General features: G+C 39.8%; 1 long non-coding RNA gene and 1 pseudogene across 1 annotated transcript; one reads left to right on the top strand and one right to left on the bottom strand.

Moving 5' to 3' along the window:
• Positions 1 to 13,551: 13,551 nt before the first annotated feature.
• On the top strand, positions 13,552 to 14,398 carry LOC116922353 (annotated as a pseudogene).
• A 92-nt stretch (positions 14,399 to 14,490) lies between these two features.
• On the bottom strand, positions 14,491 to 15,194 carry LOC116922957. The gene is made up of 2 exons (XR_004394165.2): positions 14,847 to 15,194; positions 14,491 to 14,786 (listed from the first exon to the last, which is right to left on the bottom strand). It is a non-coding gene; the product is annotated as an uncharacterized LOC116922957 (long non-coding RNA).
• Between the last annotated feature and the right edge of the window lie 41,106 nt (positions 15,195 to 56,300).

Below are 56,300 nucleotides of genomic sequence, written 5' to 3' on the forward strand. Positions count from 1 at the left end.
GCTTACCGTTCCGAAATTAGAACTCCGAGGAGCAATTGTGGCACTACGCCTTGTGAAGTTCGTGCAATTAACCAAATCGTCTATTGGTCTGACTCTAAAACTGTCCTTCAGTGGATAGCCTCAAAGACTTGTCGCTTTCAGACGTTCGTCGCAAATCAAATATCCGAAATCTTAGAGCATTCTCAACCAACTGAATGGAGACATATACCCAGGTATCAAAAATCCAATTGACGAGTGCAGCAGAGGACTTTTTCCTGATGAGATGATGGAAATTTTTGTTGTGTGTATGGCCTAGCCTTCTTGCAGCAAGAGGAAAACGCCTGGCCGATACCCATTAAACTTCCCGAACCTTCTGTCGAAGACCCAGAGGTATCCAACCACCAACTGGATTGGGCTCGTTACGGCCCCGCTGAAGAAAACAGGCTCCGCTCACTTTTGGAACGAAATTCCAACTATGACGTAGTGATGCGAATTGTTGCAGGGATTATTCGTTTTATTTCCAACTGGAAATTTAAACTGGTGGATCGTGACAAAACGCGCATTGGTGTTAAATGCATTAAGGGCGCTGCTAATTATTGCATCAAATCTGTACAATTGGAAAAATATTCCAAAGAAATAGAGGCTTTAAAGGAGAAAAAGGCTTTAAAATTGAGTTCGATGCTGATTACTTTATCACCATTTCTGGATGATGAAGGAATACTGCGAGTAGGAGGTCGCTTGAATTACCCCCCCCCCCCGTTTCGTTCGACATCAAGCATCCCAAAATCCTGCCTCACGATCATCCACTCACGCGTTTAATTGTCATGAGAAAGCATGATCTCCTGTTTCATCCATCTTCAGAAAGACTGCTCAGCTCATTGAGCTGAGCTCAATAAGGTCTTAATATTGGATCATTAAAGGACGAGTGGCTATCAAAAGGTATCTGCACAAGTGCTTTACTTGCAAACGACATAGGGCTAATCCCTGCATTCCTTTAATGGCCCCGCTTCAACGTCATCGTCTTATTCCGTTCCATCGTCCTTTTACCGATGTGGGATTCGACTATTTCGGCCCATGCAACATCACCATTTATCGCCGCAAAGTAAAACGATATGTTTTGCTGATAACCTGTCTCAATACTAGAGCGGTACACTTGGAAGTTGCAGCGTCAGTTGACTTATCGTCTTTTTTGATCGCCTTTGCTTCGTTCACCGCCCAAAGAGGTCAACCGGTCAGTCGTGTATAGCGACAATGGAACTCAAATTGTTGCTGGAGGACAAGGCAATCCAACAAGGCATCGAGCGTCTCAAGGAGCAGAATATCGTTGGTCAAATGGTGAAACAAGAAATCGAATGGCATTTCTCACCATCATTAGCGCCGCATTTCGGAGGAGTTTGGGAAAGTCTTGTGAAATCAGGCAAAGGTGGCTCTGGAAGCCATCGTAAAATCGCGTCCGCTCACTGAATAATTACTGCGTAATTTTGTGATTCAAACCGAATCACTATTGAATTGACGTCCACTGACTTACGTCAGCGTGGACCCTCGAGATCCAAGAACCACTTACCCCTAATCATTTCTTGTTAGCGCAGATCTCGCCAAATACAGAAGACGACGTCATCGAGGACGAGAAATTGTATTCTCTAAAAAATTGGGAGGCCATGCAAGTCATGACGACCCACTTTTGGTGCCGATGGCTTCAAGAATATCTCCCTACACTCACTGACAGTCGAAAATGGCTATTCGAAAAGAAGAATTTGGCTGTGGACGATACCGTGCATTTGTTGGCCCCGAATTCTCCTAGCGGACATTGGCCTATTGGTCGAGTAATCCTAATATTTCCCAGTCCAGACGGAATCGTCCGATCAGTGTTCGTCAAGACCTCTACTGGAGAAGACCACAGCCTGGTGTCCAAATTATGCTTATTAGAATCTGATGTTACTGATGTATAATTGGTTTCTCTCTGTAATCAGTAACAGGCCCCGCTGTTAACAGCAGAAGTCGTTACGGATAAATGTAAATTTAATTTTTTGTTTTGTATGTCTGTATGTACAGTACCCACCCAAATTATTGTGCACTTTGTCGTTTTTCGTCTCTTTTTACATGGCTTCTTATGGCACTACGTCCCCCCCTTTTTTTAACTTTACGGAACAGGCGTAAAAGATCAGCATACTCATCGATGAGTTTGCTATTATTTGATGTGTGGCGCATCTATGAGCGTGTTATTCCATTGTTTGTTTTATTCCACTTATTCATAAAATGACATTTTTTTTAGATGAAGGGTAAACGTTAAAAAAAATCTACAAAAACAAGTTTCCGTTTGTAATATAAGCGAGAATGACTCTCTTGTCTTGCAATGTATCTCTTGAATTTTCGTTTGATACACAGTTTAGCTCTTAAATTAGGTAATAATATTTTTATTCAAAACCAATAACAAGTACTGAACATCGTGTGTTTTGCTCTACTGATTCATCAAATGACAGTGATTTTCGGGTTGAAGGGTAAAAATTAATTTAAATTAAAAAAAAAAGTTTCCGTTTGTAGTATGAGCAAGGATGACTCTCCTGTCGTGAAAAATACGTCTTAAATTTTCGATTGATGCACAGTTTAGATGTTATATTAATTCATGATATTTTTATTCAAAACCAATAACAAGTACTAAACATCGTGTGTTTTATTCCACTGATTCATAAAATGACAGTGATTTTCGGGTTGAAGGGTAAATATAAATATAAATCAACAAAAACAAGTTTCCGTGTAGTATAAGCAAGGATGAATCTCCAGTCGTGTAATGGTACCCCTCAAATTTTCGTTTTATGCACAGTTTAGATCTTAAATTAAGTCATGATATTTTTATTGAAAACTTATAACAAGTACTGAACATTGTGTGTTTTATTCCACTGCTTCATAATATGACGTGATTTTCGGGTTGAAGGGTAAACTTAAATATTGTCACTCTGGTTGTATTTAAACAAGCACAAACGAATTCAACAAGTGATGACTTAGTTATAAACAATGGTTTAACTCGAACAAAAAGGAATAACCATTACCAAAAGTTGGAGATTCGTCTGAAGACCTCTAGGGAAACCAGGGAACTCCTCTTACGGAGCACCCAGCTCCGGGAGCTCACCCGATTGAGACTCATCTAACGCAGATTTGGGGCAGCGTTTTATACCGTCGCGCGTGTTCAAGTGTTTCTTTTATTTCCCGGATAGTCTTAAAGATTTTTTTTAAATTATTATTATTGGTCGCCTTCAGCCACGGAAGAGTCGCTGCAATCGCATATCTTCCGGCCGTTTGAGATTTACCATACACTCGTTCGGAAGCCTTGCACAATTCACCAGCTCCTGGCGACGTCATCAAAATACTTTTCAAAATTATTTTTATTTCCAATATCACCCCATCTGTTGTGGGTAGAATGTTCTTCAAAGCGCTCCATCCATTGGTGCGCATCTTCTTCCAAACTTTTTTGGAAGATTGGCGAGCTAATAAATTTTCTGACAGCTTCTATAGTTTGTCTTTGCGACTGCTCAATAGCCTTGATGGCACTACAAATTGTTGTCCACCAACCGGAACAACTAGACTCGTCACCGCTCTCAAATCGACCTTGGTTTCTGGATCCGAGTCTAAGCCTCTTGCAGTCTCGACTGATTTACCCTGACTGTCAGCTTCTTCTGTCAAATGGTTCCTTTGGAATAGAAACTTCAAAATTTAGGGCTTCACCATCAAAGGAAGTTCTACTCTCCAACGATGAGGCTGGGGTAGGTGAAGTTTCTACCTGAACGCTTGACAATTCTCGAAGCGGATGTTAATTGTCGGCTGGGGTCTCTTGGGCAACTAGGTAGCCGTGGGTTTGTCCTCTTCGGCATCGACTAGCAATGACTACAGCACAACTTCGTTTACTCTCAGGCAACGAGCTTCGTCTTCAACAATTGCTACACTGCAGCCCAAATTCGTTACTTAATGGTACCGAGCTGCGTCTCAAAAATTAAAACTCTGCAGCACTAATTCATCACTTACAGGTAACGAACTGCGTCTCCACCAATTGTCGCACTGGTTGTATTTAAATAAGCACAAAAGAATACAACAAGTGATGACTTAATTCAAAACAATAGTTGAACTCGAAAAAAGGGATACCATTCCAAGAAGTTGGGGTTGAGCCTCTGGGAAACCGGAACTCTTTACGGAGCCGGCTCCAGAGCTCCCCGGTGGAGACTTCTAACGGATTTGGGGCAGGTTTTTACCGTCGCGCAAATTTCCCCTCTGCGTATCTGTGTTCTTTCTTGTGTCTTCTCTTTTTCTTCACCACGATGCGGTTGGCCAGGGGGGGTGCTATCTCTCGAAGACATAACCAATCTCCCTTTTCCCCCCGGCAATATAAATAACAAAAAGTTTCCGTTTGTAGTAAAGCAAGGGTGAACTCCTGTCGGTAATGGTACCTCTTGAATTTTCGTCTTATGAAGTTTGATCTTAAATTAGTCATGATATTTTTATTGAAACCAATAACAGTACTGACATTGTGTGTTTTTTCCACTGTTCATAAATTACAGTTGGTTTTGAGTTGAAGGTACATCTGTATCAACAAAAAAATTCCGTTTGTGTTAAAGGATGACTCTCCTGCCGTGTCTTGAATTTTCGTTTGATGCAGTTTAGTTTGATTTTGTTTTATTGTAAAGAACCAAACAATTTATTCTTTGGTTTATTTTTCCTACCCATTTTTTTCCTACATTAATTTTTTCTTTTTATTAATTTGGTTTGCTGATTTACCCTTCAAACGTTTCAACTTGATTTTCTTGTAGTTCGACCTTCACGAACCCCGTATAAAAACTTTTTGTTCTGTAAAATAGCCTAGACACCTTTCACAATTCAGTTCCTAAAGAGTTGTTCCCCAATTTTTTGTGCTACTGAAAATATACTTCCCAAGAAACGACAATGAAGTAGTAAGTCAAAATATTAATAGCTTACATTTGGTGGCAGCGGAGTCGAACTCGGCTTCCATGTTTAGCTGAATAGCGTGTGTTTTTTGTTTTATTGTTTGGTTTTAAATCTTTATGGTAATAAGTGTTACTTATTGCCTTCTCTTCGTTTGTTGGCTTCCTATTTGGTTGAAATTTTTGATAACTTTTCACAGTTATAAAAGAACATGCTTTGTTAGAAATTAGTTCGTTATAAAAGATGAGGACAAATGAGGATAGCGGTTTAGAAACCACTTTAGAAAGAAGATCTTTAAGAAAAGGGCCACTAATACAAAGATTTGTTCGATCAGTACGTGAAAGGTTCACTCCCTTACGATCAGAAGGCGGGTCGACGTCAATTTTGAGAAAAAACGAAAATCTAGGTGTCGAACTAGATAGTGATAGCCCACATCAATCCGATATTGATCTTCTTGATTCCAATGAAATTAAAGAATTGAGAAATCATGATCAGGGGAACGAAGTACTTAATATGCAAGTATCGTCACAAGACGAAACCGTAGTCAAACCCCTGATAGGCGAAGAGACAAGAGAATTGCTATCATATAATCAACTTCTAGAACAGGCTCGGACAATTACGGACCTTGAAAAAACAACAGATAGGGTAGAAAACACAGAAGATATCTCAGATCTCCAAAACCTAGAACTAATAAATGAAGAGAACCAAGATCGGGCATGGTTTTATCAGCAATACGGAAATACGAGAATAACGGAAATTCCTGTTGACGATCTTATTTCTGAATTGCAGTATTTACTTCGAAATGAAAAATAATAGAGTTAACAAACAAAGAAGTAGGAACAGCCTTACGAGCATTACTCTTAACTGAGCCCACAATTTCGACATCAATTGAACTCTTTAAGCACTGTGGTCTAAGGTCATACTACGAAAGCTCCGATTCAGATTACGAATCAGTACACTCGGGAGAACAACAAAAATGGTCAGAATCAGACTAAGTGTCCCAATCTTTAGTAACACTCGAAACTGAGGAGGAAACTTCTAAAAACAGCGTACCCATCAAAATTGTAAGAGCGGAAATCCACACGCAAGGTGATCAGATTCCTTTCGATTGTCCTAAATCGACACCTAGTACCACAACAATCACTTTTCCGGCGGTTAATCATTCACAGTCAAGAATGAATACTCAAACTCCTCAATCACAGTTAGCGTCTACTCCGTGTAACTATTTACCGTATCAAGGACTAAAAAGTCGGAAAGTCTCCTTTACTCCAGTGTTCGGGAGCTCAATTCAATAGAGGAAAACTGTAGGGGGGGTATCCCTAGGGTATTAAACCGATTGGGGTAGAGAATCAACCTTATGTGGGGGGTAGTAAGAATACCCTGATGTGGGGGAGACGCCAACAAAAGGACCCGATGCATCACGCGGGGTTAAATAGGGAAACAAAGTTTGGGGGGAAAAATGAGCGTACTACGCACAACCCAAATTGGCCTCTGCGGCCCTTATACAAAATAAAACAATTTAATTCTTCGCCGGAACATCCAGCGTCCATCGTTTACCAGTCAAACAAAATCATGCAAAACAAACCGTCAGAAGAAACAAACCAAGACATGTCCATTAAAATATACGTAAAAGAATTGAGCCGTTTGATGGAATCCGGAATGGATTATGAGGATGCTTCTAAAGCAGCTGATTGTATTGTGCAACACGTTCTAACGAATACTAAACGTTGCATTAATTCTTCTCAGAAAACGAATCATAATGGACAGCCTGTTTTTACAACTAGCTCTCAGCCTTTATATCTTACCTCAACCCTTTTACATACACAACCACTTGCGTTAAGTGGACAAAGTGTAAAAATTCCAAGCATGTACAATAAGCAAAGTAATAACGGAACAACTCCAAAGTACTTAGTTACCAACTCAATTCCTAAAATGAATGCCGTAGTAATGTGTCCGTCAAAAGTAAACAGTATGGGAAACACAAACAATTTTATTTCTAACGCCATTGATAAAAATATAAAGTTACAACAAAGCCAAGCAATGACGTTATTTAGTAACGTCGGAATTTACGTAGACCGTGATCGCTCCGGTCGCTTTGATGACTGGCTTGCACATCTAGAATCAGTACTGGTTTTAGGCGATTTTGAGGAGTCAAAAAAATTATCTTACTACGTTCCAAATTGTATGGTGAAGCGGCTTATGAGTTTGATAACTTAAAACTTGAAAACCCAATGAGCGCGCAAATTTACGACATAGTAAAAATGCGTTTAATTAAACTTTTCCACTCTACAGAGACCAGGTCTAAACAAAACGGTGAATTTCATAATATGCAACGGGAACCCGAAGAGAATATGAGACGTTATGCGAATCGTATACGCAAGGCCTTCCACTTAGCGTATCCTATAAAATCCACGATAGATAAAGCAACAGCTTTTTCCAGAGAACAAATCATGGTTGACAGGTTTCTGGAAGGGCTGTCTTTCAACGTCCAGACCAGATTAAAGTATAAGGAATTCGAAACTTTTGAAAAACCCATATAAAAAGCTGAAATGACGGCCATGGCAGTAGTAGAAGCCCAAGTAAGATCCAGACTAAATGCTTTTCAGGCCAAATACGTCGAACCTAATAGATAATTGACTAAAGTAAAGGAGGCTTTAGATCGCCTTAGTACCCAGGTGGAATCAAACACTCACCAAAAAGATTTAGAATAAAACATGGAGAAAATGCAAAGGCAATTATCTATCAGAAGAAACGTGAGTTTTTCACAGCGCTCACCACAGTCAAACCCTCCAATCAATATAACAGGGAATTTATATTTTTGTGATTTTCACAACGATTGGGCTATCACTCAATAGCAATTGTAAAGCAAGGGAGAGTCAAGCAAATGATAAATGTTTTCGTTGTAAACAAATTGGACACCGAGCAAACTTTTGCTCCCAGATAAAAAATTTGAAACCCAGTCCTCCAGAGGGTTATGACGGAAATGGAAAAAAAACCCACTTCGTTTGAAGAAAGGGAAAGGGGAAACTAAAAACTACCGATGTAAGCGTTGGGCCCCTCGGTGGAACTAAGAAAAAGCCCCGACATCATATAAATAGTTTAGCAGTAAAATCTACAGTTCCTAGGATAAGAATAAAAAGAGGAAATTCTGTTGTAAAAGCGCTGTTTGACACTGGAACCGAGAGAAGCGTTATTAGTAGCACATTTTTTCATAAGCTTAAAGAAGGAAAAGAATTAATTAATTTCAATAAAGACGGTAGATGTGGATCTTTTCAGCACTTAATGACAGGCGCCTCGTCACGGAAGGCACAATCACCGTTAACTTTTTTGTGGCAGAAGAAACGCCACGCCAAGCACTTAGGCAGAAATTCGTCGTCGTAAATGGAATTGTTGAAGATTGCGTTCTAGGCCACGATGCACTTTGGAAACATCAGTTTATCTATAACGGAAGACAACAGTCCATCTGCTGAGTCCCGGAAATTGACCACTTCCAGGAAACAGAAAATCCCTTTGTTATTTGAAAATCTTCAAGGGAATTCTCGGAATCCCACTAGTCTCCTAGAGACTAGAGAAGAGGAAACTCACCCATTAAACCCTCTCAATACTTGTCATTTTGTTAGATGCTGTAATATTCCGTCCGGGCTTAGCTTGGAACCCTACATCTCTACGACACCAAATCGTTCGCTCCGTGTGGTGGCTGTTAATTGAACAGATAAAACCATATTTCTACCTCGCCTTACAGTGATAGGAACCCTTCGTATTTCCAGACCTTCAAGAAAGCCTGTTGAAACAATGGCTTCAATTAGCGTAGTTTCAGATCCAATCAATACAACAGCCGTTTAGTCGGCTCTTCCAGACATAGATGAGGAAAACAAAGAGAAAATGCGTAGATTAATAATAAATAATTATAACAGATTGTCTTTTAAAACAAGTGAGTTAGGCCATACTACTTTAGTAAAACACAACGCACGTCTCCAAAACAAAAAGAGATAGCTAAAAATATCATCGAGGAACTGATGCAAAATAAAGTATTAGTAAGTAAGAAAACGGGATGTCCGTTTGTGTGTAGATTTTAGAAAATTAAATGCAATTACAAAAAAAGATTCTTTCCCTTTACCTCGTATTGACGACGTTTTAGATTTACTGGTGGGACAGAGGTATTTTTCCACATTAGATCTTACCTCCAGATATTGGAAAATTGAGCTTGAGAAGGAACCCAAGGAAAAAACAGCCTTCATAGTTGATGACAATTTGTACGAATGGAAGCGTTTCGCGTTTGGTTAAACCAACGCCCCGGGAACGTTTCAAAGACTGATGAATTCAGTTTTACGAATAGTTATTGGAAAGATTTGTCTCGTTTATCTTGACGACATAATAATTTTTTCAGGAACAAATGAAGAGCATTTTACCAATTTGAAGACTGTTTTTTCTCTCTTAGAAAACGCGCACCTAAAAATGAAATTGTCAAAATGTGAATTTTTAGCGCAATCTGTTTCCTATCTTGGACACGTAATCACGGCTGATTGGATAAAACCAGACCCTGTTAAAATTGAAACCCTTGTGAATTACAAAAGACCTAGTACAGTAAAAGAATTAAAATCTTTTTTGAGACTAGCCAGTTACTACAGACGATTTGTAAAAAATTTCTCTACCATCGCCAATCCCTTGTTATCACAGCCTTAAGTAAAACCTACTGATAGTGTAACTTGGAAAACAAATGATATTGCAGCTTTTGAGTACATGCGACAATGTTTAATATCAGAACCTATCTTGATATACTCGGATTTTTCGAAAGGAATTTATGGAATTAAATCATGATATTTTTATTCAAAACCAATAACAAATACTGAACATTTTGCGTTTTATTCAGTTGAATCCTAAAATAACAGCGATTTTCGGGTTGAAGGGTAAACATAAATATTAATCAACAAAAACAAGTTTCCGTTTGTAGTATAAGCAAGGATGACTCTCCTGTCGTGTAATGGTATCTCTTGAATTTTCGTTTGATGCCCAGTATATATCCTAAATTAAGTCATGATATTTGAATTCCAAACCAAAAACTAGTACTGAACATTGTGTGTTTTATTCCACTGATTCATAAAATGACAGTGATTTTCGGGTTGAAGGGTAAACATAAATATAAATCAACAAAAACAAGCTTCCGTTTGTAGTATAAGCAAGGATGACTCTCCTGTCGTGTAATGGTACCCCTTGAATTTTCGTTTGATGCACAGTATAGATATTAAATTAAGTCATGATATTTTTATTCAAAACCAAAAACAAGTACTGAACATTTTGTGTTTTTTTCCACTGATTCATAAAATGACTGTGATTTTCTGGTTGAAGGGTAAACATAAATATCAATCAACAAAAACAAGTTTCCGTTTGTAGTATAAGCAAGGATGACTCTCATGTCTTGTAGAGGTACCTCTTGAATTTTCGTTTTATTCACAGTTTAGATCTTAAATTAAGTCATGATATTTTTATTCAAAACCAATAAAAATACTGAACAATGTGAGTTTTATTCCACTGATTTATAATACCTCTTGAATTTTCGTTGATGCACAGTATAGATCTTAAATTAAGTCATGATATTTTAAATTCAAAACCAAAAACTAGTACTGAACAGTGTGTGTTTTATTCCACTGATTCGAAAAATGACAGCGATTTTCGGGTTGAAGGGTAAACATAAATATAAATCAACAAAAAAAAGTTTCCGTTTGAAGTATAAGCAAGGATTACTCTTCTGTCGTGTAATGGTTTCTCTTGAATTTTCGTTTGTTTCACAGTTTAGATCTTAAATTAAATCATGATAATTGTATTCCAAACCAAAAACTAGTACTGAACATTGTCTGTTTTATTCCAATGATTCAAAAAATGACAGCGATTTGCGGGTTGAAGGGTAAACATAAAAATAAATCCACAAAAACAAGTTTCCGTTTGTAGAAGAAGCAAGGATGACTCTCCTGTCGTGTAATGGTACGGCTTGAATTTTCGTTTGATGCACTGTTTAGATCTTAAACTAAGTCATGATATTTTTATTCAAAACCAATAACAAGTACTGAATATTGCGTGTATTATTCCACTGATTCACAAAATGACAGCGATTTTCGGATTAAAGGGTAAACATAAATATAAATCAACAAAAAACTAGTTTCCGTTTGTAGTATAAGCAAGGATGACTCTCCTGTCGTGTAATGGTAACTCTTGATTTTTCGTTTGATTCACAGTTTAGATCTTAAATTAAATCATGATATATGTATTCCAAACCAAAAACTAGTACTGAACAATGTGAGTTTTATTCCACTAATTCATAAAATGACAGTGAATTTTGGGTTGAAGGTTAACATAAATAAAAATCAACAAAAACAAGTTTCCGTTTGTAGTATAAGCAAGGATGACTCTCCTGCCATGTAATGGTTTTTCTTTAATTTTCGTTTGTTCCAAAGTTTAGATCTTAAATTTAGTCATGATATTTGTATTCCAAACCAAAAACTAGTACTGAACATTGCGTGTTTTATTCCACTGATTCATAAAATGACGGCGATTTTTGAGTTGAAGGGTAAACATAAATATAAATCAACAAAAACAAGTTTTCATTTTTCAGTATCAGCTCGTCAAGGCGACCACCAGGATTGAGGTTGGATGAAAGGTAATGGACGGAGTGGAAGGAGAACATAGACGCGTCCCTAAAAAACAAATGCTTCCATCAAATCACTAATCCAGAACAAGCGATGGAAGAATTTACGGAAAGCCTGGATCGAGCCAATAAAAAAAAAACTTCAAGAAAACGGGGCTCAACAAATCAACAAACGCCGAACCAGACAAACCATGGTGGAACACGAATTGCAAAATCCTGGTACAAACAGCAAGAGAAGCCTACAACAAATGGAAGACAGCCCCACTCTCACCGGAAAAACGAAACGAATGGAAGAAAGCCGAAGCACGGAAGAAAAAAGGCATTATAACCGCGAAAAGGGAAGCCTGGAGATTTTTATCACGGAACTAGGATCGCGCGACCAGCCGAAGATGTGGTCCTTCGTCAAATGCATGCTGGGAAAGGGAATAAACCTATCACCTGACACAGCAGAGATAAGAAATAACGAAGATCCTATCGACGACCCCAAGGAAAAGGCAGAATTATTCCTGGAGATATTTAGCAAGAGTTACACTACAAGGGTACTACACAAAAACCTATACGAGGAGCTGATCAACAACGGATGGCAACAAACATACCTAACACACTAAACGACAGGATCACATCAGAGGAACTAGAAAGAGCACTGCCAAAATCCAAAAGCAAGGCAATGGGGCCCGATCTAATCCAAAACGAAATTATCTGAAATCTCTCACCACCAAACAAATTGCACTTACTTCACCTATTTAATGGCCTACTTCCACACGCACATGTCCCAATTCTATGGAAACAATCAATTGTAATACCGCTATTGAACCAGGGAAACCTGAGAAAATCCAACATCGTATCGACCGGTATTCTCCCTTTGCTTGAGTAAAACGATTTGGAGAATAATAGCCAACAGATTACACTGGTTCCGGGAAACGAAGGGAAATTAATATGATCCGGCAGGATTTAGAAGAAGGTGCAGTACACTGGACCACATAATACAACTGGAAACTGATATTGTAACCAGCTTTAGCCAGAAGAAATCAACGGTAGCAGTATTCCTAGACATCGAGAAAGCATACGATTCGATTTGGATACAAGGATTCCTATTTAAAATGGCAAGCATGGGCATCACAGGCGCCATCCTGGCATGGCTCAAAAACCATGTGACAGGAAGAAGCATGTGCGTGAGGATCGGAGACCAAAAGTCCAACCACAAAACCATCTCTAACGGGGTACCCCAAGGAGCGGTTATAAGTCCCATACTATTCAACATTATGATGTCAGATATCCCAAGGCAACAACAAACGAAAACGCTATTATTTGCCGACAACCTTCAATATACACTCAAGTAAACCCACCGGAAGACGCTGAAACCACACTACAACTGGCGCTCGACAAAATATATCGATAGGGATCAAAATGGAACTTCCAATTTGCACCCGCAAAATCGGCTACGGCGGTATTTACAAGGGCGTACAAACCAGGAGCAGACCCCCTTCTATTCTTAAATGGACACCGGATAATGACTAGAAGCTCCTAAAAGTTCTTGGGAGTGTGGTTTGACCAAAAACTGCTTTGGAAGGAACATATAGCGCATGTATACCAAGCCTGTTGTAAGATGAAAAACCTATTCAAGATAATCACAACAGCCAGAATAGGACCCGCCACGCATACCCTGATGATACTTTTCAAGAGCCTAGTACGGAGCCAAATAGACTACGGTCTAATTGCGTACGGAAACGCTAGCAAATCAAATCTAACGCAACTAGACGTAAAAAGCCGAGCTATTATAAGGATAGTACTGGGATCCAGGCTATCGACCCCCACGGAAATCCTCTACGCAGAATCAGGGACGGAGCCTATTGGAACAAGAAGAAGATGGCTGGCAACTAAGTACATTATAAACCTAGGCCATAGACCATACAACCCCATGTATACCACAGCAAAGCAGATGCAAGAAAGCGAAATCACCTACCCCGCAAGAAGCATCCCGGGCCTCAGAAAAGACCTAGACGCAATGAACACCATCGACATACAGCCGTGGCCTGAGATACCCCAACTACCATCAAGCTATAACTATCCTCCACCAAGCAACCCAGCGATCTGCAAGACACTATGGTTTCCGATGTCCAAGAAAAAAGCAATAGAATGCCGACTCGAAATGGTTAACCTATTCAATACCCTATCTCACAAAATCCCTGACACAACGATATGTGCCTACACGGACGGCTCCAACGAACCTTCGAAGAACACCACGACCTGCGCCGTCTACATCCCTCGCCTTAATATTACCAAATCCTGGACACTATCAAAACACTAAAGCATATTCTCTGCTGAGTTACAAGCAATATACCAAACCCTCCGCATTATATATGATCTCACAGACATCCCACCGGAAATTCTAGTGTACTGCGACTCCAGCTTCGCCATAAAAACAATTGTATCTAATCAACAATCAACGAATGAGGCAATATCTCTCATCAGAGAGACGATAAGAAGTCTAAAATCCAGCGGAACCCGCACGACACTAGCGTGGATCCCCAGCCATACCGGAATAACGGGAAACGAACGAGCGGACGCACTCGCAAACATGGAAACCAAAACCACATCCGGGGAGAGGACAGAAAACCCACTATCACCCTCAGAAAAAGCATCCGTAGCTAGGAAGGCATGGGCAAACGCACATTTTATGGAAATCAAACGCTGCCAGAAGGAATGCATACAAATGAAAACAACATTGAATCTAACAATATGGCACAACCACAAGGAAAGAGCGGTGTCCATATGCCTACACAGGCTAAGATCTGGCAACAACTACACAAACGCCTTCAACCACAGAATCGATCACGAAGCGGACCCTAGCTGCAGACAAGGCTGCGAAACACTTGAAAATATCAAACACATACTAATCGATTGCCCAGCATTCGATCTACACTGCCACAAACTCCGGCAACTGTTAGCAACAAAGAACCTTTACTTCGACACAAATACAATACTGGGCATGAACCCACTAGCAGACCCGGCACCGCAATACAAAATAAGGGACCTACTAGGAAGATTCTTAATGCAGACAGCACTGATACACATAATATAAAGAGAAAAAAAATGCAAGACAAATAGTAGAGATCGGACAATGTGTGAGGAGTACTCATCCAGGTTTAATGAAACGCCCAAACCCAGGAAATTGAATTATCCACCAACAGATCAAAACCACGGGACAGCATTAACAACAGGAACGACAAATATGAACCTAAAAAATACAAGATAAGTTACTCGAGCAGCCAGGATAATATTAAGATCAAAAACCTACGACCAATCAGCCAGACAAACAGCACTCAACAAAATCAACAACCATGAAACAGGGAAACCACCTAGGAAAAACTCCAAGAGATAAGGAAAGTATATAAACTTGAATTACCACCATGGAAACCAAAAATTCGAGGCATCCACATACAAAGACAACATAAACAGCATGCCCAACGGCCATCAACAGCCTAGGTAAACAAATACAATCAGGAATTAATAAAAAGGCCAACTTATAAACAAACGCACAAGATGCCCCAAGCATCTAACAAATAAAAAAACTCTAAACAAGCCGCCAACCAGACGGAACAATCGAGGGAAGAACAAATCAATGAAGAAACACTGGCACAAACTGGCAACCATTGAACACGCGACACAGTTCTGGGAAGAAGCGGAGACAAGAAGCGAAAGAAACGGGACTAAACAGCGACCATGGCAGTGAAGGAAACTAACAATAGAGGGACACTACCAGCTACGTCTGCATCACAGCAACACAAACAGCACAGTATAGAATAGACAGACACCACGATCAAAGCAGAAATCAAACCCAGGAAACAAAAACAGTCGGTGCGGAAGGTCTTCATTTAATCGAAGACCAGTTGCTGCCCTAATGTGGCAGCAGTGCACCTAATATTACCATTACCATTACCAAGGATGACTCTCCTGTCGTGTAATAGTACCTCTTGAATTTTCGTTTTATGCAAAGTTTGGATTTTAAATTAAGTCATGATATTTTTATTCAAAAACTATAACAGGTAGTAAAAATTTTGAGTTTTATTTCAATGATCATAAAATGACAGCGATTTTTGGGTTGAATGCTAAACATAAATATAATTCAACAAAAACAAATTTCCGTTTTTACTATACGCAAGGATTACTCTCCTGTCATACAATGGTACCTTTTGAATTTTCGTTTGATTCACAGTTTAGTTCTTGAATTAAGAAAGAATTTATAGTTGAAAACAAATAAAAAGTGTTGAATATTGTGTATTTTATTCCACTAATTCATTAAATGACAGTGATTTTCGGGTTGAAGGGTAAACATAAATATAAATCCACGAAAACAGATTTTTGTTTGTACTATAAGCAAGGATGACTCTCTTGTTATGTAAGGGTACCTCTTGAATTTGCGTTTGAATCAAAGTTTAGTTCTTAAATCACGACAGGATTAATAATTCAAAATAAATAAAAAGTGTTGAAAATTGTGTGTTTTATTCCAAAGATTCATAAAATACAGTGATTTTCGGGTTGAAGGGTTAACATCAATATAAATAAACAAATACAAATGTCCGTTTGTAGTATAAGCAAGGATGACTCTTCTGTCATGTGGTGGTACCTCTTGAATTTTCGTAGGGTTCACTGTTTAGTTCTTTAATTAAGTCATGAGGTATTTAATTTTAAAACAAAGAAAAAGAACTGAACATTGTACGTTTTATTCCATTGATTGATAAAATGACCGTTGTTTTCGGGTTCATGGTTAAACATAAATATAAATCAACCAAACCAAGTTTTTCATTTGTAGTAAAAGTAGGGTGAACTTTCCTGTCGTTTAATGGTATTTCTTGAATTTTTGTCACAGTTTAGTTTTTAAATTAAGTTGTGAGTTTTTTATTCAAAACCAATAACAAGTACTGAACATTGTGTGTTTTGTTCCACTGATTCATAAAATGACAGTGATTTTCGGGTTTAAGTGTAAAAATAAAATAAAATCAACAAAGACAAGTGTTTGTTTGTAGTATAAGCAAGAATGACTCTCCTGTCGTGTAATGTACCTCTTGAATTTTCGTTTATTCACAGTTTAGTTCTTAAAATAATTCATGATATTTCATTTTGAAACAAACAACAAGAGCTAAACCTTGTGTGTTCTATTCCATTGATTCATTAAATGACAGTGATTTTTGGGTTGAAGGTTAAACATAAATATAAATCAACAAAAATAAATTTCTGTTTGTAGTATAAGCAGCGATGACTCTTCTGTCATGCAATGGTACCTCTTTGATTTTCGTTTGATGCATAGTTTAGATCACTAATTAAGTCATGACATTTTTATTCAAAACCTATAACAAGTACTGAACATTCTGTGTTTCATTCCACTGATTCATAAAATGACAGTGATTTTCGGGTTTCAGTGTAAACATAAAAATAAATCAACAAAGACAAGTGTCCGTTTGTAGTATAAGCAAGGATGACTCTCTTGTCGTGTGGTGGTACCTCTTGAATTTTCGTAGGGTTCACTGTTTAGTTCTTAAATTAAGTCATGATCTTTAATTTTAAAACAAATAACAAGAACTGAAAATTGTACGTTTTATTCCCATGATAAATAAAATGACAGTGATCTTCGGGTTCAAGAGTAAACATAATTATAAATCAATGAAAACAAGCATCTGTTTGTAGTATAAGCAAGTATGACTCTCCTGTCGTGTAATGGTTCCTTTTGAATTGTCGTTGGATTCACAGTTTAGATGTTAAATTAAGTCATGATATTTATGATTGAAAGAACACTTGGTCTGCTTTGGAATTGCCAAACTGATTCTTGCAATTTTAAGTCGCCCATCGAGCAAGAACCGAAAACAAAACGTGAGGTGCTACAGGAAGTAGCTTCTGTCTTTCCGCTTAGATTTCTCTTTCCAGTAGTCATGACCACTAAAATTCTCCTTCAAGATATTTGGCGATCCGTTGCCGATTGGGACGACCCGTTGCCTCCGACACTTTTAACAGATTGGACTTCATGGGCCAAGGAGCTTTATTCCATTGATTCCGTAAAAATCCCTCGTTGCTTCGTTTTAGCAGAGAAACCCGTTGCTTACGAACTTCATGTCTGTTCTGGTGCCTCAGAACTTGGATTCGGGGCACGCGTTTACCTACAGGCCGAGTATGCATCGGGTCACTTACTTCTTAATTTTTTATTGGGAAAAGCAAGAGTGGCTCCACTACGCCATGGCTCGGAATCCGGTTGTGCCAGTCCACTTTAAAGGAACTACCAGTCATCTCGCAACAAAAAAACCTATCGGTGGGATTTTCAAACCGTACCCCAATTGATACATTCCAAATCGTGCAGATACCACGCTTTGGTCGCACAAAGAATCACCGAGATTCTTGACAGCAGTACCTCTTCACAGTGCCGCCATATACCAGGTCAAACGAATCTGGCTGATGACTGTTCCCGTGGTATCCCAACAACTCATCTTACCCAAAATCACAGGTGGTTTCGTGACCCAGATTTCTTGGCCCTGCCGCCAAGTTCGTGGCTTTCAACCGGTTTTTATTGACGAGCCCTGGTCTGAAGATCCTGAAATTTCCCCGCCAAATTGGTCGGATACATGCAGGTTAATCGTGATCATCCTATGTTCAAATTAATTTAAAATTCATCAACCTTACACAAATTGAAGCGTACCGTTGCATGGTTGCTTCGATTTGTGAACAATCGGCACATCAATAATAAAACCGCGTATGATCGCCTTTTCTCAAAGCGCCTGAGCTCCGTGAAGCTCTCCGCATGATCATTCATGTCGATCAACGAAATTTTTTCGATGAGAAGATTCGATGTTTTTCAAAGGGACGATTGGTGCCAACCGCATCCCAATTAGAAGGCTTAACACCGTTTTTCGATCAATTCGAACTCATCCGAGTTGGTGGTAGTCTCCAACACGCTTCTCTGCCTGAAGACACTAAGCACCCAATTGTGCTATCATCTGATAGTCAATTGTCGAAAATGGTTATTTTCGACATACACAAGCTTCTTCTCCACGCTACTACGGAGCCCACCCTGCATACAGTGCGTGCACAATATCATGTTCTTCGCTCCAGATCATCAATTAACCGACTCATTCGGGAATGCTTCGTTTTTAAACTTCGCACCAGCCAACCAGTTCCACCCATAATGAGCCCGCTTCCGGCTAGTCGTCTCAAGACATACCTTCCGCTTTTCACCAACGTCGGAATCGACTTCTTTGGCCCGGTGCCTGTTGTCGTGTTTCGACGATCCATCAAGTGCTAAGGCGTGATGTTTACTTGTCTCGACTATCGCGCTGTGCACCTGGAACTCGTCGACGCTATGGACATGGATTCGTTCATCAACGCGTTTTCCGGTTTCGCTGACCATCGCTGCCTTCCGTAACTTTGCTACAGTGACAATGGAACCCATTTGGTGGCCGGCGAGCAAGAAAACAACCGTGCTCTCTCCCGGTTGAGCGATGCAACCTAGTCGATAGACTAGGAAAACTAAAAAACCAACCCGTCGAGTGGAGATTCAGTCCACCTGTCGCAAATCATTTTGGAGGTTCATGGGGAAGATTTATTAAATCTGCTAAATCTGTGCTTCGCGGCATCTTAAACGAGCGGTCAGTAACAGAATATGTCCTTCTTACAGCACTCGTCGGAGCCGAAGCCCTGTTAAATTCTCGGCCGTTGACCCACGTCAGCGTTCACCCAGACAACTTAGAAGCCACACACCTAACCATTTTCCTTTGTTGCGGGCTCACCCTGGATGCCACTGTAACGAAGGCCTATAAATATATTTACTCAATATGCCCACATTTTATTATCTTATGTTACTCCCTTTTTCACTTATGATATCCACCTTTCTTCTTATGTTAACGTCTACAATTGCAACATATTTCCTGTTTACTTCCTTGAAACGTTGTTTGTCAATCCGGAGATGAAGTCATCGACACTTTTAACTGACCTCGATGAACACCTGCAACTGATGCGCATATCAAACAATAAATAAACAATCAGTTGATTGGTTGCTTACACGTCATAATCAATCAATTAATAAAACATCTCTTGATTGGTTGCTCGTGCCGAGTTGCGACAGGCCATAAGCGTCTGTGACCACTCCCGAAATGCGAGGTTTCGTGATGAACCCACATTTCCGACAAACAGAGTCGTTCGGCAACTTCCACAACGTTTAGACGCGGAAACTCTATCAGTGCAAATTCTTGAATTTGCTAGAGTCTTCTCACAGTTCTGAAACGTTTAGTAGTCGAATTATTGAGTGTTAATTCTGTGAGTTTATTCGTGCACTTGTCTCTTTCCCTACTCCTAAACTTTGTCTTGTACTTTTCTCCCTTTTGAACTGTCTGTTTCCCCCGTGTCCCGCTCTCGCTACCACAAGCCACTTCGTATCGTTTTACCAACGTGCGCTCCCGTAACGCTCGCGCTACATCGGTAAGCTACCAAATTGCCCTTATTCTGTTGTTCATTATGGTTTGGCTCGTTATCCCCTTTCTTGTCATATTGTATGTCCTTTCCCGTGTAATTCTTATGGCCTTAGTCAAGTAAAATACACGTCTATCATTGTGGGTAATTCGCCTCCGAGTTCACTTAAATTCCTATTCCAAACAACATTTAATTCTTTGTAGTACTTCAACCCCCAAAAGGGATGTATTACACCACCTTGACTCATCTTTAGTTTCAAAACCATCCAGTCAGAAACGGTATCAACAAGCCCAGGAACTCATCACCCATTTCTGGAACCGTTGGCTCAGAGAATATATCCCCAACCTTATTGAGCGACGCAAGTGGTTGCGAACAAGACGCAATCTCGCTTTCAACGATATAGTTCTTGTCGTCACGCCAAACTCACCAAGAGGCACCTGGCCTATCGGCCGAGTCGTCACCATTACCCCAGGACCTGATGGCGTAGTGCGCTCTGCCGATGTCATAGTAGTTCGCTGCGCTCCCAGTTCAGCTAAACGTCCAGATGGATCACCAGACACCCCAACGACCACTCACTACTACACTACGTCCGTCCATAAGCTCTGTCTCCTCGAAGAGGACGAAGCAGGTGTTTCCGAAGTCGAAAACAGGGCGAGCAATGTGCGTAACAACTATTTTTAGACGTTTGGCAACGTCATAGGGCCCAGAGCTTTCCCTCCACCTCCCTTCCATTGTTTTGTGCTCTTTACCCTTTTTTTGTGGAAAAAGGCACTAGATCAGTCAGAGGAAAGCAGTGCAGGTCGACAAGCAACAGTTCCTCGGGTTTTTCCAAATCTTTGTCGTCAGTGTATACAAATGAATTTGTGGCATATTCCGAGAATACAAAGGTGTTTTTCCAAAACACAGTTTTGGAAGTCAACGTTTCCTGTAGAAATTCACTCAATGCTCCGAGTGAAACGTAGGTTCAAAACATTGATAGTGCTTTTAGATCTGGTATATTAGATTTTGCACATTGCGCACTTAAAATTAATGATATATCGGTATATTCATATTGAAAACACGTACATTTGATCCAGTTTTAATGCAAAAGTTTTGATAGTGCTTTTAGACCTGGTATACCAGATTTCGCACATTGCGCTTATGAAAATCATGATATATCCGTATATTCATTCTGAAAACACGTATATTTGATCCTGTTTCAATAAATCATTCATCAATCATTCATCTTGAAAACACGAATACTTGATACCGTTTCAATGGAAAAGTATTGATAGTAATTTTAGAACTGGTATATTAGATTTAGCACATTGCGCACTTCCAATTCATGATATATCGGTATATTCATCTTGAAAACACGGATATTTGATCATGTGTCAATGCAACTTATAGATACTGCTTATGGTCTGGCGCCACTGCTTCCATTTCCCGCATATGCTTTGCGCGTTTTATTATTTTAGTATATTGATCTTGTATGACATGTAATGGCGTCCACCAGTCTGATACGAAAGGGAGAAGAGTCAGTTGGAAGTCAACAGTTAGATGCGAGTCAGTCTCTACATGGTGTACGCCCACGTTGAGTCTTTTTCCTATAGCACTTCTGTAACTTAGTGCTATCCTCCAGCCTCAAAGTGAGGTTAGCTTCCTTTCGTACACGTATCTATTTTCTGTACGTGTTGCGTCGATACCTCGAAGTGAGGTGCCCTCCATTTTTCCTTTGTCATTTCATCCCCATTCCCCATCACCCATTGTCCGAGAATACAATCAGATCATTGACGATTAGACCGGTTCTCTTACTACCGAACTATTGAACATTGGTCGTGATAAAAAAAAATTAACCTCGTACGAGCAATCTTAGTATTTTAAAAAAATTCACGCGCGAGACACCGTTAGGCCTATCTCGCGCGGGTTAAAACGCCGTTTTTGGACCGAGGTGATCCAATACCTGGCGTGGGTACTGTATACGTCGATGGAACGGTGTTAGTCGACGAAGCTGGCTCCGAAAAGGACGATTTCCATCCCTAAACTCGAATTGAATGCAGCCTTGCTGGCAAATAGTTTGGTGCTTACCGTACAAATGGCTCTCACTCGTACCATTCACGCAGGCAAATGGGTCTAAATTCTTTCATTTGGTTTGGACGGAAGGGATACTATGGTGCCTACCATACCCTCGTTTTCTTTCCATTCTTCTCTTCCTCTACGTTTCAGTCGATTTTCCTACTTTTAATGCTGCACCTTTTCCGCGGGTTGCAAAGAAAGAGAAATAGGTATAGCATAAAGGGGTACGGTAGGCACCAAACTCCTTCATCAAAAAGAAATAGAAGGATATAGACCCATTTGCCTGCAAAAGAAACTTCCATGTATGACTGTATATCGGTATATTCATCTTGAAAACCCGTATATTTGATCCTTTTTCAATGCAAAAGTATAGATACTGCTTATACACCAGTTATATTCGATTTAGCACTTTGCACACATGAAAGTTATAATATATATTCATCTTGAAAACACGTATATATGATTTTGTTTCAATGCAAAAGTATTGATAGTGCTTTTAGAACTGGTACATTAGATTTAGCACTTTTCGCACTTAAATTTAATGATATATCGGTATATTCATCTTGAAAACCCGTATATTTGATCCTATTTCAATGCAAAAGTATAGATGATGCTTATACACTAGTTATATTCGATATAGCAATTTGCAAACATGAAAATCATGATATATCGGTATATTCATCTCGAAAACACGTATATTTGGTCCTGTTTAAATGCAAAAGCATTGATACTGCTTTTAGACCTGGAATATTAGATTTACCACTTTGCGCACATAAAAATCATGATATATCGGTATATTCATCTTAAAAACAAGTATATTTGATCCTGTTTCAATTCAAAAGTATTGATAGTGCTTATACACCATTTATAATCGATATAGTACTTAGCGCACATAAAATTCATGATATTTCAGGATATTCATCTTGAAAACACCTATATTTGATCCTGTTTCAATGCAAAAGTATTGATACTGCTTTTAGAACTGTTTTATCCGATACAGCACTTTGCGCACATGAAAATCAAGATATATCGGTACGATCATCTTAAAAAGACGAATATTTGATTCTGTTTTAATGCAAAAGTATTGATACTGCTTTTAGACCTGGTATGTTAGATTTACCACTTTGCGCACATGAAATCATGGTATATTGCTATATTCATCTTGAAAACACCTATATTTGATCCTGTTTCAATGCAAAAGTATTGATAGGGCTTTTAGAACTGTTTTATCGGATACAGCACTTTGCGCACATGAAAATCATGATATATCGGTATATCCATCTTGAAAACCCGCATATTTGATCCTGTTTCAATGCAGAAGTATTAATAGTGCTTTTAGAACTGTTTTATTTGATATAGCACTTTTCTTACGTAGCCTTGGCTTATATAAAACTCATGAATCACATTGAATCCAAGTATATTTATCCTTTTTACATCTAGATGTATAAACTCATGGATCACACTGTATTCATATTGAATTCAAGTATATTTGATCCTTTTTACGTCTAGAAATATAAACTGATAGTAGGGGAGACCAGGGCTGCTTGGACTTTGGGGCTGAATGTTGTTTTGATGTTTTTCAAACACGAATTGTAAAAAAAAATTTTTTGCACTTGCTTATGCAAATGCGAAAAAACTTAGGGGATCAGTTTTCGTTAATTCAAATACCTTTGTTGTTTAGTAAGAAGAAAATTTAAAAACAGGTTTCTGAAATTTTGAAATTTTAAATCTTATTTTTAAGATTTCAGTTTTTTAGTGTAAGTAAGATAAAAAATAAAAAATAGTAATCTTTGCAGAAAATTTAATTTACATTTTTCTACATTAATATTAATTCTACTGAGGGTCCAATTTCCCTAGAAACTTTAAGTTTATTTGCAAAGAAATTTGGGGTAAGTTGGCCCTGACACCTACGGGGTTGTTTGGCAGTGTTCGCTCAACTGAAGGGGAGGAGTTGTGGGAGGAGCTGAATAGAAGTTTGGTTGAAAATAAAATGTATTAATTGATAAAATTAGGGTGAAAATTTTTTTCAACAATTGGAAGATAGTTTCTTTACGAAGGCCCTGTTCAGAATGCAGATTGCTCCTTGGTTTGTTTAAAAATGGGAGGTTCTTAGAAATCAATAAATTTTTTCAAAGTTATCGATAATTAATAGAACCATCCTCCATCAACCAATAAGCCCCATTACGATAAATTAACAAGAACGCAGATTTATGAAACGTTTTACACATAAAGTGATATATTTATTCAGAATTTAGTACTAAAATACAAAACATGATTTTTATAAATTGTATATTAAAAGAATGAAAGATAATTTTATTTAAAACAAACGAGGGTCCATTCAATCTTACTATTTCCTGGTTTTCCAAGAATTGGGGGTTTGCACTACAATTTTTTTATCTCCACCAATTTTTAACAACTAAAAATAAAAAAATTTCGGGAGATAAAAAACATAGTTTTCTATCGCTAACAACAGAAATATTTTATATATCGTTAGTAAAAGCCGAGATATGACGATTTAAAAAAAAGTACTAATCAGTCCCGGTCTCCCCTATCACAGTGTATTCAAATTTTATACAAGTACATTTGATTCTGTTTACATATAGAAGTATAAACATATGGAATCCCAGTGTTTTCACATTGAATACAAGTATGTTTGATTCTGTTTATATGTAGAAGTATAGATACAGCCTGGGCTCATATAAGACTCACGAATCACATTGAATGCAAGTACATGTGATCCCATTTACATCTAGAAATATAAACTGATAGTATCACAGTGTATTTACATTAAATACAAGTATATTATATTCTGTTTACATGTAGAAGTATAAACTCAAGATATCACAGTGTATTCAAATGGGATACAATATTATATTTGATTTTCTTCATATGTAGAAGTATAGATATAGCCTGGGGTCATATAAGACTCATGAATCACATTGAATACAAGTATATGTGATCCTTTTTGCATCTAGAAATATAAACTGATATATTAGATTCTTGTTTACATGTAGAAGTATAGATAAAGCATGGGTTCATATAAGACTCATGAATCACATTGAATGCAAGTATATTTGATCGTTTCTACATCTGGAAATATTAATTTATAGTATCACAATGTATTCACATTGAATACAAAGAATATTCCATTCTGTTTATATGCACAAATATAGACTCATGGTATCACAGTTTATTCACATTGAATGAAGTATATTTGATCCATTTTTCATCTAGAAACATAAACTGATGGTATCACAGTGTATCCACATTAAATATAAGTATATTTGATTCTGTTTACATGAAGAGATATAAATTCATGGTATCACATTGTATTCACATTAAACACAAATATATTTTATCCTTTTAAAATTAATACAAATAATCTTATGGCATCACAGTGTATCCACATTGAATACAGAAATTGATTATTTTTACATGTAGAAGTGAAGATATAGCCTGCGTTCAAATAAGACTCAGGAATCACATTGAATGCAAGATTTTTTGATCCTTTTTACATTAAGAAGTATAAACTCATGGTATCAAAGTGTATTCACATTGAATACAAGTATATTTGATTATGTCTACATGTAGAAGTAAAGATATAGCCTGCGTTCAAATAAGACTCACGAATCACATTGAATACAAGTATATTGTATTCTGTTTACATGCAGAAGTATAGAGATAGCTTGGGCTCATATAAAACTAATGAATAACATTGAATACAAGTATATTTTATCCGTTTTACATCTTGAAATATTAATTGTTAGTATCACAGGGTATTCACATTGAACAGCAAGAACATTTGATTCTGTTTCCATGTATAAGTACAGAGATAGCCTGGGCTTTTATAAATATCATGAATCACATTGAATACAAGTATATTTATCATTTTTACTTATAAAAGTATAAACTCTTGGTATCACAGTGTATTCACATTGAATAGAAGTATATTTGATTCTGTTTAAATGTAGAAGTATAGATAAAGCCTGGGCTCATGTAAGACTCATAAATCACATTGAATGCAAGTATATTTGATCCTTTTTACACCTAGAAATATAAACTGATAGTACCACAGTGTATTCACATTGAAAACATGAATATTTGATTCTTTATACATGTAGAAGTATAAACTCATGGTATCACAGTGGATTCACAGTGAATACAAGTATATATTTTATTCTGCTTACATGTAGAAATAAAGATATAACCTGGGTTAAAATAAGCCTCATGAATCACATTTAATGCAAGTATATTTGATCCTTTTTACATCTAGAAATATAAACTCATGGTATCACAGTGTATTCACATTGAATACAAGAGTATTTGATTCTCTTTACACGTAGAAGTATAAACTCATAGTTTCGCAGTGTATTCCCATTGCATACAGGTATATTTTGATTCTGTTTACATGTAGAAGTACAGAGATAGCCTGGGCTCATATAAATATCATGAATCACATAGAATGCATGTATATTTGATCCTTTTTACATCTAGAAATATAAATTGATAGCATCACAGTGTGTCACTTACAGTGCTGCCCTCACCGGCAGGATTGTAGGTGGCAAAGGCATTCTTATTTGTGTTTACGTGTATATGATCTTTCCGAGGAAGGTTGGTAATACAACTAAAACTTTTCTTGCTCGTTTTTCTGTTATATAGTTGGAATGCCCACCCCTAACATTTTCAACGTTGCTTACGATTATCTACTAAAGAAATCTACTTTGAATGTTAAGTAGAGATTGGAAGTACTGATTGGAAATAAAATCCCCTACTATATCTACCATTTGTTTTTTGTTTTTTTATTTATTTATTTTTTTTTTTTTTTGTTAATTGTGCGTTTTTAATGGTCTTCTGGAGTACATCTGCATAGATCCTCCCACACCATTCCGTAGCCAACGACATAGCTGCATTTCGTGTGACTTCCCGTACATTCCTTGTTTTGCTCGCTCTCCCATTTGAATTCTTCGATAGGATACAATTTTCCTTTCTTTGGTGCGCTCGGTGTGTTTATCAATGTAAAGTTTTCTTTTGGTTTTTCTGTCGCTGACGTCAATAGAGGTGCAAATTCCCTAATGAACGGTTTTTCATTTGCTCCTCTAGCGCTGTAGATGGGTTCTGGTATCATAGAATCCATTTCTTGAATATCACTTTCGCTCACTTTACGTGATTGTTTGCGTCGTCTGAAGGTTTCCTTAATCCGTGGAATAGGATTACAGGCAATAAAAATTCTTAGGCAGATGAGAAATAGGATGAATACTATCGCGAAAAGAGCCATGAATTTTAATGTGTCAAACCAGGAAAACATGTTTCCGATTTATTGTCCTGTTCTTCTGTTACTAGGATGTTAGATAAATCTTTGCCTTCTCCTTCATTAATTCATCCCACCAGGTCATTAAGGATGTTCAGATGTTCCATTTCCATTGTTTCATGAGCTGGGTGCTTCCTTAATCCATAGTCGAATCTGTTTAAGTGCAGTTCTTCGAATTCTGCAATTAAATCCAGTTTTGAGGTGTGTATGGTCGCTTCTTGTTTAATCCAGTCTCCCGCTGTTTCGTTATGCTGCCAAGTAAGTGGGTATCCATTGATGTTTATCAATTGGGATTTCCAAAATCACTCTGAATACGGATGAATAGACCATCCGTCGAGTCCGATCGTACAGCTGTTTTTTCCTTAAACGAAAAATGGCTGGTACCCACACTTGGTCTCCTTTGCTGACAGTGAGATCCTTTTTAGGTCGCATTGTTGCAATGTCATGGCTTGACCAAAACCATATATCCTTGTACACATTGGAAGTCCGAGTGCGGCGACTGCAAGTAATCCATTTGTTTGGGCTAAGATTATGGCTTGCGTTCGTTTTATCTTTGATAACTGACAGTACACATCCCGAGTTTCCTTTGCCAATTTATTTTCGTGTTCAGTTTCAATACTGATTTTATATTGTTCGTGCATTTTTCCAAGCTCGTATTTTATTAAGTCATTTAGCTCCTCAGTGGAATGTGTTAGACCGTTACTTGTATTCGCGTCATTTAGGCGGTCGATAGTCATCTACTATGCGTTCGTGTGCTATATTTTCTTTTTGTTGTTTTGAAACCTTAAATTGATCATTTAAATTTTTTTTCGAATTTCTGATTCATCTTGGGTTGTACTTTTCTGTTCCTTATTTTTTTCTATATCTCTTCCTTCGTCATCCTTTGATTTTGTTATTTCAGTGGTTGTTGTCTCCCTTGGATGTTCTCTTGTTTGGCTTGGTGTGAGATACTTTACGCTTATAGTTGGCTTAGTGGAAGAAATAATTTCAGCTTGGTTAGTTTTTTCTTGTATTTTGTCTGTTGTTGTGGCTTCTGTGTTAATTTTTTCTGTAGTTGTAGATGATTGGTGTCGTGATAGCCGGGTTGAGTGATGTACAGTATCCTGCACAAAAATCCGAACATCGATTTAATTTTTTAAAGCCACCTATTGGCGGGGTAGCGGGGTATTTTTAAAAGGGGGAGGGTATACGGGGTGATAGACACGACAGGGCAGGGTTGGGCAAGTCTAGACATTTAAAAAAATGCCTTAAGGCTTAAGGTATTACGCTTTAAGGCAAGATACAGGTCAGGACATTTTTGCAACCCCTAGGGTGGTGTGTTTTTTTAAACGACAGTTGGAAATTTAGGGCTTGGGTTTGGTGAAGTTGCTTACCGAAACAATTTCAGTTGTGTTCCACCTACCTGTGAATGTTTAACGCCGTTCTCCATGGCATGGCACATTCAGAAAGGCTACACCTATGCCATTGACAACGACGTAAACATTCACAGGTAGCTGGAACATAAGCTAAATTATTGTGGTTACCTTACGAGAAATTCTCGTTCATAAATAAAACAAGTTTTCATCGAGCAATATGTGCTTTTTTGTTTATTAAATAACTTAAAAAATAATAATTCACTTCGTTCTAAAAAAATTAATATTCCTAGCATATTCGAATGCAGAATATTCTAAAGATACGAAATACTTCACAATTCCTTCGATTTATCAAACACTGATCTGCGGTGTCGCAATCAGAGGCTCTACACGTATGCCATCGGTATCGATATAATTGTGCACAGGCAGCTTTCTAATTTATTTTGGGTAAGGAATATTACACAGCCTAAATCCAACATTTCCAACTGTCGTTTTTAAAAAACCCATCACCCTGGGGGTGGCAAAAATGTCCCGACCGGTTACTTGCCTTAAAGCGTAATACTTTAAAGACATAAACAAAATTTTCCAGACTTACCCAACCCTGCCCTATGTGTCCATCACCTCGTCTACCCTCCCTCTTAAAGAAAAACAAACAAACACCCTTTACCCCGCCAATAGGTGGCTTAAAAAAATTAAATTGGTGTTCGGATTTTTGTGCAGGATACTGTACTAGTTAATGTTGTTGTTGCGTTTGCCGATGTTATTGTGGGTAATTGCTCTACTTCTGTTGATATTGTAGTAGGTTTTGATGTTGTAGTTGATTTCGGTGTAGAGGCCGATATTTGTGTGGTAGTGGTTGATTTTAGTGTGGTAGTATTTGGTTTTTGAGTGATAGTGGTAGGTTTTTGTGTGGTTGTGGTCGGTTTTTGTGTGGTTGTGGTCGGCTTTTTTGTGGTTGTGGTTGGCTTTTTTGTGGTAGTAGTTGGTTTTGTTGTTGTCGGTTTTGTTGCGGTTGCGAGTGGCCTAATCGTTGTTGTAGTTTGTTTGACTGTTGTTGTTTCTGTTTTCACACTTGTTGGTACTGTGGCTGCTATGGAAGGTATGACTGATTTCTCTGTTTTAGTAGTCATGGGTGATGCTGACTTCGTCGTTATGGTTGAATTTTTAGTTATTCCTTCCGTTGAGTTTGTTTTATAGTTATTCTCCCTTGCATCACGATGGTTTAATGGTGGCACGATTGGTATATTCTTTTCAAATAAGGCTTGTTGAGTATGTAGAGATATTATTGCTGCTGCCGTTAATGTTCTAGGTTGATGTGGATTTCTGTACTCGAAACTAAAATTTTGCTTCTGGCTTGTTCCATGACAGTGTCCCAACGATAATTTATCGACCCCGTCTTGTTAGGCATTTCTTGTTCCGAAGCGCCTGAATGAAGTCCTGCTCTATCACCTGCCATTCATTGTCCTGTGTGATCGAATGTTCCCCAGATGGAACTTTTATCTGAGCATTCGTGCAGAATGAGCATTGTTGTGTTCACTTTAATGCAGTTGTTTGTGTTAAATAGTCTTATCGTGAAGTAGGAGGAGTATTCGAAGGCTTGGCTTTTGCTGGATGCCTCGCTACAGTTAGCCACGGTTGTTTGTGATTGCACCAAAGGGTCATTACTTGTTATCAATTTTTGTAGCCTTGTTTGACATTTGATCCAATTAGGATCGCATGCTTCGAGTGTTATTGCTTTGTTAACGCCATTGTGTGTTAAACATTTTTCATCGGTTGACGTACCATGTTTCATGAATCCCCATGCTATCATATCCCATATGATATTTCCTTTCCCATGGTTCCGCCTCAATAAACCTCCGAAAATTGAAGAACTGACAGTTGTTGTAACTGATGTCCTTTGTTCCAACTGGATTTCTTCGAATTCGTCAATTGATGCATCTGGGAAATTATCAAACACATCCGGGTTCGTTGTTAGGATTTCAATATCTCATTGTTGACTTTCACTAATTGTTTCCTGTCTGCTGCATGTTTTTAGTGTTGCCAATCTAACTCGTCCCTTTTCTTCATCATGTAAGGTGATGCACAGGCCTGTTTCCAGAGAAATCCATTGGTAGTTAGTTAAATTTAGTATCCACCTTGATGTGTTTTCGATGCAATTTTCTGCCATAATTTGATTGTTTTTATTTGTCACGATGCAGATATTAGTGTTTATAAGCCTTATGCTGTGATCTACAATGTATTCGAATTTTGTTCCCGTTGGCAAAGGGTCTTGGATATCATATTGGTTGTGGATTGATACTTGCGTATTTGTCGATGAGCCATCAACCATGAGATACGCAATTGTATCTTTTTTAGTCATTTTCTCGTATGTTTGTTATTATAGGATGTCCCTTTCGTATCGAACCCCATGCATACGATATGCTGTAAAGTCTTTCCCCCATAGCTTCCTTTTCAGCACGGTTGTCAAAAAATTCAATTTCGTTATTAGTCGACCGTTTTTCTTTGCTTGCTACTGTGTCTGCGTATTCGTTGCAAGACAATGTATCTACATTTACTTGGTTTTCACAGGATAGTAATGAAATTTTAAAATTTTTATATAACTTTGTGGTCGTCTCTCCTGGAAAATAAGAAATGTCCAAGGCATTCCTACTACTTTAAATCTAGGTTGTGTAAGTTCTTTATTATTTATATCTGGTTTGTTAAAGAAAGTTATTTCTATCAGTTTTTTACCATCTAGAAGATGGGTAGTGTTTACACGAACCATTGATTTTGTTAATTCTATATACCCTTCACCTTTAAAAATAATTTGTGAGTTTGAGGAATTCGTTGATCTATCTCCCTATACTATAGTGTTTTGAATTTGTGTATACTCTCCTTCTTGCTGTGTGGTGTTTAAGAATCCAAATGGACTTTCCACTAAGCTTTCTGGTGTCTCTTGTTTTAATGTTATCTCTTCCACTAACCAATTTAATGCATGGTATTCTTTGATAGCATACCACTTCCCTTCCCCTGTAGGAGTTCTTGTAAAACTCAACGTTGTTGTTCCTGCCTGCATAAGATTACCCCCGCATTTTTTATTATTTACCATTTCCCAGCCTTCAATTGCTGAGAGTAATTTTGTTTCCTGTAAATAAACTGTGTCAAAAGACCCTATCCAGAAAGATCCGGTTATTTTCTTAGTTTTAATCCATAGTTTGCAAGTCCATCCTTTCCAAGTTGTTACTGGGTTTTGTTTAGTCATTAGCGTATAATTTGTTAGGAATTGCAATAGTTGTAGAGTTAATATCTAGAATTCCTTGTGTTTTAACATAGTTGCAATCGCATACAGACGAGAAGATTGTGTGGGTTGTTTGCAATGTAGTTAGAATGCAAATGAGTAGTAATTTTTTCTCCATCTGTTAAAAAAATTATCCGTATGTTTAGAAATTGGATGCCTGATTTCTCGATCTTAAATTATATCGCAAAGTTGTCCTTAAGTCAGAATTAGTCCGGTCTATTGGATTGGGGAATAGCATTCTTGGATCTAGGAATTATATTATGGGCTTCGCGATAGGATTATTATTAGTTCTGTAACGGGTTTCTTTATTTGTTACTTGTTTCAGTTCAAGTTGCTTTTTAGGCCTCCCTGGTCCTCATCTAATGGCTGTTGTTTCTGCTGTTTTCTCTCTGACTATCTCTTGTTTTTGTTTGGCTGGAACATCTCGTGCCATATAAGGCTTAAGTCGGTTGCAGTGAACAATCGATTTTTGTTTTTCATTTGTAATGTTTTGGATTTCGTACGTAATTTCTGAGAAACCACGTATGATTTTAAATTGGACCATTCCATCTATTTATAAATTTTCCGGCTTGGGGTGGTGCTTTTAATAGTACCAGATCACTTGTATTGTACTTGACATTTTTTGTCCCGTCATCATAATACTTTTTCTGCTTCGTTTGAGCTTTGAACAAATGCTGGTTCGCTAATTCTTGCGCCTTTTCCACTGGTGAGAATATTTTTCATGTGGATTTCCTTCCATTTCGTAATGACCGTTGATTTTAATGTCGTTTGGTAGAATGGGTTCTCTTCCGTAGAAAAGGTAAAATGGGCTATCTTTAAGAGTTGCTTGTTTTGACGTGTTGTATGCGAATGTGACGGATGGCAGATATCTGTCCCATTCCTCGGGTTCGTCTACCACATAACAAGCAAGCATATCACATAGCGTTCTATTAAACCTTTCTACCAATCCATCGATTTGTGGATGATATGCAGTTGTACGCATTTGTTTTATTCTAAATAATTTACATATTTCTTGAACAATATTTGATAAAAAATTTTTCCTTGATCTGTCAACACGATTTCTGGGGCTCCATATTTTGTTATTAACTTATTTACTAGAATATTTGCTATTGTTTGTGCGGTTTGATTTTTCATTGGAAATGTAAAGACAAATCTACTGGCATAGTCTGATAATACTAAAATATATTTATATCCCTTAACACTTTCTTGAATTGGTCCAACTACATCCATTGCAATTCTTTCCCATACTCTATTTACTGGTGTCAAAGGTTGCAATGGTGCTTTACTCGTGCCAAATGCTTTTCGTCTTGCACATTTTAAACAACTGTTAACGTATGCTGTGACATCAGATCGCATATTAGGCTAAGAGTACTGCCTTTGTAGTCTTGCTAGAGTTTTTGTTATACCTAAATGTTCTGCTAATATGTGATCATGATTATCCTCCATGATTTCTTTTATTTTCACAATGGGAACTACTATCCTTCCATATCTATCAATTAGTTCTTGTTTCTCATTTAACTTATATCCATTTATATTTTCCTTTTTATTTCCGTTCTGTATCTTTTTAAGATTCTCTATTATTCTTCGGCAGTATTTATCTTCATGCTGTAATTCAGTCCATTTTTTCTCCAAATTATTAACCTGGGATTATGTTTTTGATTCTACTTTAGCAATAGGTAATATTGGAATACGACTAAGGCTGTGTCGGTGTTTTCGTGTGACTTACCGGGTCGATATCCAAATTACAATGTCGAATTCTTGTAATTTCAATGTCCATCTTGCTATTCGTCCGGCCGGTTCAGATTTGCTCATCAATCATTCTAAAGGTCGATGATCAGTGAATACTGTGAACTTCCGGCCGTATAAGTACGTTCTGAATACATCTACAGCATGAATGATTGCATATGCTTCTTTCTCTGTTGTTGACCATTTGGCTTCACGGTCGTTCAGATGTTTAGAAGTATACGCGATGATGACTTCTAGGTCGCCTGATTCACTGTGACGGCACGACGTCGGTCGCAGCTGAATCCGCTGATTGGGGTGGAGATTGCATTTGTGCCAAGAATGCTCCTATTCCGTATCCTGATACATCCGTATAGATGATAAATTCGCGCGTCAAATTGGGATAGCTTAGAATAGGTCTAGATATGAGACAGTTCTTTATACAATTAAAGGCGTCCCTTTGTTCTTCCCCCGATTTCCATTCGACTGACTTCCTTGTTAGTGCTGGCAATGGGTGAGCTTTATCAGCGAAAGCTCTGATATATTTTCGATAGTAACTTGCTAGACCCAAAAATGAACTTGAATTCTTGTGTGTTTTTAGGTGCAGGGTAGTTAATAATTGATTCCAATTTTTTAAGATTTGGCATTATGCCGTGTTCTGATACTATGTAACCTAAATAGTCCAAATTCTCTTTAAAGAATTCGCATTTTTTTCGCTTTAGTTTTAAACCCGCTTTTGTCAACAGCTTAAAAACTTCTTCTAAATGTTTTATATGTTCGTCAATCAAACTACTAAAAACAATAATGTCATCTAGACAAACCAATGCAAACTTAAAAAGTACATCTTTTAGGATGTTATTCATTGCTCCTTGAAAAGTGCTTGGTGCATTTGTCAATCCAAATGGCATATGATTGAATTCGCATTGTTCAAAGTCACATATAAAGGCTTGTTTTATATTTATCGCTTTCTTCTATTTCTATTTGCCAGTATCCGCTTAATAAATCCAGTGTTGAAAAATACTTTGAACCGCACAATGCATCTACGGTATCATCTATTCTAGGTAAGGGATATCTATCTTTTATCGTTATTTTGTTTAGTTGTCTATAGTGAATGCACATTCTCATTTCACCATCCTTTTTTTACCATTACAATTGCCGCTGAGAATGGGCAAATGACTATGTCTTATTATTTTATTTTGTAGCATACTATCAATCTTCGATTTTACCGTTTTTTTTAGTGCTTCAGGCGTTCTACGCAGACGCTAATGAATTGGTGCGCTAGTTCCCGTATTATTGAAATATTTGACATTAATAGCCAACCCAAGGTCTGATTCTTTATCTGCAATCAATCTTTCGTTTTTTATAAGCAACCATTAAATTTTTATTTTTACTTCATTAGAAAAATAGGGTATTTTAAAGTCGTTCTTTTCTCATTTTCCATTTACATGATTTGATAAATCTTATTGACTAAAAGCTTCTAAATTAATGTAGTCTTTTGTAGTTAATGTAAGTTCCTCTTCTTCTAAATTGTATAAAGGCCTTAGTTGGATATTTATTCCCACTTAGGAAAAAGTTATGCTATACAATGGCAATATACTTTCGGAAAAACTATGTTCTATCCTAGAGTGATCACAACTGATCTGCTTATTTTTAGTATTAATTTTTATGTTATTGCTAGCCAAAAAATCTAATCCTAAGATAGAATTTTCATAAAGATTTTCCATCACATAAAAGTTGTGGTTAATTAAATGATTCTTATTTATTTTTATTTAAATTCGTATTGGCCTGGTGATTTAAGCTCTTGTCCTGATACTGTCCTAAATATCGGATCATCGGTGTTTTTTATCTGTTTTTAATTTTTATCACTTATGTTAAAATAAAGGCTAGATGAAATTAAACTTGTTGCTGCACCAGTATCTACTAAAGCTTTTGTTTCTTTTTCAAAAATTCTAATTGGGATACGTATAAATTTAGGTATTTATGCCGTAAAGTTAGGTTTTTACATGATAGTGATTAATGCTATTGGAATTATAGATTGAGTGGTTTCCTACATTTGACGTCGTGGTTGACGGTTGATACGTGCCATATCCGTCCAGAATTCTCTCGCAATGTGTCCCTTTTTGTTACACTTGTAGCACGTAATGTCACTGTTTTTCGCTGGTTGTGTGTTGTGAAAAGGTTGTACTCGTGGCTGATACTGATCACCAGTCGATTCACGCCATGGCTGATATTGTCACGTGGTCAATGACCACGTTATGTGATCCGGTTAGTATTCAATACTACCGGACGTGTGACGTCAGTGTTTCAACCCCATATATAGTCCCCCGTAGTCGTGTATCGGGGAGCAGTCTTAGTCTTGTGAACCGTCAATACAACATATTGTTACATGGTGGAGATGCAGAACCTCCGGTAAGTCTCTTTTGTGGTTGTGTTTCTGTTCGATTCTGTGCTGCGAAGGCGGTGGCTGTCAGGGACCCCTGAAAGTCGACGACCCAACTGGTCTTAGCACCTTAAATTGTTGGGGTACGGGGTCACGGCTCCGACCGTAGGGCAATCGGGGGAAGCATAACGAAGGAGAGAACCCGTGGGGGGGGGGACGGTGAAAAGGGCTAAGGCGGGGCAGACGGATACATTGAGGGAAAGTGGAAAGCGGAAACCGTGAGCCGAAGTGGTCGGCAAGAATCGGGGCAGTGAACCGTGAGCCGAAGAGTTCGGCAAGAAGCGGAGAAGTGACCGTGAGCCGAATTGTTCGGCAAGAATCGGGCAGTGAACCGTGAGCCGAAGAGTTCGGCAAGAAGCGGAGAAGTGACCGTGAGCCGAAGAGTTCGGCAAGAAACAAGCGGTGCGAGGAACGCGGGAAGTAGATGATAGGAGAGGAGGACGTAAGGAGCGGGGAGAAAATCCGAGACGCTCGGGGACGGTTCGTGGCACGGGGTAGTTGGGGGATACCTTGAGATCGGGAGTGCATCCCAGGGGCGGGCGAGGACGCGCAGTCGACCGTTGAGGGAAAGCGGAACGGAAGAGCGAGGAGAAATAGAGGACGGGGCTAACGAACCCCAACAGGAGCAGCGACCGGCATCCGTTCGGCAGGAGTATCATCTCACATTCAGTGAGGAGGAAACTGAGCGATGGGAGGACGCCGAAGAGGAAGAAGGATCGGGAGAACACGGAGAAGAGCAGCCAGAGTGGGATTTCACGGATTTGAGAAGAACATCATCGAATATCAGTAGCTACATCCGGGGATTCAGAGCAGCTCAACAGCAAGTGGGCGCAAGGCACGCGATGGCCGAACAGATAAAATTCCAGTCCCCACTCACCTTCGGGGGAAAGGACGGGGAAGACGTCGTGCAGTGGATGCATCGATACGAAAGAATCGGGAGATATAATCGATGGGGAGATGATGAACTTCGCGACCACGTGGAGCTGTCGCTATCCGGGACAGCGCAGAAGTGGTACTCATACAAAGAGGCCGCGGGACAACTAGCAGCCGAATTGGAGGATGTGGCAGGACCGCCAATTGTACCAGGAGTTAAAACACAGCTGTTGGAGCAATTCAAGCCAGTCAATCAGAATCGATTCAATGAAGCGAAACTGAGAGAACGCAAACAAAGAATCGAGGAATCCACGATCGAGTATTTTTACGACATTCTGGATTTATGCCGCAGAGTAGACCCGAATATGACCGAAGCTATGAAATTGGCGCACTTATGGAGAGGACTCAAGCCAAGTTTACTAGAGAAACTCTGGAGTTTGAAACCCAACTCGTGTGACGAATTCCTTCAAGAAATTAAGCGGTTTCAGGAAATGACGTACCGAGCAAGACACGAGGAATGGGCGATGGGCGTGGTCGGAAAACAAACACCAACGACGGGAAGTGAGAGAATGGATCGAATAGAAAAATTGCTAGAGGGACTAATGGGAGCCGTTGCATCAAGGAACGCATCAGGGGCAGCCGCACAGCAAGGAGAAAGAGCAGAGAGTCAACAGTATCGGTCGGATAACCGATCGATACTGAAATGGACTTCGGATGGGAAACCTATCTGCAGCAGATGTAAGACGGAGGGGCACATCGGGAGAGAGTGTCCAACAAGAGCAAACGGTCAGGGAGGTCTGAGGGGTCGGACGCAGGACGGAAAGGTCGTGTGCTACGGATGTGAAGGGATAGGACACATACGTCGCGACTGCCCGAGCTCCCAGCGAGAAAGGGGGGCACCACAACAAAAACAGCATCAGCAGGTGCGATTCGCTGGAGAGGGTAAGCAAGTTATTGGTCTAGTAGGGACAGAGCATGGAGACCCGGAGGTGCTAGCATGGCCAATTCTGAAGATCGACATCCAGAGGATTGTAGTACTGGATGTGTTGTGCTGGGGAAAACGGGTGGCTGCCGTGATAGACACAGGAGCGGTAATGGCCGTGTGTTCGCCCAAATTAATGAGAGAACTAGGGATAACAGTGACACCATGGCGCGCAAATCGTCAAGTATCAGTTGACGGCAAGGAGATTCAACCGGGAGGAGCCGCAAGGTTGTCAGTATCGGATGGGAGAATGACCGTCAAGGGGGAGGCTTTGGTTCTGGATGGCGACATCGACTTACTTCTGGGGAAGGACATGTAGGGAAAACTTGGAACGCGGATGAAGATTGGGGCGCTAGCGGAGATCGTCATCGCCCTCGAAGCACTGGTGGAGGAGATGATGGAGGAAGCACCGAAACTAGTAGTCCAGAAAGGATGCTGGGTCCCACCCCGATCGATGAAAGTGGTCACATCTCAACCACTAGATTTGAAAGGGTTCGGCGAAATTGCACTGGTGGAACCATCCCAAGCATTGCAGAGGACGAAAAGCGTAGCGACGGGAAAGGTCCTGGTTAGCGGCATGGGAACAATCGGACCGATGGCGATAACCAACTTATCAGACCACCAACAATGGATCGAAGAGGGGACGGTGTTAGGAATAGTCGAGCCAGTGACCGAAATCAAGGAGGGAGACACGCCAGTAGCCGTCGCGACAGCAGGGGCAGAGAAGAAAGCGCTTCGGGAGCACGAATTTGAAAGCAGGATTGGAGAAGGATTAACGCCACCAGACAGAGAAAAGATCCGAGAAGTGTTAGTGGAATTTGGCGACTGTTTTTCGTGGCCCGGAGACCAACTAGGACTGTGTACGGCAGCAGAGCATACAATAGATACCGGGGAAGCAAAACCAATTTGACAATCACCCCATGCTCGAGCATTGAAGGAGATAATCATTATAGAAGCTCACTGCAAGGAAATGGAGAAAGTAGTAGTTATTGAACCCTCGAACAGTCCATGGGGAGCGGCGGTGGTCCTGGTCAGAAAGAAGGACGGGACGTGGAGATTTTGTGTTGATTACCGGCACCTAAATGCAGTGACGATAAGTGATGTGTATCCGCTGCCGAGGATAGAGGAGACTCTGGCACGATTGGAGGGTGCGGCGTTCTTTTCAATCATGGATTTGCAGTCAGGATACTGGCAAGTACCCATTAAGGAAAGTGACCGTCCGAAAACGGCGTTCGTCACAGCGGATGGGCTATACCAATTTAAGGTGATGGCAATGGGGCTGTGTTCGGCACCCGGAACTTTTCAAAGAATGATGGACGTGGTATTAAGTGGTCTCAGATGGACAACGTGTCTAGTTTATCTGAACGATATTGTAGTGTACGCTCGGTCGTTGGACGAACACGTGTAAGGGCTACGCGGGGTACTGGGACGTCTGAGAGGGGCAAATCTAAAAGTGAAGGTGGAAAAATGTACGTTCGCCCAGCCACAACTACGAGCGTTGGGACATATCGTGGATAAAACTGGGGTTTCACCGGATCCGAAGCAAGTGCAGGCAGTGAGAGACTTCCCGCACACTCCGGTGGATGGTTCCAGAGCGTCGAAAGTGAAGAACATAAGGGCGTTTCTAGGCATGTGTTCGTACTATAGAAGATTCATCGACGGATTCGCGAAAATCGCCAGGCCGCTACACGATCTTGTGGGTGAAAAAAAAAACATTTACCTGGGGAGCGGAGGCCATGGAAAGCTTCGAGGCTCTAAAGAACGGACTAATGGGAGCTCCGCAGTTGGCGTACCCGGATAACACAAAGCCCGTCGAAATCCATGCCGACCCTTGCGAAAACGGGATCAAGGCGGCCTTAGTACAGTAGGGGGAGACAGGGGAGAGGCCAGTTGCCTTTGCCAGCAGGCTATTATCCCGAACAGAGCGGAATTATTCCATTACGGAGAAGGAGTGCTTAGCCCTGGTTTGGGCGGTGAAGAAATTCCACAGCTACATCTGGGGGACAAAGGTGAAAGTGGTGACGGACCACCACGCCCTTTGGTGGTTAACAACAAAGAAGGATTTGGCGGGCAGATTGGCACGGTGGGCATTGTCCATACAAAACTATCAGCCCGAAATTGTGTATAAAAGTGGTCGGCTCCATGAGGACGCAGATGCACTATCTCGGTATCCGATGGATGGGATAGAAGACAATGACAACGAAGAGGACCTGCTACCTGTATACATGACAGCATGGAAGGAGGAGCGTCGTTGGACGAGGGAGATGCAAGGGGCAGTCCCGGGATGGGTGGAGGTACGCAGGCAACTGGAAAGGAGTACAGCCGTGGCCTACAAAAATTTCGTACTGATTAATGGACTACTGCATCGCCGAACCTTGGGTAAACAAGGAATGAGGTTGCGTCTATGCGTACCCCTGGATCAACGGTTGGAGATTTTAGACGCGTACCATGGCGATCGTTGGGCTGCGCACTTAGGAGTGAAGAGGACGCTAGGGCGGATAGAGGAAAGATACTACTGGCCACGCTTACGACAGCAGGTACTAAACTACGTGCGGGCATGTCCACAGTGTCAGGCAAAAAAAACCCGCCAGTAGAACCTCAGGGACACATGGAAATCATCCACGTGGAGAGACCTTTCGAAAAAGTTGCGATGGACATATTGGGGCCTTTTCCCGTATCGGTGGGGGGCAAGAAGAATATCATCGTTGCGGTGGATTATCTCACCAAGTGGGCAGAGACGAGGGCCGGTCCAACTGCGACGGCCCGGGACGCGGCTGAGTTCTTCGTCGAGGAGATTGTCTTACGGCATGGGGCGCCGGAGGGTGTGGTTACCGACTGTGGAAAGGGTTTCGTCGCGGAGTTCACGAAGGAAGTCATGCGTCTAATGGAGGTGGACCATAGAACGACAACTCCTTATCATCCCCAGGCAAACGGCCTGGTAGAAAGACTAAACCACACGCTGGGGGACATGCTGTCGATGTATATAAACAGCACACACACTAACTGGGACGACATTCTGCCCTATATTACATTCGCGTACAACTCAAGTGTTCAGGAATCGACCGGAAAGACACCTTTTTACCTTCTCTACAGCAGAGAAGCACGGTTGCCGGCGGATGTAGTGATGGGAGTACGCGCGACGCCTCTTGCAGAGGATCCTGATGCACTGGCCCGGAATTTGGAAGCCGCGAGAAAGATGGTGAAAGAACGATTGGTACAGGTACAAGAACGACAGAAGCGGTACTATGACGCGACTCGAAGAGCTACACCGGAATTCAGCCCAGGGGAAAAAGTACTGGTGTACAAGCCGTTCCGGAAGGTTGGGAGAGCCGAAAAATTACTTCACCGGTGGCTGGGACCATTCGTGGTGGTACACCGGGCGTCGGCATTAAATTACGAAGTAAAGAGACCAAGTGGTCGACAGACAGAACTGGTGCACATGGTGAAAATGAAAAAATTCGTCAGAGGGGCCGAATGGACAGTGGTAGACAGAGAAAGTACGGGAGCAGAACCGAGAAGAATAAAGCCGCAATGCAGCAACCTAATTGCCGGGGGAAAGGACATCCGTGACCGAGAGGCCGAAATTAGAGAGACTATTCCCCTGGACGAGGAGGTGCAAGAAGCTCGAAATTAAAGGATTCCCGATCAGGTGCGTCGATCGACACGAGCCCGGATGCCACCGGTACGATACGGACAAATGCCGCAGGCGGCAGTGGGGGCTCTTCTCCTTCTGCTAGGACTACTGGGACCACTGATGGGGGTACAACCCAGTCAAGGACATTCCCAAGAGGTTTTTGTGAGGGATGGAGTAATATTTCAATTACAAGGGGAGGTCTTCTTTAGTGACTCGGGGTGGGTAGTAGTGACCGATGTCTCGTTCGGACCCATAGAAAACGCCCTGAACAAACTGCACCTTTGGTTCACCGACTCGGCCAAGAAGAAAGAATCGCAGGCGGAGGAAACAAAATGGAGTGCACGGTTACGGGCGCAGATGGTGGAAAGGGTGACGGACGGGTTGGAGCTATTGGGACTTGTAGGTGAACGGTACGACACGCTGCGGGAGGCGGTGGCAGGAGGGCCCAGTAGGGCCAAGAGAGGTATTATCGACTTCGGTGGTACCACACTGCACTGGCTGTTTGAGGTGGCGACAAGTCAAGATCTAGAAGGACTTAATAGACGGCTGCAGGCCTTGGGAGGAGAAACGTCGGGGATAGTGAGTGCGGTGGCTCATCAAGCAACGTTAGTGAATGAGACATTACGAGAACTCGGGGAACATGTACTGGCCATGCAGCAGCTGGACAGAGCGCACCAATCACTGGAGAAGGAATTCAACAAATGGAGACAGAATCTGGTGAGTGCCGTGAACGCCCTAGAAAGTCAAGTGATTAGGACGGCGAGGATGGACGAAGCCTTTCGAGATTCTCAGAGAGTTCTAGACCGGCCAGCATGACATTGGAGGACATCGGCATTGGTCTCGCCCTGTTGGCAACCGGCAACTTACCCCCGGAACTTTTCCCACCTACTCAACTGCGATCGGTTCTTAAAGAAATTCGAGCTTCTTTGGCGATGGGTTGGGCACTAACACCTGCTTTGCAGAATGGTGACCTGTGGAGGGCATACCAGGAAGCCCGGGTCGTCGTAGCGGCCACAACAAACGGGCTTCTGCTATTCATTCATATGCCAATATTTGAGATTACTAAGACATTTGAGTTATATCGAACATTTGTGTTGCCAGTGTTTAGTGCTGCAGGTAACGTGGGTCTTCATTACGCACCCATTCCCGCATTTCTGGCGATAGGGCGGGATCGGCAAACATTTATTGAACTGACGGAAGCCGAGGTACGCTCTTGCCAGGAAAGGGCGAGCTCGGTATGCCCGCCCAGTTAAGCTATCTACCGGAAAATTTTTAAGAAGACTTGTGTGATGGCGCTGTTCCTGCAGGACACGGACAAAAAGAAAACGGAGTGCGATCATATTGTAGTAGAATGGAGAGGACCTGAAGCCATTTACCTGGGCCACCGGAGATGGGCAATATCAATGAATAATCCACGCTTCCTGGTAATGGAGTGTCCCCAACAGACAGATTCGAGGGATTCTTCGAGAGCAGAGCTGCCGTTGGTCGGCATTGTCGAAATCCCGTACGGTTGCTCCATTCAAACTGATGAGTGGATTTTGCAGGCCAGTAGGCAACACTCGTTATCATCCACTAGGAAGGGGAACGACTTTGTGCCACGTGCCACACTAAAAGGGGTAAACTGGGCTGTAGCTACAGACGCCCAACAACAAGGAAGCATGACGAGCGGGAAATCTACGAACTCATCGCTGCAGGCCTCATTAGAAGCGTCCTTGAAACGGATCGGCGGCAGTCTGACGAACGCAGCTAGTTTTGGTAAAACTATCCGTGCTTTGGAAGTAGACGACTCGGAGAGAGAAAAACGAGCGGCGGAACATCATACATATCCATTCGAGCTATGGGGTGTGGGAGCAGCGTTGTTTATGGCCAGTGTGGCTGTGTGCAGCATCCAGTGGTGCCGAGGGAGAAAAGGAGACGTTAATATGGCCGACCTTCGGGAACGCCTACGGGTGGTGGAGGAGTTCGTCGAGGAAGAAGCTAAGAAGCGACGTGCGCGGCGGTGGAGTACCATGCATAGCCTTACGGAAATAGACAACCGTATGGCAGCGCATGAAGAGGCTTGGTTGACGACACTGCGCGAACTGGAGTCGTCCATTGAGCATCTGGCATGAGGATGATGTTTTTTTTTGGGTGGGGGGTGTCATGTGGCCTATATCATGTAGCAATGTTCCTGATTTTCTTTCGGCTTATATCTTTTTTTGTGTTGTTTGTTTTTTTTAGTAATGCATTCGGGGACGAATGCAGCTAGAGGGGGGATGTCACGTGGTCAATGACCACGTTATGTGATCCGGTATGCAATGCTACCGGACGTGTGACGTCAGTGTTTCCCCCCATATATAGTCCCCCGTGGTCGTGTATCGGGAGGCAGTCTTAGTCTTGTGAACCGTCTTGTGAACATATTGTTACAATATTGAGGGTTCCCAAAATTTTTAAATGAGTTGGTTTGGTATATATTTCTTTACGGTTGATACGAATTATTCGGTGGCCGTTGAAATTGTCTTTGGTTTAGTTGCCGTTGGCCATTTTGATGTGACCCGTATGAATAAGGTGTTCGGCGTTGCGTTGTCGATTATTGTAAATTTTCCCTTGCCCTCTGGGTGTTATAGTTTTCTCTATATGGGCTAACCTCTCTGCTTCTGGAAAAAATTGGTTCTCGGCTGCGTGAGTAGCTTGATTCGCAGCTGTTCTGCTGGTTATTGTTAAATCGTACTCTCGGATACTGTGGACTTGAATTGTGTTCCCCTGATTTTGATCTGCGAGGCTCGTATTGGTCAGTGGCTGCTATGACTGCAGTTTTTTCCTGTGATATTTCATTTTTATTAGCACATTACATCTCTAAAATTTTCTGTCTTAGTTTCTCTATTTCGAAATCTTGTTGTTTTCCATGGTGTGCAATGCCAGCAATGACTGCTGTCAGTTCTTTGTCGTCGTTGTTTTCCTTGTTTTGCAAGATTTGTTCTGAAATAAACAGTTGTTTGCATAGTGCATCGAAGTCGTTGGCATCTTCTGGCATTCGTAGGTAAAGTTCTGCTTTTGGTAAGATCCCTTGGATTAATATTTTAATTTTGGTGGTATCCCGCATCTTTTTTACTTTACTCAAAGCCTGGTCTTCCACAACTGTCTGGTTGTGATCAAGTTTTTCTTCTTTTCCTTCGATTCCGTCATCGTCTTGATTCCGTCCGTCTTGACACGAAAGCTCTGCAGTTTTCTTCCGGTTTCTGTTTTAGTTGCAATAATTTTTTCTTAAGCGTGGCTAGATCATAGGCGTCTTGGAATCTTGCTATGATTGCTGATCTCCAGTCATCGTATTCAAGTTCATCTCCTTGTTCTGATACGTATTCTTCGTGCCAATCCAGAGCTTCACCTTTAAGTCTGTCTGAAAAGAATCGTAACTTTTGAGTGTCGTCCCAGTTGTTGTTTCTGGCTACGTGCTCAGCTGTTTTAAGCCACTCCGTTATCATTTTATCTGTGCTCTTTCCTTTGTATGGAGGGATGGATTTTTTTTCTTTTCGTGAAAACAGTTCCCTCAAAACTTTTACTATTGGTTGAGTAAAGGTTTTGAACATGTCTATTTCTTCTGCGACAGGGATTTTTTCTGTTGATTTTTCCTTTGGGTTGTATCTCGAAGTCTTAGCTTCCTCGGAGGTATCGTGGTCAACTCCCATGATTTTAAAATTTGGTTTCTCTTTGTTACGAAGTTTGTTCTGTTTCTGCAATAGTTCTATTGTTTTATTCTGGGACTCTATCTGTATTTTTAGAGTTTCAATAGTTTACTGTTGCTTTAAAACTTGTTTTGTATCTAATTCGAAATGTAATGATTTGGTTGTATATTTCACTTATTTACGTTAGATCTTTGATTTGTTCTATTAGTTTGAAGCTTCTCCTGTATTTTCTTTTTATTTTAGAATTAGCTGAGCTCTCTGCTTCGATTTAAAAAGCTTCTTTTTGCTTATATTCCACTAGACGTTCCTCAAGGCGTTGTATCTTGCTCTCCTGTGCTGAAATGAGTGTCTCTTTATCTCTTATTTGTCTTTTGAGGTTTCTATTCCTTGCGGATAAATCTAATTGCACTTTGTGTAGACAGCTCCTTTCTTCTTTTGTTGTTTCGATAGAGGTTTTCAATTCTATTACCTCCTTTTCTAATTCGTCGCCTCTTTCTTTCTGTGCCTTTTCGTGTTCCTTAACGGTATTATAACTTTCTAGGAGTAACTTGTTTTCGTTTTGGAGTTTGTTTATATTTTTTGACCTTTGGTTTCCACGTGAGCTGTAGTTTTTTAGATATTCTTCGTTTTCTGTGTTTTTTCGAAGTATTTGTTCTAATTCACTTATTCGCTGATAAGTTTTTTTCAGTGAATTCATTAAGAATTCGTTACTTTCTATTATTTTTTCGGTCGACTGATTTGGGTTCTTTTCTTTTTTTGCAATTTGTTTTTGTAAGTTAAAGTTTTCTATGCTGATTTCGTCTGTTCGTTTTTTGTCTGCGAATTGTTGCGCAAGTGCTTCCTCTTGTAGAACAATGTTTACTTTGTTAAAAAAATTTTTTCTCTTTACCGTTAACAGTTTTTAACTGTTGCAAAAGAGTGTCTACGTCACTAAATTCTCCTCCGAGTGACTGAATCTGATCTCTTATAGCATTTGTTGTTTTACTTATCGTCCCGTGAGTGATTTCGTCTGGCGTATTCAAAGTTTCTTTTAATATTGAATACGCAAATTGGTATAAGGCGTTATGCGCCGCTGTATTTGCCTCTTTTTTTCTATCTTCCAATTGTTTATCGTGGCTGTTGTTGAAGTTGTTTGATAACTTTTTGATTTTTCCTTTGTATACTTGTATTCTAATTCAACTAATTCTTTCCAGCTGAGAATAAACGCGGCTCTTGGCGTTTTACTTTCAGAGTCAGGATTTGTTATATCATGGGTTTTCAAATTTGGGTTTACTGGTGGTGAAGTTTTGTTAGTTAAGTCAGGGTAAACGGGGTTGGTCCTGAGAGCAGTCTTTGGCAAAAAAGATTTATGCATTCGCTTACCTTCATGGATTTTGTTGACCGACGCAAGTAGAAGAGAAAAAAAATTATTAGCACTTATCCTCCTGATTCAATTTTATTGTTTATGGTTTTGAAGTCTATTTATACCGGTGACAAATCTTTTATTTCAATTTCAAGTCTCGTTGGGACCTCCAATTGTAAGATTTGCCAGGCGTGTATTTATTGACTTCTACAATAGCAATACAATCAAACCAAGAAGTATGACACTACTATACCTAGTGTTGCGAATAACATTGCTTTTTATACAGAATTGCAAGTGGCACATTCGGTGTGGCTTAGATGGCGGTGGCGTGTGGCTTGTTGGTCATGTGGGCGTTTCCTTGGTGTACACCTTGCGTACACTCAATGCCCGTGCAGATTTACCATCTTCTGTGAAGCGTAAATAATGCAGTTGGCTCGTTACCTGTAGAAGTATAGATAAAGCCTTGTTTCATAAAAGAATGATTAATCACATTAAATGCAAGTATATTTCATCATTTTTACATCTAGAAATATAAACTGATAGTATCACGGTGGATTCACATTCAATACAAGAATATTTGGTTATGTATATATGTAGAAACAAAAACTAATGGTATCACAGTGTATTCTCATTGAATACAAGTATATTTTATTCTACTTATATGTAGAAGCATAGAGATAAACTGGGTTCATATAAATCTCATGAATCACATAGAATGCAAGTATATTTCCTCCTTTTTAAATCTAGAAATATAAATTGATGGTATCACAGTGCATTTCAATTGTATACAAGTATATTTGATTCCGTTTACATATAGAAGTATAAACTCATGGTATCACGGTTGTTTCACATTGAATACAAGTATATTTGATTCTGTTTACATGTAGAAGTATAAACTTATTGTATCACAGTGTATTCACATTGATTACAAGTATATTTGATTCTCTTTATAGGTAGAAGTATAGATATAACCTGGGATCATATAAATCTCATGAATCACATAGAATGCAAGTATATTTCATCCTTTTTACATCTAGAAATATAAAGTGATGGTATCACAGTGCATTTCAATTGAATGCAAGTATATTTGATCCTCCCAGATAGCAACGGGTTATCTTTATGACATCCAAAGGATGTCCGGTTGTCTCGAGGGGGGATGTCCTAAGGAGGTCTTTAAGATAATGTTTAAGACTCCTTCGTTTCGTCCAAATGTCCGGGACTAGTTCTATCTTTAAGACGTCTATCAAGACAGTTTGAGGACAACTTTAAGTTGTCTTTTGGATGTATGAAAGACAACTTTAGATCGTCTTTTTGATTACTTAAAGATATTTTTTGGACATCTTAAAGATTTCCTAAAGACATCTCAATGATATCTTTCTGATTTCTTAAAGATATCCTGAAGCCATCTTTCTGACTTCCTGAAGATATCTTTAGGTCATCTTTCTAAATAACCAAAGATATTTTTTTGGACATCTAAAAGATTTCCTAAAGACATCTCAATGATATCTTTCTGATTTCTTAAAGATATCCTGAAGCCATCTTTCTGACTTCCTGAAGACATCTTTAGGTCATCTTTCTAAATCACCAAAGATATTTTTTGGACATCTTAAAGATTTCCCAAAGACATCTCAATGATATCTTTCTAATTTCTTAAAGATTTCCTGAAGCCATCTTTCTGACTTCCTGAAGACATCTTTAGGTCATCTTTCTAAATCACCAAAGATATTTTTTGGACATCTTAAAGATTTCCTCAAGACATCTTAATGATATCTTTATGACTTCTTAAAGCCATCTGTTTGTCGTCACACAAAAATTTCGCGATGTTTGCGTGATTGTTGTCTTATTTTTTATTTGGTCCATTTTTCAGTTCTTAATTCATCTGCATGCACAACATACAACATGTTTAAGAATGCTTGACATGTATTTATAGGTTATATTAAGACGCTTTAACATATATTTTTAGACTGTATACGACAGACGAGACATTTTACTTACGTAGATTGTTGGATTCGAACTGCAGACCTCTGACTTCTTGGCTTAGTATCCTAACCATTATGCCACTTTAGTACATAAATAAGCAAATCAAAGTACCTATTGAACTGACCTATGGATTTTTTACTTAGGTAGTATCATTGTTAAGTCCCGACTTAGCCTTACTCATGGATATATTAAAGAATTTCTTTTTTAGTCTTCGACAGCTTTATCCAAAGGTAGTCCTGGACGGACATCTTAAAGACATCTCTATATAGTCCTAAATTGCTTTGGCTATAAGTGTCCCCTACAGGACATCTTAAAGTCATCTCTATATAGTCCTAAATTCCTTTGTCCATAACTATCTCTTAGAGGACATCTGAAAGACTTCTTTATATAGTCCTTAATTTCTTTGTCCATAACTGTCCCCTACCGGACATCTTAATGACATCTCTATATAGTTCTCAATTGATTCGTCCATAATTATCTCTTATCGTACATCTTAAAGACATCTTTATATTGTCCTTAATTTCTTTTTCCATAAGTATTCCTTACAGGACATCTTAAGGACATCTTTATATTGTCCTTAATTGCTTTCTCCATACGCGTCCCTTATAGGACATCTTAAAGACATCTCTATATAGTCCTAAATTGCTTTTTCCATAACTATCCCTTAGAGGACATCTTGAAGGCATCTCTATATATAGTCCTAAATTGCTTTGTCCATAAGTATCCCATACAGGACATCTAAAAGACATTTTCATATAGTCATAAATTGCTTTGGCCATAAGTATCCCTTATAGGACATCTTAAAGACATCTCTATACAGTCCTAAATTGCTTTGTCCATAACTATCCCTTAGAGGACATCTTAAAGGCATCTCTATATAGTCCTAAATTGCTTTGTCCATAAGTATCCCTTACAGGGCATCTTAAAGACATCTTCATAAAGTCATAATTTGCTTTGTCCATAAGTGTCCCTTATAGGACATCTTAAAGACATCTCTATAGAGTCCTAAATTGCTTTGTACATAATTATCCCTTATAGGACATCTTAAATACATCTTCATATAGTCCTAAATTGCTTTGTCCAGAAGTGTCCCTTATAGGACATCAGAAAGACATCTCTATACAGTCCTTAATTGCTTTGTTCATAACTATTCCTTAGAGGACATCTTTAAGACATCTTTATATTGTCCTTAATTGCTTTCTCCATAAGTGTCCCTTAGAGGACATCTTAAAGACATCTCTATATAGTCCTAAATTGCTTTGTCCATAAGTATCCGGGACAGGACATCTTAAAGACATCTCTAAGTAGTCCTTAATTGCTTTAAAAAGATCCTGCAACGTCAAATGAAGTTAAAGTATATATAACTATATATATATATAGTATAGTATTGTATAGTTAAGTATATAGTTAAGTAAGTATTTTATCTTTTAACTAGTTACTTTATTCAACTGATATATTTATCAGCATTGTCATGTTTAAGATCCATTTAATTTTTGAGGCTCCCTCTAGCGGTTAGTTACATAGAAAATTTTTTAAAAGTGGCGTCGTCGCACATCAGATCGAGTCTAGCGCCAGACTACCCCTGAACAAGGAAGAACAATCTACATCGACCAGTAGGTAATTCCGATGTGGCCAACTCTTGTCCACCAACAAGAGTTACACGGCTTCGGTTTTATACTGGGAAGAGTACGCGGACTATATACAAGAAGGGGATGGGAGGTCTTGACTTTTACATCGAGACCCACCTTCCGTATATAGAGACCAACTTGCATTGTTCCTGATTTCATACTCACTTTCCCCGAGATTCGAACTCGGGCCCTCTTACATGGTAATCGTACTCGTTAAACCACCATCTGTGAGGGTACAATTAATATCGTACAAGGAACAGAGTTAAATGTTTTTAAATAAACCATGAATAAACCATTGATAAATGAAAATTATAGAAATAAAATTCTTTGTATTTGTATTTACAATATTAATACCCAACATGGGTTGCAACCCGTTTCGGCACTTTTTTTCAGCACTTTGATTTCGTCGTTTTACAGAAATTTACTTACAAAAAAATTCAAATCTATTCCTTGTACAAGATTTTTATTTCTATAATTTTCATTTATCAATGGTTTATTTATGGTTTATTTAAAAACATTTAACTCTATTCCTTGTACGATATTCAATGTACCCTAACAGATGGTGGGTTGACGAGTACGCTTACCATGTTAGAGGGCCCGAGTTCGAATCTCGGGGAAAGTGATTTTTAAATCAGGAAAAATGCACGTTGGTCGACTCGATCTGATGTGCGACGACGCAACTTTTTAAAAAATTTGCTATGTAACTATCCGCTAGAGGGAGCCTCAAAACTTAAATGGACCTTAAACATGACAATGCTGATAAATATATCAGTTGAATAAAGTAACTAATTAAAAAATAAAATACTTACTTAACTATATACTTAACTATACAATACTATACTATACATATATATAGTTATATATACTTTAACTTCATTTGACGTTGAAGGATCTTTTTAAAGCAATTAAGGACTACTTAGAGATGTCTTTAAGATGTCCTGTCGCGGATACTTATGGACAAAGCAATTTAGGACTACATAGAGATTCTTTAAGATGTCCTCTAAGGGACACTTATGGAGAAAGCAATTAAGGATTATATAAAGATGTCTTAAAGATGTCCTCTAAGGGATATTTATGGACACAGCAATTAAGGACTTTATAGAGATGCCTTTAAGATGTCCTCTAAGGGATAGTTATGGACAAGGCAATTTAGGACTATATAGAGATGTCTTTAAGATCTCCTGTAGGGAGCACTTATATCAGGAATTCAAAAAGATGGCATCGTTATATCTTCAAGAAGTCAAAAAGATATCATTCAGATGTATTTAGGAAATCTTTAAGATGTCCAAAAAATATCTTTGGTGATTCAGAAAGGTTACCTAAAGATGTCTTCAGGAAGTCAGAAATATGGCATCGGGATATCTTTAAGAAGTCAGAAAGATATCATTGAGATGTCTTTAGGAAATCTTTAAGATGTCCAAAAAATATTTTTAAGTAATCAAAAAGACGATCTAAAGTTGTCCTTTATACATCCAAAAGACAACTTAAAGTTGTCCTCAAACTGTCTTGATAGACGTCTTAAAGATAGTACTAGTCCCGGACATTTGGACGAAACGAAGGAGTTTTAAACATTATTTTAAAGACATCCTTAGGACATCCCCCCTTAAGACAACCGGACTTCCTTGGGATGTCATAAAGATAACCCGTTGCTATGTGGGTCTGTAGAAAAGTTGTTTTCCAGGCGATATGTTTCTTATATAATATCAACTGCTTCATATAAGTTGTCTTTACTAGTAGAACATTTAGTCAATTTTATCCAGCTAGGGCAATACCGTTTTGGACTATAAAAAGAAGTTTTTAAGATGTCCTGCCGGGGATGCTTTTAGACAAGGCCATTTCGGAATATAAAAAGATGTCTTTAAGATGTCCTTTGGGGGATACTTTTGGGTAAAGCCATTTCAGAATATACGTCTTACGGACGTCTTATTTTAATCTTGGTGTTATGTCCCGAGTTAGTCTTTGAGCGGACATCCTAAAGACATCTTTTTTAAGTCTTCAAGTTCATTGGTGAAGTTGTCCTGAATTTGCCTTGTTTAGACGTCTCAAAGACATCTTTTTCTGATCCAGTTTTGCCCTTGTTCATTTGTCCTCAAATAGCCTGATCTTGGACGTCTTACGAACGTGTTGTTTAAGTCTTTCTATTGTGTCCCGACCCGAGTTAGTCTTTGAGCGGACATCCTAACGACATCTTTTTTTGGTCTTCGAACCGCCTTGTCCTAGAGTAGGCATAGCTGGACATCTTAAAAACAATCATTTTTAGTCTTCGATAGCATTGTCCCAAAATAGTCCTCTGACGTCCTATGGACAGCCATGGTCCCCAAAACAAGCTGTTATACTCCATGTTAAGTCATTTATATGATGATTTTGTAAGTATTGTATTATGTGTAGTGGCACAGGGGTAGGAGACAAGTCTGCGAATTTATGGGCAAGAAGTTCAAATCTAACCAACGCTCACGTAATCTTATTTCTATTTTTTTACCTTGAACCCTTGACAGTCACTTGCAGGACATACCTTGAACGTCTGGTGTGGGATATCCTGGGAAGTACCATCGGGATATAGATAGGATGTCCAAAGGATGTCAGCTTCTGACGTCCTATGGACATCCATGGTACCAAATGTTGTACTATGGATATCCTGGGTAGTACAATAGGGATAATATATAGGATGTCCAAAGCATGTCGCGACGTCATATGGACTTCTATGGTATCTGCCATATCTGCCTAGCCATCTAAGTGTTCTGCTAGTGTTAAGACGTCCTGTTTTTAGCCTTCGACAGCATTGTCCCAAGGTATTCCTGAGCGGACATCTTAGAGACCTCCTGTTTTAGTCTTCGATGGCATTGTCCCAAGGTAGTCCTGAGCGGACATCTTAAAGAAATCTTTTTTTAGTCTGAAATGGCCTTATCTAAAAGTATCCCTGACAGGACATCTTAAAGACATCTTTCCATAGTCCGAAACTGCCTTGTCCAAAAGAATCCTCGACAGGACATCTTTAAGACATCTGTTTGTAGTCCGAAAAGGCCTTGTCCAAAAGTATTCTTGACAGGACTTCTTAAAGACATCTTTTTTGGGGGGGGGGGCCCATGTCCTAAAGTATTCCCGGCAGGACATCTTAAAGACATCCTTTTCTAGTCTTCCTTTATCTTGTCCCAATTATAGGCCTGACGGGACATCTTAAAGACATCTTTATTTTGTCAGCCAGGTCCCTGTCCCAAAGTATCCCCGACAAGACATCCAAAAGACATCTTTTTTTGGCCTGGCATTCCCTGGTCCTAAAGTATCCCCGATAGGACATCTTTAAGACATCTGTTTGTAGTCCGAAAAGGCCTTGTCCAAAAGTATTCTTGACAGGACATCTAAAAGATATCTTTTTTTGTTCTGTCATGCCCTTGTCCTAAAGTATCCCCGGCAGGACATCTTAAAGACATCCTTTTCTGGTCTTTTTTTGTCTTATCCCAATAGTAGGCCTGACAGGACATCTTAAAGACATCTTTTTTTTGTCAGTCATGTCCCTGTCCCAAAGTATCCCCGACAAGACATCCAAAAGACATCTTTTTTTGTTCTGGCATGCCCTTGTCCTAAAGTATTCCCGGCAGGACATCTTAAAGACATCCTTTTCTAGTCTTTTTTTGTCTTGTCCCAATAGTAGGCCTGACGGGACATCTTAAAGACATTTTTTTTTGTCAGTCATGTCCCTGTCTCAAAGTATCCCCGACAAGACATCCAAAAGACATCTTTTTTTGGTCTGGCATGCCCTTGTCCTAAAGTATCCCCGGCAGGACGTCTTTAAGCCATCCATTTTTAGTCTTCTTTTGTCTTGTCCCAAAAGTAGGCCTGACGGGACATCTTAAAGCCATCTTTTTTTGTCAGGCATGTCCTTGTACCAAAATATCCCTAACAAGACATCCTAAGGACATCTTTTTTTGTCCAGGATGTCTTTTGGACTACCGGATATCCTTGGGATGTCTTAAAGATTACCCGTTGCTATGTGGGCTGTTTACATATAGAAGTATAAACTCATGGTATCATAGTGTATTCACAATGAATACAAGAATATTTGATTCTCTTTACATGTAGAAGGATAGATATAGTCTGGTTTTATACTAAACTCATCAATAACATTGAATACAAGTATATTTTATCCTTTTTACATACAGAAGTATAAACTCATGGTATCACAACGATATAATAGTAAGGTAGACAATCGCCTATCTTAAAACCGGCGGATGTTGAAAAAGTCGTTCCAGGATTCCCCGTTAGGTTCGCAACTCTAGGAGGCCGGTCGTCTACAGGGGTGATAGGGAAAAACCTTTTTTTTTAATTTTTAGAATTGTTTATTATCAGTTCGTTTGCTAGAAAAGTAAATCCACAAGGGCTCCTTTTCATTCTCGATTGTTTGGGACAAAAATCAAAATGACAGCGCAATTTGGGAATTTTTTATTTATTTTGTTTTGCCCTATCACCCTGTAGACGACCGGGATTAGATAGTACCTGAATGCGCCAACTTCCACGATGACCCCCGGGGTTGACCAGCATTTGGAACTGTGATGCTGCATTACGACGCTATTCCCGATGCGAAGGGCTGGAAAGGAGGGTTTTGAGCGGTTGTAATGCTGCGTACGAAATGCAAACGGGAATGCACCCCCGGCGATAGAAGCATTACGGAAGAGGAGGAGACTCTTTCCAAACTGGTCCAGGTCGAAGGACCCGATGTCCAGGATCCCGCAATAAGCTTTTTCATTGATTTCACTGCAGCCTTCACATGACCGTTAGATCTCGGATGATGAGGCGAAGAATGGCCGTGAGAGATGTCCTATTCTCGCAAAAATGACAGATATTCATCCCACTTTAACTGTGGGCCGCCGTCCGATCAAAGCTTCACAGGTGCAACCGCCCCGCAAGGGAAGAAGGAGCGGAATGCATCGATGATTCGGCGTGAAGAAGTGTTGGTGTCAGGGAAGGGATACACTTGGGGTCACCCACTGAACTGTTCGGCAATAATTAAAAAATCCCTACTGCAAAAGGTACCGAGATCGGTGAATAGGAATTCGAACGGACGGGAGGCCAGCTCATGGGGAAGAAGGGGTTCCGACAGGTTTGAAGGGAGACGTTTGGAGCAAGTCGGACAAGATTTGACGGCCATGAAAATATCATTGTCCATGGACGGCCAATATATCGATTGGCGTTCGCGCTGGCAAATTTTCGTCGCCCCCTGGTGCATCTGGAGGAGCCGGCGTAGAATTTCCTAACGTAAGGACCAACAAGGATGATGTCCTCGTCAACATAAAGTTGGCTTTGGACCTGCCAAAATCGGCGGAGCTCCAAAGGGAGGTTGCATAATTCATTTGGGAATCCTTGTAGAATGTTGCGACTGAAAGAGCTCATTACAGGATCGATGGCAGATACTGCGGATACCGACGACAGTAAAACATCTGAAATGGTGGAGCTGGATTCTTCCATAATATCCATCAGATGAATGCGCTCGGAGGAAGAATGGAGGCCTTCCGCGATTTCGTCCGTTGGAGAAGGCAGATCGACGGGAGAACAGGACAATGCGTCAGCCATGACATTATGTTTTCCCGGAACCCATGACGCGGTGAAAGAGTATCGCTGCATAGAAAGGCGGAGGCGCATAATCCGGGGGTTGTCCAGTTTATCTAGAAAAAAGTCGTTTAGAATAGGGATCAGTGGTCGATGATCCGTGAGTAGACGAAACGATGGTAGCCCCTCAAGAAATTGCTGGCATTTCCGCATAGCCCATGCTGCAGCCAAACACTCCAGTTCGATCATGGCGTAGCGGGATTCGGTATCCGACAGGAAACAGAATCCAGCTTGAACGGCATTCCAACTGCCATCTGTCTGCTGCTGACGGAGGATGAAACCTACTCCGTGGAGACGAAAAGCATCGACGTGGAGGCACGTCGATGCTTCTATGCTTCTCGGATATGAATGAAGATGACAAGGTGGTCCTGGCCGCTTAAAAGTCCACTTCGTGTTGCTGAGTCCATTCCCAGACAAAATCTTTGCGGAATAGAGGAGCCAGGGG

Source organism: Daphnia magna, linkage group LG1, assembly GCF_020631705.1.
Source record: "Daphnia magna isolate NIES linkage group LG1, ASM2063170v1.1, whole genome shotgun sequence".
Classification (NCBI taxonomy): domain Eukaryota; kingdom Metazoa; phylum Arthropoda; class Branchiopoda; order Diplostraca; family Daphniidae; genus Daphnia; species Daphnia magna.